This window comes from Rhipicephalus sanguineus, chromosome 5 (genome assembly GCF_013339695.2).
Source record: "Rhipicephalus sanguineus isolate Rsan-2018 chromosome 5, BIME_Rsan_1.4, whole genome shotgun sequence".
Taxonomy (NCBI): domain Eukaryota; kingdom Metazoa; phylum Arthropoda; class Arachnida; order Ixodida; family Ixodidae; genus Rhipicephalus; species Rhipicephalus sanguineus.
The window spans coordinates 111,020,938-111,093,026 of record NC_051180.1 but is presented as its reverse complement, the minus strand read 5'-3'; the positions used below and the strand labels follow the sequence as shown (position 1 = coordinate 111,093,026).

At 45.1% G+C, this 72,089-nt stretch overlaps 1 protein-coding gene across 1 annotated transcript; it reads right to left on the bottom strand.

Annotated features, from left to right (window-relative positions):
* Positions 1-24,410: 24,410 nt before the first annotated feature.
* Positions 24,411-64,203, bottom strand: LOC125758625 (voltage-dependent P/Q-type calcium channel subunit alpha-1A-like). The gene is made up of 3 exons (XM_049416016.1): positions 62,775-64,203; positions 59,861-60,370; positions 24,411-24,708 (listed from the first exon to the last, which is right to left on the bottom strand). The coding sequence occupies exons 1-3, from the start codon at positions 63,062-63,064 to the stop codon at positions 24,411-24,413; spliced, it is 1,098 nt and encodes a 365-aa protein (XP_049271973.1). The 5' UTR covers positions 63,065-64,203.
* Positions 64,204-72,089: the final 7,886 nt, after the last annotated feature.

Below are 72,089 nucleotides of genomic sequence, written 5' to 3'. Positions count from 1 at the left end.
CTGAGTGAACTACATCGAAAGTGTCGATCGTTCTTTTGTGCGTGAAGCATTAGGGGCTGTATAAAACGAGAACCCTTAATCTCGCCGAATCAATACTATACACACACTTTTTTTTTCTTAAATTTAATTTATCCCAGAACCAAGTAGAAGAGGTAGCCATCGCCAAAAATGGTGAGAACAACTCCTTCATTTATTTCTTATTTCAATAAAAATAGCCTAAGGCAACACTAATGCAAGACTTAGGCGTCTGGAGTGACACGCGTACCGTTCTTGGGTAAACTTGGATAAGAATGTAGCGTCAAGACGCCACATGGTCTCGGTTATTTAGCGTTGCGAGGTATAGACGTAGATGTAGTTGCTGTTTATACTATTTCTACTAATTATGCAGCTCGAATTGAAATTAGACACACCTTAATATACATCTTATCGTACGCACCCTTAGCTTAACCCATGCTATCGCTTTTATATACGTTTTTAACACGAAATTGTTTGTGCCGGGGACCCCCAAGACTTCAATGACGTATTTCCGTCACGGAATGACGTCGAAAAAAGGTACACGAATAGATGGCAAATAAAGAAATGTTCCTTCACCGGCATCGAACCCACGACCGCTCGATCCGCAACAACAGATCCCGGCATGCTATCCACTGGGCCACGGTCACAGACTCGAGAGGCTTTACAAACGCGCCTTTTGTATCTACCACTCTTCCGGTCGGCGGGGTGGTGTTGCCCTCTGGGAGCGGTAAGGTAAGTAATTCGTCATTACTATGGCCTCCGAGATTAGCACCTGCAACGCGTTACACGTCCGTCCCATTCGGCGCGTTTTCAATGGAAGTTCAATTTTGTCATGCCTTACACACCGCGAGTTGGCGACATTGGCCAAAGCGTGGTAAAAGCGTCGGCCTCGTTCATAGCATCACGCTAATTCAAACCAAAATACCTCTGCGACGCGCGCCTGCCACACCTGGCTGTATAACGCGTTCCCCGCTCACGCGCTCGCCCCGAGAAAAGTCGCGGCCGGGCTACAGGGGCGGCACGACGCGCTTTGCGTTTCCCTCTAGTGCGGCCGTGACGTTCAATCACATTTTACCATGCCGCGGGATGGCGACCAAGTTCTGCGTCCAATATGCGACGCCCTTCTGGCTATCACACCTCCTTCCTTGATTACGCTTTCACCGCTGATACTACAGCTACCCAAGGGTTTGTTTAATCATTTAACATGGACGTTAGTCGTCGGGATGAGATGTACCACCATCATCAAATTAGGTGCATACACGCTAAACAGTGCCATTAGCTGCCAGACATCAATATACATTTTACAAGCTCTCCTTATATCAATGACAGTAAACATTCAGTTACTTCTGTAAGGCACGCTTTACTTTCGTGTTATTCCGATTCCTATGACGGAGGGATCAACCATGGTTTTTTATTTTTATCGGGGTTTTCGGACAACTCGCACTGGTGCTAGACAGGGTTGTCTCGAAGATAGCAAAGAGTGTCACTCGGTGTTCGTGTCACTAAAAAAACACAAAATAAGTAGCAAGGAATACGAACACAGCGCTAAAACAAGAAAGTATAGTTAATTATACTCACAGCTAATTGTACTTTCTGTGGTTAAGTTGCTCATATATCGATCGAATAGTATCCTTACCTCCCTTTTTATGTTGTTTTATTTTAGTTTGTTTAGAATTTGTGGGCAACCCCACTCGCGAGAATCTGGGGTGCTACGCAAGGAACTCAACGTCGCCAACTGCTAGCGCCGTAACAATCGTTCACTGTTAAAAGTGCCATGTAGTGCAGTGAGTGACAGCTTCAGCTCTCCCGAATACGAGCAGGAATATTAAACCTGCAACAGCGCTTCGCTGTGGCAAATCCCGCCAGACTGGCGCGTCTTTGGAGCCGAGCGATGAGAAACTGTAAAGATATGTTCTAGTGAAAGCCTGCGTGCTGGTTCTGTTATTAAATTGTAGATTTTTTCAATACATCTAAATATTATTCGGGCCAAACTTTAGAAACAATTAAAGCGAAAACACTTTCAGCTCGCTTCGTATCCTTTATACGAACACCTCTCATCTTAAGCAAGTATCTGAATGTTCTTCTGCAGGCAACCCAAGATATTGATGTACACACAGACACGTTGAGTTGAAAAATACCTGCAGAGTCGACAACACGCTGCTAGTAACCATAACGCTGCGTCCACAGCTTTTTTTTTATAGTACTACACTAGCGTCGCCTTCCAGCTACGCAACGCGGCAACTGCGGCCACTGTATGAAGCTCTCCCAAAGAGTTACACGGAGCGTAATGACCAGTACAATGTTGATAGACCCTGGTATTTCTATGTTTTTCAAGTTCTTTCTAAGAATTTCTGTGTTATATCATTGCTCTTTATTTGACACTCTTCTTTATGCGCATTCTCGGCCGCAGTGGAACGCAAGCAGCGTGCGAGCGCTGCTGCTGTGCATTACAAGCCCGCGTTACGCCAACGGATGTCGAAGGGTCGACTAAGGACAGCTTCGCTGCCTAAAATGTTAGCACAAACAAAAATTCAGAAGCCGTTCCCCTATCAGTTAAATGGGGGCAAGCGACGCTTCGCGTGGGCGTGCCTGACCTACTGCTTTTCTTTCTTCTCGTTTTGATGCGAGCATCTTATGGCGGAGTTTAAACTGATGGTGCGGCGTGACCACCCTTACTGCGCATGCGCAACCCTCTCCCCCTCTCCACTCCCTCTCCCTCTCCGCTTCCCTTCTCTCCTCCCTTCCCCTCCCCCTCTGAAACACGGGCTCGGCATGCCGAAACGCTGCTTCGTATCACCTCATGGTTCCCTTAAAGGGTACTGACACGAATATTTTCAGTTGTCGCTGTTTTGCGTCAAATGAAAGGCCAGCCCTCAAGAGCCTAGAAAAGGTAGTGATGAGCGCGAGTGCGCCCTGAAAAGTAATTACAGTATGTTTTTAAAAGCTAGTTTCGGTTCCTACTGTACCCTGACGTCACAACACGGTATGAGCTTCTCGTCACGTGCTCGCACAATATATAGTGACGTTTCCACGCACAAGCGGCCATTTGGAAGTTTGATGACGTACAAGCGGCCATCTTGGAAGCTTCGGTACCTAACGTCATCACAACAAGCCAGACTGCTGCGTGAAGTCACCGGAATTTGTACTGTAGCCTGACGTCAAGCTAGTGTCGATGTCAGTAGTGCGCCATGGAAAATTGACTTTAATATCAAATTAAATATCTTATTAGCATTTGCTAGCTTTCACACTTGCTCAGAGCTGTCTCTGCATACAGGGATATGTATGGCAGAGTAAACTCGCCTTCGAAAAAAGGTGTCAGTACCCCTTTAAGCGGGAGATGGTGTGATTTCATTTCTTTCTCTTCTCTTTCTTTCATTCTTTCTTTCTTTTCTCTTTGCCATTGCGCAATGCTCCCTCTTGTCGTAAGCGTTCAGTTTTATTATTACGTAGTGGCCACCACCGTGGTAGCGGCTATTCCCGGAAAGCTGTTTTCGGGCTGAATCGGCATGGCGTCTTTCATTTTCTTTCCAGCGTTCGTCAGCCTCTGGAACGGCCCAACGAAAAGACCATCACGTGATCATGGAAAGGCAGGTTAGGAATTTTCCTCAATGCGCAATTCCCGATAGCGACCTTGCGCGTTTTCCAGCAGATCGCTTTTAGTCCGTGAACACGAAATATATCAATTATGCGCCCATTATAAGTGCACTGCTTTTAAATAGTTCTTTTGAATCGTCGATAGAACGCATTTGTATGATTCAGTTCAGTTGACATTGGGCAAGCATGGACCTCTGAACTTTGCCATAGGACAGAACATTACCATATAGCCCAGGGCCGTAACTAAGGGGAGTTGAAGGGGGTTCTGACACCCCCCACATTTTTTCATGCTTTCACATTTCGGGTGACACTAAAATACCTTGACGCCTTCACAGCGACCACCAGTTGCCAAAGTTTGCCGTTCTGCAGACAAACAGCCCCCGAAAAAAATTCCTGGGTACGGACCTGATATAGCCTATACTTTCTCATTTGTCTGAATAGTGTCTGGAGAGCAATACTGAAAGACACGAATGCTGAGCCCCCGCGATTACCAAAATACATCTTCCTGGAACAAAGTATGTTCATAATACGCGGGATATATGAAAGTTCTAGGAGCGACTCTAGGCTAGTTTTCTGGGGTTCATTTGTCTTTAAGATGCCTGATTATTGGATTTTGACTCGTCAAGCTAAGAGCAACCGTTCCCTTCTCTGTAATAATTTAACAAAAAATGTGCGCGTAGCCTAGTGGTCATGGCACTCGCCTTCGGACCGGGAGTGACCGGGTTTCTAACCGCAGCACGGCAAAGAAAAAGTATTTAGTGTTATTCTTTTTATTTTTGTTTCTTCTTGTGCGTGATAGATGTGGGGGAGGAAGGTCTTTCTGGAGTGAAGGGGTTTTCACAACACCAGCTTCCCAAGTGATCACAATACAAGCCTCTCTTGAAAAATTTCTAATGTTAGTCGCCCTACCCTGCACACTACTTATACTTTTTAGCTGATCACCTATCAAAGCTAATTACTGTCAACACGTTTATCTGTACTGTATCAGTCACTGTTTATTCATTAATCGTACGGGCAATCTAAACGAGCAACAGGGTAATAATAGCCGAACAACTGCCGCTGGAGTGATTTCTCCTATCCGAATTTAAAGGGTGTCTTTTTTTAGCCAATACGGTTTTTCTTGTAAAACGTTAGAACAGCCTCGCTCCCGTCGTCTTCGCACGCGAGCTCTACATCGAGGCGGAACTACACTGCCAAAGCTAAAGTGACATTGAAAGTAACTAATTAACATAAACTGTCTTAATTAGTTTTATTAAATGAGCAGTAGGCAATTGTTTATAATAATAAGTTGTTTGGCTGTGACACTTTAAAGCATGGCACTTAGTAGAAATGACAAAACGTCGCCGTATTTTAAGTACGCACTACCGAATTTCAAGGCCGATGCTGAAACTGATCGCATCCGGAGCGCTGGAAACGCGGCCGCTCTGTTACGTCATACCACAACTTCCCTTGACAAGGAGTGACGAAATTTGAATGAAGGCGCGTCAGGGCAGCGTCTTGGTGGATAAAGCGGCCAGTCATCTAACTTGAACCAGGCGATCCGTTTACCTTAGCCTATGATGCTTGGCGCTTATATGCTTCTTTCACGCTACGTGCAAGAGAACTAAAACATCCACGTTTTCTTTCTGTGTGAAGCATAAAACTCAGGGGCATCCACTACGGCGCTTCTGTTTGTAGACAGCGAAAGAGCCCGCTCACAGTTTAGGAAAGAAACACATGAGCACTACACGTATCACGCAAAGCATTCGCTGACTGTTTTTGTATTTCAGACGAGTTCGCGGTTTTCCTCGCCAGATTCTGTTTTGGCGCGCCTTAATTCAAATTTCGCCACTTTCTAGGCACGAGTACTTCAGGTCTGACGTAAGGAACACTCTTAATCAGGTCCAGCTTAAAGTGCCAGATGTAGCCAGGAAACCGGACATTCTTTTTGTCGGGTTTCCTGGATATAGCCACCATTTAACCGGGACTTGATCATGAGTGAAGTGGTTCGCGTCTCCTGCGCACCAGGGCGGTCAGTTTTCATGTCGGCCTACATTACGTTTCTTGCTACTGCATTCGTTGCTTCACCCTTGCGGCGAAACTGACTTTTTTTTTCATTTCTAAGGTGGGTATACCTTAAATTTTGACGGCGTGTAACTTTGGCATATAAACAGCTTCCCTCAAGTTATTAGTTAATAAGTTATTTAACGAATATTTGGAATATTGTCAATTCAATGTCACTGTAACTGCAGCAAATTATTTCTGCCTCGACGTAGAGTTCGTGCGCGAAGACTACTGGACCCTGACTGTCATAGTATTCTTAAAGCAGGGCGGTTACGGTCGAGATTTGCCCTGTGTCATAGATAGAAACGTGTCAGCATCATGAACCGGCACGCGCTCTCTTACTCATCGCCTTGCTCTGCTCCTTCTTCTGGTTCGCTCCCAGAACACATGCTGCCGACTTGTCCGGCGTGGGATGCAATAACTCTGATGGGCGAGAGAATAATACAGGGAGAGAGAGAGAGAGAAAGAAAGGCAGGGAAAGAGAGAATTTTTTGGAACAAATTTCGTGGTGAGGCGAGATTCGAACCGCGTCCCCGCGATCCGAAGGCGAGCGCCTTAGCCATTCGGCTATCCAGGCACGGTAGCAGCGCCTAGGATAGCCTTGTATAACTAGTATAGTATAGTAAAGGAGACGGAAAGGGAGGTATGCGAGGAGGACAGATGTGAGGGTGAGTACAGAGAGATTAGAGAGAACAAAGGAATAGAAAAAAAAGGAGAATGAGAAATAGTAGAAAGAAAGGGAAGAAAGAGAGAAAAGATAGAAAGCGAGAAAACGACTACGGAGAGAGAGAGAGAGAAAAATAGGAAATAAAGAGAAATAGGACAGAGACAAGAAATAGACGCAGGCAGAAAGAGATAAAAAAAAACAGAGACAAAAAAAAAGGTAGAAAAATAAGATAGCAAGCATAGCCATGTATGGTTTAGTATAGCAAGGGTTGGGAAAGAGAGAGGTGAGCGGGTAAAAGCCTAGCCAAGCCAAGACCAGCTACGTGCCCACTAGCTCTGCTGTGACCCAGCTTTGCGCGACTGAGTGCAAGCTGCGCAGATTTCTTTTTATATAAAAAAGCTTTATTGTCCAAAATAAAACACTCTGTAAGGGCCTGATTTGTTGACCACCGGCAATAAATTTCGCAAAGATTTACTTCGCGTTGATAAGAGAGAAGAGATACTCTCTTCTTATGTTTGTTTATGAAATTTTTTTTTCTATAAAACGAAGCAATATCTTTTCTTCTTCTTCCATGGTTCTCCAACTTATTCTCTGTCACACTGGCAATGAATAAAATACTAAAATATTGTCTACATTACTTCGCAGACATCAGTCGTACGTGAACGTGCACGTAACCGCAAAGATTGGAGGATTGGAGCAGTTATAAGGTTTCCTTTCCAAACACAGATCAAAGAGAGCTGCGCGTCAATTTTTGTTTGGTTTTCTGAAAGAAGTTGGAAGCGGAACTGAAACCCCTCATTTGAAGTATACGCAGTATTTTTCCTGTGTTACGTGTTCCTCTCGATTTGGTCCCTACCCTGTAGGCCCGAAACGCGCACGTGCGTGCGCTCTATAGTTCAGAAAGGGTTCATGCATGGTCTACATCAAAGCATACGCCTAGACGACAGCATTGTAAATCAATGCCGCTTTGCATAGAAATTCTGCTTCGGTTCTCTTTGTTGGTCGAACGATATGCAAACAAGCCGGGGGAGGTAAAGACCCTTCGTCCAGATGATCCAATGTAACCCGGATCTCGAGGGAATGGGAGGGGGCGGGAGTTTGAAGGAAAGATGAATCAGTGTACCAGCCGCTTCTATCTCACCGTTATGCTCTTTAAAGGTTAACCTCACAAAGAAGAAGTATTGGTTAAGGAGACCAACGACGAGATTTCTGAAGATCGCTACAAAATTTTTGGTTGCGACGTCGATAGTGAGGAAATATCTGATGTTCATTTAGCGTAGCAAAAACAAGTGCTACTTTTTTTGTGCGCTTTTATATCATCCGAATTGTTTCTGTTCCCCTTGCAAAAATAAAACCCAGCACCGACATTTCGCTCATGCACGTACATTGCCTTGGAGAAATGTAACGGTTCTAGCGAACAGTGGTAAACATTCATTGGCTCCTGTCTCAAGCATCTGTCTACAGCATGGTCTACCGACGTGCGAAGGACCTCTGCTGTACCGTGTGTATCTTGTTGTTACGTTTACAATGTCACACTCATTTATTATTATATGGGCCGACACTCGTACCTGCGACACCATTGCCGCAGATGCAACTATCCACGGCAAAGGACAAGCAAACAGGCGCCGTTTACCACGTTGGAAACGCTGGACAGCCAGATATTAAGAAGAGAAAGGTGCGGTGATAGGGGTCACAACGGAGGCACGCGGTGATGTCTCAGGAATGCTAGTTCACTTCTATTTCATAATGCAGAGGGGGGCGTAACTAACAACGGTACACAAGAACAGATGGACACAGGACGATGCGCTACTAGCAACTGACTTCTTCATTCAGGAAAAACATATTTAAAACGCAGTTAGACCAGATGAAACGAAACGATTCGACATAAAGGTATTACAAAAACAAGCGCTCAGCACGATTATTTCACGTGCCGTTCTAGAAAGGCTATATCGCCCTCCTGTAGATTAATAGATGGCTGACTAATGCAGCTTGGCACCTCCCGCCCGATATGGAAGGCCTTTATAATCTCCCTCTGTTTGGAGCGCTCGTGCCTGCGCATTACTGTTGTTTGCCCAAACAGAGGCTTGCAACAACCTCCTTTGCAGTCCTTGCAGTGCAAGGCCAGATGCGTGTAAACGCCTGCCTATCAAAGAACTGTTGCACTCCCGAAGACGCACATTAAGTTACCTTTCCAGCTTGCCTAATGTATGCCATCCCGCACGACAACGGTATTCGGTACACAACTCCAGGGGCGCAAGGAACAAATTGTTTCGCGTGCTTGATGCTACATCTTCTCTTATCGCACCGTTCAGGTTTGCCAATTCGCTTGCCAACTGAGGAGCAAATTTGGCCAGCCATCTTTTCCGCGGAGAACATGACGCTAACTGCGTACGTCTAAGCCACTGTTTTAATGCCGTGCGAAAGCCAGTGGATATACGGCATTTTTGACACTCTTTCTCATGCCGTTGAAATATCTTTCGATAGAAGTATTTCAGGCCTGTTTCATGAATCGTTTATTTTTTCGCAAATGGCCGCTATGGCATTATCAGAAAAAAACAGCCTCTTTTAGATTTTTACCTGCGCGGAAGAACTAGTGCCCATAAGGTGCGGGCATGACCTGTCCAAAGCAGATCTTAAGCAATAGTTAACGCGATGTCATTCTTCACCATAGTGGCCACTTGCAGTCTACAGGAGGGCGAGATAGCCTTTCTAGAACGGCATGTGAAATAACCGTGCTGAGTGCTTGTTTTTGTAATGTTTTTATGTCGACTTGATTGGTTTTATCTCGTCTAACTGCGTTTTAAATATGTTTTTCCTGAATAAAAAGACAGAGAGCGAAAGTTTAAGTGAAAGGCAGGGAGGTCAACCAGAAGAATGTTTTTCGGTTTGCTACCCTGAACCTAAGGGGTAAAGGGGGATAGAAAGGTAAGGAAGGAAAAAAGAGTAAAAAAAAAACAAAAAAACGCACACGCACTCAAGCACGGGAGCATCATAGTCGTTTAGCGAAGCCGGTCGAGAGCAGAAACTTTAGCAGCGCCTTCGTCGCTTTCTGGTTGGAAGCTCGAACATTCCGGCACTCCAAAATTGATTGTTCAGAAAGCGGCTGGTAATCGAGGATTGCTAGCGTTGCTGAGAGCTGTTGTCTTTGGGAGCTATAGTGAGGACAATGACACAGGACGTGCGCAATGGTTTCCTCGCTGCCACAGTGTGCACAGGCAGCACTGTCTGCCATTCCGATTCGGTAAGCAAAGCTGTTCGTGAAAGACACTCCAAGCCACAGGCGGGGGAGGACTGTTGTTTCGGATCGGGAGAGTCCGGATGAAATTTGAAGTTGAAGTGACAGATCCGGATGGTGAAAGCGGGTATGCAGAAAACCGGACGTATTCCACATTGAATGCGTTAGATCACGTGCGAGCGAGGGAGTCTTTGATGCTGCATCGGTTCGTGATAATGGAATGTCTTCCTGCACGCCACCTTCATGAACATTTTTTGCAAAATTATCGGCATGTTCGTTGCCGTCGATGCCACAGTGGCCTGGAAGCCACTGAAAAGTTATGTCATGCCCTTTGTCTTTTAATTGCTGATAGGTTTTTCTTGTAATAACAGAAGTCAGTTGCTGGTAGCGCGTAGTGCTGTGTCCATATTTTCTTGTGTATCGTGTTAGTCGCCCCCCCCCCCCCTGATATCATGAACGAACACCAACTCGGCCAACTTTTTATTATACTCACTTCTTTTTGTCGATTGGTATGTGATGCCCGCGTGATCTTGGTTAATTACGTCGATAACATTGTCATTCAACAGTAATACCTTGGCTATGGCTTTTGTGGACATATATTTTATTTGTTCAATATAAAAGAACAATCGAACCCAACAGTCATTTCGAAGAAATGATCTTGTTATTGCGGTGTCAATAGAAATCCATTCGTGGGGTCTCATAGTTAGTGAAATTTCGCTACAAAATGAACTATGATTTGGCAGAAAACCAAAGGATCTCGGGTGATTCCACGCGCCTATATTTATCTCGTAAAACTAAAGTACACAACTTTTAAAATATACTTTTTTGTGCAACACTGGACACATTTGTAGGCAACACTGTGAGTGAGACAATAAAGAATGAAACCTAGAATTTCTCTTATTTGGGGGCGAGGGGTGTTGAGTGAAGCGTGTTTTCAGCTGCATGTAACACCTATCTGCAACGAAAAGTGCCGCAGCTTAAACACAATCACATAAATAGTAGAAATAACAAGAGCTAACCTTGTTTATTTTGCCTCACTCTACATTATAAGCATGCCTAAGACCCTCAGACATAAAAAAAAGTTTTCCAGGACGAGTAAGCTTATGCACAACTAAACACGTCCCAAAAAGAGTCACGACATACAATTCTGGACTCAATACTAAACGCCAAAAGTAATGTGAATCCGTATAGCATCTAGCAACGGGATGCATACTATGGGAAGAAACATACGTTGTAGTCATAGAAACTCACGCTCATTACGAAAAGTATTCGGCATCTCCCGCAATAAGTTCACCAGACGACACCAGCGGTTGAAGAAGGAAGCTTTTTTTGGAAAACGAAAAGAATCATCACGTTATATATGGGATAAAAGAAAAAAAAGCCGTGTGATCTTTTCGCAGTGGCTGTTTACGTATGCATATCAGGCCCACAAATGGGATAATATGGCAGCGTTTTTCTCCTGCCACACGGCTATATGAAGAAACCGACGCCTTTATCCTTCCATACGTGCATAATTGCATATTTCGAATCGCGGGCTTGATCCCAGCCGCGGAAAGTCGCATTTTGATGGAGGCGAAATGCTAAAGGCCCGTGTACTGTTCAATATCAGTGCCCGTTAAACACCAGATGGTCGAAATTTCTCGAGCCCTCCAATACTGCGTGCCTTATAATTATATCGCGATTTTGGCACGTAAGACCCGAGATACTATTATTATTATTATTATTATTATTATTATTATTATTATTATTATTATTATTATTATTATTATTATTATTTCGAATTTTATTCGTCATCAAATGTACTATCAACAATATATTTAAACCTGAGAGCTATAGAACAGCCTCGCAATCATCAAGTCCTTTGCCTTCGTTATTTCGCTAATCTCTTCAGTCATCTCATTCTCAACAAGACGACCCCCAGTACCCTAAGTATGGCTGCAACAGAGCACTTGCTATGGCTTAAATACGCTTTTGTCTTTCTCTCTCTCTCTCTCTCTCACACACACACACACACACACACACACACACACACACACACACACACACATATATATATATATATATATATATATATATATATATATATATATATATATATATATATATATATATATATATATATATATATATATATATACAGCGAGATCATAATTAACTTTGTTGTCCCTGGAGCTGCCATATTTCAAAACACCATAACTTCTAGCCTACCACTGCGATTAGCAAGATACTATATTTGAACTCGTTGATCACAACAGGATGCTTACGAGAAATAAATTTTGCTTCGGACGTCATGTGTGGCCACCGGAAAAAGGATCTGTGAGCGTATCGGTATTTCATATCTAGGAAAAACGGATTGCTCACGGTATTACGAAGAAAAGTGAGCACTTAAAGAAACCGGTGCAGCTGTAACCATCCACGTGCTTAAGTTGCAAACACAGTTTCTGCATATTGGGTGGATTTAGCGCGACCCAATATGTTCAACAATCCAACTCGCAAAAATCCAACTCGCCCAAATGGGAGTTCTTCTATAGTTTCTGCAATATGGAATGCTTTGCAGATTTTCATAAAATAAGAGGCAGGCTCACCCGTAATGTTTGAAGTTGTGTATGCAAAAACACGTAAACATAAAAGCACTTTCTTGACCTCTCCGTTTCAGTTTTTGGGGTTGCGATTTGCAAATCTCACCTGGTGCTAAACTCATGCTAAGCTAAATTAGACCTAGCGCAGAGGTGTCGCTCAAGTCAGAAGAATTGGGAAAACTCCAAAATTATTTATGAATGCAAAAACCACAGAAATTTGACTCACTATGCTGCGTGTTACTTAACCACACTCATGCTTTCACGCATGATATCAAGTAGCTTTCAAGCCACGGCAAAGCATTTGTCGCGCTACTGGTGTACTGTAATTCACTCTCCGCCCCAAGCCATGCCAGTAAACACTCAACAGCTTACCCCATTTGCATTATTTGTACGCTGTAAAGCGTGTTTTCTCTGTAAGACAGCGTTGTTTGCTCAAGAGGACAGCTTTCAATCAGAAGATTGTTAGTGTAGTAGACGAATAATAATTGAAACCTATCCTTCTAATTAATCGGGATCTAATGGGGTTTTCTGAAGGGAGGAGTCTTAATAAAGAACAGATATAAACAGATACATGACAACGTTATGGCAGACTCAAGTTTGAAAGGTAGGTACGGAACACAGAGGATTCCGTTAATCGTGGTAGCACGACATGATGATATATACTGACCAGGCGGCGTTCGCGTGGACGTAGTGATATCAAAACGTTCGAAGTGTCTTGGTGTTCGTTTGTCGTCCCAGATTTAATTGCATTGCACTACAGTATCTGTGTGATTGGCCCAATTTGATGAGGCAATGGCTGTAGGGCCAGCGCTCCTACTAGGTTGGGTTGACTCTAAAGAATAATAAATTCTGAACTGAAAGACAAAGAAATAAACGCACCAACAGTAGAAACACCGCCGAAAGAGACACGTTTTTTATCAAATATTTCTTCGTTTGATGACATATATTTAGGTCTGGTTATATTCAGGTAGCCTTTGTTGTTTTACTGCGTCGTCGTGCAGAGACGAGAGTGAGAAACCAGCGCGCATGTGCAGGTAGTACAGGTGGGGATGCAGATGAACGGTGAGCGTGCGCCAATCAATGCAGGTGGCTTCTTGCTTGTTATCTAAGCGCGCATGTAGTGCAGCCGAGGCACGTGCATTTGTGGCGCACGAGCTGACGATGACGATGGTATGCGTTGAAGTAGTAGCGGCACATGAGCGTACCTCAAGAACAAAGTTTGTGACCATGGATGGCGCTGCGTTTTGTCTTCATTCAGAGTAGCCAAAAAAATGCATCACACCTAAAAGGAGCAGGACTTTTATTGTAATCGCAGGACAGACGATTCACCACAGGTTGTCCTCTTTGTACCAGGTCAAGCGTGTTTCGACTGTAAGACTTGCACGTTTAGCAAAGAACTGAGCTTTCAGTCAGAAGAAGGTGAGCCGGGGTCAAAATGGATAGCCGGCAGAATAGTTTCGCCTATTGTGTTTTGCTTATTGTGAAGTTAGGAGTCTTATTAAAGAAGTGCGATATAAAAATAGCACAGATATGCCACGTTGCCTGCGATGACAAATGAACTACCTGAAATGGTATTCTTTCTAGCCTGTAAAGCGTGCTTTGTCTGTAAGACACCTGTGCTTGTAAAAGAAGAGTGATCTCAGGCATAATTATGCAAGTATTGGTAGTGGATAATTAGGCGCGGTCAAACTGAATAGCCTGCAAGAAGGCAGGTGTAGCTTGTTCTGTTCACTTATGCTTAAAACACAAGCGCTAGTGAGAATAAATATCGAAATGAAAAAAATTATCGCAGTTTCGCAGTAGGGGTGCGAAGCCTGAAAGAATAGGGCAGCTGGGTGGCCTTCCCTGCTTCTCTTTATTTTTTTATTTCTTCTCTTCCTTTCTTTTTCTTTTTCTTTCCAGTAAGTCTTTTTGTATTTCCTTTTGTCTATTATTTCTTTCTCTTTCTCGCTCCTTCTATTTTTATTTCTCTTTCTTCTACATCTTTCGCTGTTGTCTATCTCTTTCTCTCTCTGCTTCTTTCGCTCCCTTTCTTTCTTTCTTTCTTTCTCTTTATTTCTCTCCATCTTTCTCGTTTTGTCTTGCTCTCCTTCTCTCTCTTTTTATATGTTCTTCTCTGTTTCTCTCCTTTTTTTGTCTTTATTCCCTTTATTTATCTCTATTTTTCTCTTCCTGTTTCTTTCTATCGCTCTCTTTCTCTCTATCTTTTTCCTGTGTTCGTTTTCGTGTGACACATGCACATGTTGTACACGGTAGTGGGGCTTGCTCAATTTCTTTGGCTCATACCCACTTGGAGAGTTTTCAGGTGACACCTTGGGAGTCGCCCGCTGCGCGCTCACGCGCGCCTTGCTGTACCGAAATAAAGTTTCGCAACCAACCAACCAACCGCACAAACTACGGCGAGCTACAACACCTAATACCAAGAACGTTGGTACTTTATCAGGACAACACTGACATGTCTTCAGACGGAGAACAAACAATGAAATAAATAACGAAAATGAGTGTCGTGTTGTTGTGCATAGAATACTCGTCCATATTTGAACACGCCGACAAGAGTACTACATAAAAGACGAACACATACCAGTGCTCCAAATATTTCTCTGATTGACAATTAATCGTTTCCGAGCAGCTTAAGCCCTGCCTATCGAGGCACATTGAAAATACCCTTGGAGACGACCTAACTTTAAGTTGTATCAGCATGTCCATGGCCGCAGAACAACAAACGCCACTTTGAATTATACAAGACCTAAGATGAAGTCACGCAGAGACTTACATTCGAATTACCATGACGATCGCGGGGAATGTTTTCGGTTTTCGTTTTTCTCATGGCACCGTTGAAGCTTAGGATACCTTGTCGAACACGCCTTGACCATAATGCCATCGATGTAGCAAAAGAAAAAAAATCACAGCATATCCACGAAGTGAATGATGACGCGTGGGCGAAGCTCCGGGGGATCATTAACCGTGAATTCCCCCGTACACTGCCCACTCTATCATGCAAATACGTGACAACACGTGTGTACAGTATATACAAGTTCCTTTTCGTTTTTAAATGCGAAGCATTTCTTAGCGAACCTCTGGCACTTTGAGCGTTTCTATCTACGTATCTATCTATCTATCTATCTATCTATCTAGCCGCCTACGTCTGGGTGCTCTCATGGTCGCCTCCTTAACTTGGCGTAGACCAAAATTTGCATGGGAGGGTAAGAGGATTTGACGAATGTGATTGCCGGGTCTTGACATGAATAACGCTAAAATCCTGTCGCGTACGTCGTCAAACCCTTTCCACTAGACACGTGTGGCACATACCCGTTTACCACGGGCCGCGGGGTGCGGGTATGCGCCACAGGTGATTGACAGTTTATATTTACCCAGGTAGGGCGCGAACCGACATTGGTAACTTAAATGCTAGAGCGGTAAGGAAAACCAACATTGGCCGTGTTGACTCAACGAATGGAAAGAATGAAAATTAGGGTCCCAGCAGGAATCGAACCCAAGCATTCTGCGTGGCAATCAGGTATTCTACCACTGAGCCACGCCAGGTCTATAAAGTGGCTTAGAAAAACAGCCTACGCATGCGTAATAGCGGTGCTGTCGTTGTGGTGCTGGCTATCTAATCTTACAAGAAAGCAATAAACACTACATGATACTCCTACGATGTGTACTCCTACGATACAGGCGTCATATCAGATTAACGTCTGTAGTTCCAGTGTTGGCTCCGCTTTTATAGCAGTCTAATAAACGTTACGTTTGTTTTCCTATAATTCAGCAAGCTATATCGAAGCATTGCTCGACCCCGGAGGAATACATTAACGAAAGTTACATATGATATCCACATCACCGCACCGTAAAGTGCACTTCGTCCACCAGAACGACGCAGTATCCTCTTCATTCGTTACGAGGCTGGGCGATGGCCTCATGTTGACCGAGGATGGTGCCAGATTGATTGACAGCCGCTTTGTAGACTAGGCTACGTAGGCCACATACGCCCAGGTAGTCTACGAATACGACAAACACCATCCACTGATGCTGGTCTACGTAGCACTATCCAGGCCTACCAGCCTCGACAGCCTATGCCTCACAAACGCGAAGGGTGGCTTCAGCTTCCGACATGTCGCCGGCTCTGTCGACAGACAATTTGACGACGAAATGACCGAGGCATCCACGACTTCCAACAGCTCTATTATACCACATACTTCACTACACATGGACCCCTCGTTACCACGATCAACGACCGTATCCTATAACAAGTCATGACCAGCTGCTGGTACTCACTGATCACGGTGATGATGCCCTTGTTCAAGAACTGTCAAGAACTTCTTGCACACATGCACACGGGTTCGTGAAACGTGCGTGCGTTCTCGGGACACGTACAAGCACTACATATCAGCTTACCGCTCTGGTGTTGGTAATACCCACGTTGCCATTGGCAGCATTACCCAACCGTAAATAACTGGTTATATAACACATATGCGGCTCTTCAACTTATATATGTGTGCGTATAAAATATATACAAATCTTTAGCGTCATTTTGTAACGTGTCGCTCAGTCACCTTCCCGACGCATGCTTAGCATAACATCGACTCCCACGGTACGTGGGATCTGCCGAATTTTTTTCTCTTTATTTATCTTTATTTCTATTTATGTTCCTATTTCTTGAATTTCTTTCTCTCAATTTCTCGCTCGCTCTCTCTTTTTCGATTTTTATATATGGTTTTATATGTGGCTATGATCATCACCAAGGCGTTCGAAGAACAAGAGGAAGAAGACTTCTCTTTGGCGCGAACGCGAGAGCGAGCGCTGCCAGTACTAGCGTGGCTACAACAGGACAACGGACAAGCCTCGACCCTAGGGAGCTTCGCCCCTAAAAACACAGAAAACAGACAATGTTCTGTGCTGTTTGTCGCTGCCTTTATAAATAAAAAAACATGGCTGATCCCTCCATCATAGGAATCGGTATAACACAAAAGTGAAACGTGTCTTCACAGAAGTAGTGCTTATTGTTTAGTGATATATGAGAGCTTGTACAATGTCTATTCGTGTTTGGCAGCTATAGCACCGTTTGACGTGGATGCACCCATGTTGACAGCATGTCTCTATCGCGACGACTAACGCCCATCATCATGATTAAACCGTTGTGGTAGCTGACGGTCTGAACATATATTTGGACACAGCGAATCGTGAATCCCGCGTAAGCATGATATCAACAAGCTTATAATCAAGACTGGTACCTGGTATGCACTTCTTCACAGCGTCGTCAAATAAGGATAGAAACGGCACGGTGTGCGCTTTCTAGTAATGGGTAGCCGAGGCCTGTGCTCATGAATACATAACACACACTGCGCTTCAGCAACACGGGAGGTAGAGGTTCGTAGCCTGAGCCGCAAACGCGTGCGTGCCGCTCGCCTCTGTCTCGCAGGCGCTGCTCTCGCTCCACCAAGGCACGACATTCGCCCGTCGAAATCGCGTTATTTCTGCAACGCGTATTGCAACAGTTTTGTTAGTCGGTGCTCTCGCAATTGAAGCAGTCGGTGGCGGAGAAATCCCGTTGGTGCACGTGGAAGCTGCACTACTCCGATGAGCCGACGCACGCTAACACGAAGCCAAAGGCAAGAAACGTAACTGCGTCAAGGGTGCCTCGGCGACGCCAGCGCAGCCAGTCTACCTCTCTGGTATCGAGACGCTTTAACCATGACCTCCGATATCGCGCATAATCTCGGAGTAAGCGCTAGTAAGTGTCGATCGTGAAGCATTATTTCTTTTCACATCTCACAGAGGGCGGCACCGCCCCGCTCCGCCCGCCGCGAAAGAGAATGAGTGAAAGATATAAGGCGTGTTCGCGCCGTTAGTTTAGTCGGCAGGGCGCTTGCCGTCGCGGCCGCAACGTCCTGGGTTCGATTCCCAGCGGGGTATCTTTTTCTTGTTTTTTTTTCTTTCTCACCCGCTGGCGTCCACTTTATCAACGTCATATCCGTGACGGATGTACTTGGTGGACTCCGGCATAAAACACTTTCGTGTTAAAAAATCACAGCATATCCACGGAGTGAATGATGATGAGTGGGCGAAGCTGCGGAGGTTCATCGGTAAACCGTGAATCTTCCGTGAATTCTACCCAGTACATCATCACCGACGTGAGATCAAGCGCGGATCGGGGATCGAACTAAAGGTTCGATGACAGTTATGACGACTTGCAGCTCACTTTAATTTTACATGTACGCTGTGAATTTTCATTGTTTAGAAAACCATTGCTTTAGAAAACTTCTGGCGTCTTTCGTTAAGCAGCTGGCGTCTTTTCCTCTTGCTTTAGAAACATCTGGCGTCTTTCGTTGGTTTAATTCATCAATCAACGGCGTTTTAAACAAAATTTTTATTGTTTAATCACGCACAGGAGAAATCTCACCAGGCATTACTTGGGAGGTAAACAATGGCTGCTAACGGGAATGAGAGACAGAAGAAGTCGGCTTTTAGACACTTCTACTTCTACTAGCGTTTCCTACTTGAACATGCCAATGGCTGCTAATGGGGAATGAGAGACAGAAGAATTCGGCTTTTAGTTAACGCGCACGCTGCGAATTTTTTATTGTTCAACAACGCACAGGAAAAATCTCCCACCGGCACCACCTTGGAGGTCAAGATCTGGTACTAGCGTTACGACTGGTTACACACTACGACTACTACGACTACGAGGGACGAACGGGTGCCGCCTTAAGGAGCTTCGCCCCTAAAAAAACTCTTGCTGGCTTTCGACGAGGAGGTAAGGCAAAATCCGGCCTGAGAGCATTCCTTTCCAAACAACTTCACAGACTTTACAGCCTTCAAGGACGTCCTTCCTCGCTACAAAGTGCATGTTTGCTATCTCCTCAGCTGTTTTTCAACAGCACTTCTTCACGATTTGCTGTAAGTTCCCTAGTATGATTAGACAAATATTTACAACACATCTTATAAAGCTTTAGTTCAGACGGCAGCTTTGATTTTCCAACAGATACCTATAAACCATACAATGCTTTTAGGAGACAGCCTCACTGAACCGGCTACTGAACCGCTTCGTTATAACCACTGAATTTAAGACAGCGCTATTGTACAGAGAGTCAAGAAACAAACTTTTTGTATGAGAAAGGAATAGGAAGTCTACAAATTCGTACCTCTGTGCCAAAAATGGATATGGCTGGTCGGTAAAGCAACATAAAAATGTTAGAACACCTTTCACGCACCTCACACCTTACACGCATTGGCTGCATTGAAGGTCTCGAAAATGTGTAGAAGTGTTTCTAGTCTATAAATATAACTATGTTTCAGAGCGGCATATCTCGCGCCACTTTTGTTCGCCTAAGCGATTTTTTAAACACTTTACAAAGGTTTGTACCGCTTGAATTGAGAATATTTATATTTGATGAAATGTGATGAAAGCCTCCACCTTGCCTTTTCTGCTTTTCTGTCCTCGTACTTTGAGCGACTTCTTAACCTACTAATTGTGCTTTCTTGTTTGTGTGTGTCGTTTACAAGCCTCTATACTGAACAGCATAAACCATAAGTTGATTTGCCACAGCGTTCTGTGAGAATTTTTTTGAGACACAACAAAGTTCGAGAGATTGGTGCAGTTGTTATTGAAACAAAATTTTCATTGTCACTTGTTTAGACGGGAGTTTTCAAGACAGTTTCCTCTCAACAGAAAACCTTTGAGAACGCGAACACAAACACACAAATGTATTTGTTTATGCTTCTGATCATACCTGACTCGTGTTTTTGTACTTTGCAACTAAAGGAACAATGTAGAATGTACAAACATTTGCTGTTTAGCCCTGTAAGCCCTGTCGCACCCAACTGCGTTTTTTATTTCTATTTTATGCTTCCCTTTTTCGATCGACAAACATTACGCAGTATGTTTACCAGAGATGAATGCAATAAATGGCGAGTGTAACATATTCAGCCTGCAAAACAAACCTGGTATTCTCGGCTTTCTTCTCAACGCGACAGTTGAAACCACTACACATCTCGTGTTCTCATAACATTCACGTTTTGGTGATATGTGTTGCAATGGATCGGAGAAGCACCGCCGGCGCAGCCACGGTCAGATCCCTTTTCTGCCGATCGTTGCCACAGAAATTGGATGCCGTGCGTGCACGAGTAGGTCATTGAACTATAAAGTGGAGTGGCATAAAGAGCGTCTGCGTGCCTATCACAAATATGTGCAGAAAGAACACCTGAGATTATACGTGTTCTCGATGATGCGGTGGCCTTTGATGCAGCGGACGTACTTATTGGAGGATGAGTATTAAATATACCAAAAATATTATCTGGCTAGTTTTTTTCAGTTATATAGAAATAGTTCATTGTGCCACTTATCAAGCTGAACACGTGAAATTCGTCAGAAGATTATCAGTACCCACATCAGCTTCGCAGTGTCCTTCATGTGAGCGCTACTGTTTTCATTTGTTCATTCATTAGCTTTAGAAATATTAAAAAGAACATCAAGAAACTGCAACAACACAAAGTTACGATGATACAGCATGTATATTATTTGCTGCTGACTAGAAACTATATTTTCAATGTCTATGCTAGAAGTATATTTTCTGAATGCAAAACGAATTAACCAACATTGAAACCTTTTTGATTAAATATCTGTTTAGATTAGCTCGGGGTTACAGTGTTTAATTAAATATGGTGTAGATAATGAAAAAAAAAGAAACACCGCAAATATATGGTGGCGCATGTGTGACAAAGTGGCATTGCTGAAGGTCAAAATAAGTGATGCGCAACACAGCCATATATTGAGACGTATGTCGACATATTTTTGGACCGTAAAGATGTCGCAAATTAAAGACAAAGCGTTCCTCTAAGAGCGTATATGCATTTGAAATGTAAAGCATTCACTTCAAAAACACGTGAAAATTCAATCAAAATCTGCTGCAGCATATTCCTCTTCGCTGGCCATTCAAACAATATTATCAAGAGTGTAATGGAACTAGACTCCATGAACACGTTATGCTTAAAAAGTCTATTATTTTAAATAAGCCATAATAAGCCATACTACCACCGAGGCACATGCAGTGAATTCACGACAACGAGAATATATCAAAGCCTGCATTTCAACCACATAAGTAGTGTCCTGAGATTAGGCTCTCGCGTTGTCACTCACAAAACATATTCTACTTTGCAATTTCTTCTTCCCGTTTTATTCCTGCGTGACTTTGCGTATGTGATGTGACGGATGTCTGATTTTATTTTAATGGATAATTCATAATTGAGGAACACTTGCCATGGCGGTCTTGTGGTTGTGGTGCTCGACTGCAGACCCGAAGGTCGCTGCGGCTGCATTTTGGATCAAGGCGAAAATTAGATTTAGGTGCGCGTTGAAGAACCCCAGGTGGTCGAAATTTCCAGAGCCCTTCACTACGGCGTCCCTCATAATCATATCGTGGTTTTGGGACGCCAAACGCCAACAATTATTTTAATTGTAGAGCATTTTACGGCAACTTGTAAACGACGGGGTATTGCCTTCTTTTTTTTTGGTCACCAGAATATTCCCCGCGTTTTCCCCCGTGTACTTACACATAAGGATACTTATTCACTAAGCCATGACACGAGGGTAACTCGCTCCGAGAACAAGTTCCTGATTCAAAGTCTCTAGCGTGGACTTTGTAAAGGAAACATTACATTTTTACATACTTTATTCACAAAATCCTCGCTATCGTCCCTCGGGACAGTCGAGGATCCTGTGCTTACTCGACCGGTCCTGTTTCGACGTCAACGGCCTGTCGCAAGCAATTCTCGCTCGGTGCACTCCTGTGGGAAGAAATTCCTGGCGACAGACAATCTCCAGAGAGAGTGCGCAGGAAATAACGCCTCCCGCTTTGTTTTTCTTGTTCTTTCCCCTTATGATTGATTTAAACCAAGACCGTAAAAAACGGGCAAGCGGGCCTAAAATACGGAAAAAATAAAATGAAAAACGACTACACGAGAGCAATAGCCTTGTCCGTCTTGGATAAGCTGACATAGCCGTGTCGCTTTATGGCGCTAGCCTTTCACGAGATAAGCGAAGCACGCTAAAGGGAGTACATGGGTAATAAATGGTGTAGTTTCGCTAGGAAAGCGATGTTTGGACTCCCTAGTGCGTAGTTTCGCTGCGAGTTTTGGCATATTTGAAGTTTCGCGTAAGAGCGCTTCGGTCAGATGCTAGAGCTTCAGCCTTCCTGCAAAAAATGTATGTCCTGCGAAATATACGTACGGTCGTAAAGTTCTTGACAAGAAGGAGACGAATGCATGCCGAAATAGAAACAAGAAAATATTCATTGATGAGAGCTTTTCTAGCACGTACATATACTCCGCGACTAAGTCATTCTAGAAGATATTTAACATGTATTCGACAGAAACGAGTTATCAGTGTGACTTTTGTGCATTTCTTTTTTGTTGTTGTTGAAAGTACAGTACGATATTGTGCAAGGTGTAGATTGCGTCTAATATTGCAGCCTTATGAATTGCACCTTTATAAACTTAGGGTGTAACACTGCTTAGGCTACCGAGTTTCTCGCAGTATCGCCGGCCATACCACAAAAAGAAAAGAAAATGTTTTCGGCAATTACGCGAGGCTGCCATTTATTTCAGAGCAGTAGGGATTAAAACCGTGATGCCTTATTTTTATTAGATTGTTTAAGCTAATTTTACAAAATAGTGGTGCGTTCAGAAGCTCTGCACATTATTAGAGAACTTGTTCTGCTACCGCGCGCTTTCCCATAAACACTTGGCCTACGAACCAATTTTTGATTTGTTAGAACGCCAAGAACCAATTTCAGCTGTCCTAAATTCCACTCCTGAATTGTACATGAACAAAATTGAAAAGCCTAAGCGCAAGCTCGCACCTAACTCGAGAAAACTTTGGTTCACCACTTTAGCTATGCTCGACTATACGGGAACAGTACAACATTTGAGGCGATGGGTTCCTAGCACACGTGCATAAGCAAACGCTACGCTTATGCACTTGACCCTTTACGCATTTGCGTTGGGTAAAAAATAAATGGGTGAGACGAACAAGACGGCAAAATGGATCTGGCAAACGACATCTCGCTCTACGAATCCACCGCGGCAAACCAAATCTCGCGGAGAGCGAAGCCCATCGCTAAGAGATGTTTGGATATGCAAAGCGAGGGCAGCGCAGAGTCAATGTTGTCCAACCGAGCCGCAGGGCCACGGCCGCCATCATTTCGGTAATGTAGGCGGTCAGGCAGAATGTACGAGAAGGACTACAGTTGTCATGGCAACCGACACTTTCCGAAAATAGACCGGCCCTTGGCATCGCCGCGAAGGTTGGATGTCGCGATGCGATCCCCGAAGCCGCCACGCAAGCAAAAGGCACGTAAAGCTGACGCGACGAGAGCCGTGCGTTGACCGGAAAAGTAGACCTGCACGCATATATAAAACGCGTGCACGGTCATCTCGCTGTTTTTTTGTCTTCGCCGATAAAATCAACTCACAAGAAAGTGTGCGGGGGCTCCAGACATTTCGGTGAGGCTTGCGACACTTCTGAAAATTGTAGGTTTCCCACATGTTGTCTCTCTTTGATTGCAACATCTTGTAGTTGTTTTCTTTAGCGCTATATTTCATGTTGACTGCAGCTTGCGTGATAGCGCTTTCTGTAAGCGAGCTTATATTTTACAACGCAGCATAGGACAGTCTGTCTTATCAGTTATCACCCCCCCTTTTTTTGTTTTAGAGCAAACTGTGTCGTAAATTCATATTTCAGGTTTTAGGTCGAGTAAACAACTACTGTAATTCATGAATGTGGCAGTAACAAGAAAGAAGTACAGAGCGAAAGAGATATTGGAACCTGAAATATGAACGACGCGATCTTTCGATATCTCAAAGCATAATCTCATGAGTTCTCGCTCTGTGGCAAACGGTCCTCCTGTGTTCAAAGTGGAGCTTTAACGCATGATGAATAAGAAGAAGGAGAGCAACTTTATTATTGCGCACAGGTAATCCTGGTGCAGATGGGTGGAGCCCCTATTCCAGGGCCCCACTGGCTTCTGCGGCTCACCGGGCCTGGCCGAGGGTTGCCAGCTAGCTTCCCAAGTCCATATCGGAGAGTCGCGCTTCCCATGACCAGTTTGCTAGTGAGTCTGACTAGCGGCGAGACGGCGCCTGCAGGGCGCATCTGGCATTCGTATGTGATGTGGCGGAGTGTTCGTGTTTCTTCACACCAAGGGCATTTATTTTCGTGTCTGTCGGGGTACATCTTGTGTAGTCTTTGCAAGTGAGGAAATGTGTTTGTCTGTAGTCGGCGTCAATCTCTCGCCTGGCCCCTTTTGAGCTTGGGATGGGGAGGAGCCTTGGATCTTCGTCCGAATCTCTGAAACTCCAGAATTTCTCGTGGCGTGCCGGGTGTGGGGGCGTTCGTTGGGGCGGTGTGCTCCGCGGCTCGGCCTGTCATACCTCGAGCCAGGCGGTCCACCCGTTCGTTGCCGTCCACTCCGGCATGTGCTGGGCACCAGGTTATTCCGTGGTCCTGTGTGAGGGTCGGTCCCAGGATGCGTAGGACACTGGCTGGCAAGACTCCCCGCAGGTATAGGCGGCATGCGTTCCTGTGAGTCTGTAATGATGAATAAATATAGGGGTCTGCTGCCGGATGTGCTGAAAGTGCTCTGGTTATAGCCTTTAGTTCACAAGTAATTACGGAAATTTTCTAGGCTAAGAACAGCTGGCCAGTCTAACGTAGAAGTGTTTCAAATGTTTGTGAACCATAGCTATGCCAGAAAACAATGAGTAGCTAACTTAAACGCTCTAAGCGCTTAGTCAGTCATTCTGAATGATCGCAGCTGTATTGAAATGCTAATCCCGCAAGTTCAAAGAATTAACCCTAAATTAGCCTTTGAAAGGGTGACTTACCATGTTTGAAGTCACCTAATGAAGCCGCCGTGCAGCCGGGTAACAGTCAGACAGATGCAGCTATAGCGTAAACTCTCCAAAGAGTCGGGAAGAACTTCTGCTCTTTGCAAAGAAAATAATATTATGGTGGGATGGGGCATATTAATTATGCAGAAAGGCTGAGTGAAAGAGAATTGTCGAGTGCAGGGTTTAATTAGCGAATGTTTTTAAGTGTAGCTCATCATCAATAATGACCCGACTTGCACAAGGCAGAGAGTTATTAATCACTTTTTTCTACCTCGAAGATTAATGAATTCCCGACAAGTGGACAGAGAACTTCTCGACCACTTATATAATTATTACGACCAGCGATCAGCTAATGTAAAAGAAAGAGTAGTAAGAATATAAATTTTTTGTCATGTTTCATTATTTGAAGGATTCCCAATGATTTAATGCTGCAAAGCTATATTGAATGACTGTTCATGGAATAAGCATACTTCTCTGTCAAACATTCATAAGCTGCAGGGTTTTATTATTGTAAACGATTCTCAGTAGCGAACTGCATTTTTTGTAGCGGTTTTAAACCCCTAACAGTTTTATTTTTTTAGAGTTTACCTGTCTAAAAAGTTTATCTTTTTTACAACTTGATATCGAATATTTTGCTTCTAAAAAGCTTGTTTTGATTGACGAAAAAGAATGTAAGCGTATATTAGATCAAATTAGCATAACGAAGTTTATTTTACCGTGGCCTATTAGTGTCGTTCATGATTCGCGAAATAATGTCATCGTCGAGCAAACGGAAAATATAAGACGTCAAGTCATCAAACTAAACTTCTCCACCTGAATAATTATAGCCTGAAGAGTTGTACAATGACGAAATACGTCTTCGTGGCGACGATGCACGAGCAACGCACGCGGTCATCATCACTGAACAGCATTTTTTAAATACAAGTTGCGAAAAAATGTGAAATAGTGGTTAAAATAACAGAAGTTGCCAGCCAAGTGCTGTAATCTGTGAAGGGACAAAAGAAATAGCATGGTAACGAGCGATTCTCGTTCAAAATGCTCACGTGCAGATATTATATCAAGCGGACGAGCCACACTCGTCCAAAACGCTTTAGACAAAGTTTGGCAAGGACGAGCTGAGCTCGTCCAAAACGCTTAAAAGGTTAAAAACATCCTTAATTTTAGTGCTAATGAATCTGATCCCGACTTTCTCAGTGATGTCTTGTCAGCAGAAAAGCATAATTGAGGAACGCATCCCATATCATGTAGTTCAACGAAAGTTAGATGTAGGAGAATTATGACCGACCCGTGTCTATTGGCACGTACAGCAGCCCAAGTCTTCAACTAGCGTGGGTCAGCGGCAACATTTCTGTGCGTCAGCGCCGTATCACGGTGCCATGGTGAGGGTAAGGGCATGCCCGCAAAAAGCACTCAGCTGGGCTCATCTCCCGCTAGGCATTTCCTTCTTGAGGACATCACCCCATAGTGGTGGACTTCAGACGAACCATGTTTTCGGGTTATTTCATGAGTGGGAACGGGTGGCGTATAATTACACTATATTTCCTTGATAGCCTACGGGAACGCTCACCTTCGGAACACAAAATACGAGAAGAAACATTCGCCTACTCACTCTGCATGTTCACTTGAAGTGCGCCGATATGGGGTGACGTCCTTAAGAAGGAACAGCCTGGCAGACGATGGGCCCAGCTGAGCGTGCTTTATGGCCATGCGCTTACCCTCGCCCTATTTGCAACTTGGCACCGTGATACGGCGCTGAGGCGTAGAAAAGTCACCTTTGGCGCATGCCAGTTGAAGATTTGGGCGGCTTTACGTGGTATATCCAGCAGCAAGAATTTCTCTAGCGCGGAGTGAGTGCGGCCGCATTGGCATTAAAACCGGCCATGTCGGTGATGCAGAGTTGTGGCACAAGCTGTATTCCACCAGGGCACTAAAGTAGTGTGTCGTTGTGATTTATTAATTAGGCAAGTGTTGGTAATGATGAAAACAAAATGCTTCCTTGGACAAATGCGCGAATCGTTTGCCGTGAAATGTACATATCTAATTTAATGCTTTCTTAAAAGCAACGGCATGCTGTTGAAATCAAGTGCGAGCAGTAGAGCTTCCACGAGGTTTCTAGATTTCGCAAAACCGTTCACGCTTTTCTCCTAAGTCCATGGGTAAGCAATGCCTAAGTCTGGAAAACAATATTTGCATAATTAAATTACCATCCTCTGGAACGTACATATGTGCCAGCGCGAAGTGCGCACGCCTGTGGGTGTACCTCGTAATAACATCGCCGCATTGGCTAAAAAAGTTCAGAATTCGTTAAACATCCTCATGTTCGACAAATGGCTACTCTACGTTAACTTTCTTACGATAATATGTCATAATTTAGCAGTTTCAGTTCCTCGCAACGACTGCCACACTGAGGCGCAACCGCTTTGTATGTGCGCAATAAAAAAATCTGCGCAAACTCTGCAACACTAGAACCTATTACTCGATGGTGTCAAATTCATTTTCCATTAATGCACCACTCTACTATGTTTTGGATTTCTGCTTTACGCAACGCCTCTCAGTACTCCGCACATAAAAAATTAAGTGCGTGTATACGTAAAACACTCCAAAAGGCTATCCCATACACTCTAGCACAACAAACTAACATTCCCCAGTCGCGTGCGCACGCAAATGCAGCTGTGTGGATGTAGCTCGTAAATGTTTGCGTGTTCAGCCGTATTAATCACGGCGAGATTTGTCAAACATTTATCAAAAGGTGAGACTTGTACACAGTTAGGCACTGCAGGCCCATGAAAGTGCCGTTCGCACCAATACTATACTTAGTACCTTGCATGGACTCGGGCTTCCAGAAAATGTTTCAGTAAACTTATGTGAAAAATATAGCATCATTCAGTGTGATTTTAGCGCGATCTCGGCTTTGAGACGAGCATGAGGTGATTTAAATAGCGCGGCGGGACCGCTATATCAGCTTGAATCTTGAAGTTCTCAAAAGTATAGGCACTGATGGATTCGTAACAGAACGCCACAAATACTTCTGCGATAAGTGCTGCCGGATATAAGATCCAGTACATGTTAGCATCATATTCCTGCATGCGCACTACGCGCCTGAGAACGGCAAACGGCGAGCCGCGTATCCAGCGTGCGAAGCCCAATCGGCCCAATTCACGAGTCACGTAGTACGTCGCGCGAGTGGCGTCCAACATAAAAGGCATTTCCTCCGGGGCGCAGCCCGCCGAGCGACCGCGTAGCTGCATGCATTCAGCGCCAGCTCCTCGCTTCCATGGTCGACGCAAGTGTCGGCCACATTTTTCATTGAAGCTAAAATAATGTCTACTGGTATAGTGTCATTCATTTGAGGGGAAGCGACGTGCACTATCCAACGTTTAGAGCCACGAGGAGTTCCTTTGCAAGTGAAGTTCATCTGCAGTGCGTGCACGGCGTACCGCACCTGCTCGGGCGTGTTCGCATATTGTATATATGGCTGCCAATACCACGATTATCAGCGCATGCTCATCTCAGTGTGTAATTATTGCGGGGAGAGGGTCGAGCCAACGACGGTAACAGGTAAAACATCCTGGCATATGAGCGTGAGCGGTTTGTTCCGAAGCACGGTCGACTACGGCTTCGAAAGAAACTGAATAGGCTTAGTGACGATATCGGCTACCTGCCTGGTAACCGTCGGCGGTGAAGCGGCCAGCGACGTTACTGAGAACACGGTGATTCTCCGTCGCTAATCGGCTACGTCGCTGTGCGGTTGCCGTGGATAGATTCCGAGCACACGTTCCACAGCAAGGGAATCTTGACGTTGAAAACTTGTTCAGTCCACGAAAGGTAACAGGCTGACGGCCAACATGAATAGAACTCGGATATTATGCACGCCAAATTTTTTTAAATGTCACTGAGGCGCCAGTGCCAAATGTATGCGGAACAGTTTTATCTTCTTTACCAAGTCCGCAAATTCGCTTGAAGCATGCTCCCAGCAATAACTTGAGTGACGCCGTATATAGCTTCACGAATGTGATTTAAAAAATGTCACATTACTTATCAGTGAACGCTACATGCATAATAACGACCTCCACTGCACTAATACGCCAGAGCGTGTAGCGACACATTGGTGCATATAAACCCCCGTACTTTTATCACTGTGGCCGTGGCGTGATATGGTGTAGTGGTTCGCGAGTTCGAATCCGCGTGTGTTTATTGTGAATTTTTCTGTGGTTTACTTCTGATTGTAATATGTGTGTATGGATTATGTATGTCATAAAAAATGTGTGTAAGTCTCCGAATACAGCTTAAAAGGTGACCTAAAATAATTTTTCTTCGCCGCTTCCTACACCGCCTATAGCTAGGACGCTCCGCAGCTGGGACGCACCGTAGGTAGGACTCCCCGTAGCCAGGGCACCTGGTCACGTGCAACGAGGAGATGTCTATGGGCGGCCTTCAACTAGCCGGGATTCGAGACGAAAAATCTCCGGCCTATATTGAGTCCCGCCTATGAGATGAGCCGCTGAGAAAGCTACTACGCCGAGGGACGGCTACGGGCGGCGCCGCCTACAGGTTGTGCCGGCTAAACAAACAGTCTATAGGCGTTAGATTTTTCGTCTCGTTTCCGGGCTATAGACTGCAACTTTAAGCAGGACTTGATTAAGAGTGTGTAACGGAGCTTAGCTTGGCCAGCAGCAGCAGAAGTTGAGTATCGACAGTGCGAAAATTGCGCGAGCCAAGCACAGGCAGCAGTACGCGATACCGAAACTACCACTGAGACGCGCAGCTCGGCGACAACGGAACTTTTGAACCACTCGCGCCATTCCCTATAGCAGCGCCAAGAGGTTCTTTTTTCCATGAATCAAACAGAAACGAACAAGCAGCATTTTATTACGTCTTGTGATGCACGGAAGGTTCTTTTTTTATTGCAACTAGTTTGATTAGTGGTGGTTAATTGTACTCGGGACTCTCTGACGTCATCGGGATCATTTCCAAAATGTCCCACTCGTGGCGCACATCGTGTCCTACATTTACCTTAATTTCTCAATTACTAGAGCACTGCTATTCATACCATTGACGTTTTAGACGTTCTCAGACATTGACCTTTCACTCGGACATAAATTGTTATTTTCCTTTAGTGTCCCTTTAATTTCTATTGTTCATCATCATCATCAGCAGCAGCAGCAGCAGCAGCCTGTCTACGCCCACTGCAGGGCAAAGGCCTCTCCCATGTTCCGCCAATCAAAACGGTCCTGTGCTTTCTGCTGCCACGTTATACCTGCAAACTTCTTAATCTCATCTACCCACCTAATTTTCTGTCTCCCCCTCACGCGTTTGCCATCTCTTAGAATCCAGTCAGTTACCCTTAATGACCACCGGTTATCCTGCCGACGCGCTACGTGCCCGGCCCACATCCATTTCTTCTTCTTGATTTCAACTATGGTGTCCTTAACACCCGTTTGTTCCCTGACCCACTCTGCTCTCTTCCTGTCTCTTAAGGTTACACCTATCATTTTCCTTCCTATAAATTTCTATTCTTATTTCTTCCAAATCCAGTTATTTAAGTACTGCTTCTAAGCATGCAGTGAACAGCGTTGAGGAGATTGTACCTTCCTGAGTAACACTTCTCTGCATCGCGAGTCTACTTTTATCGTGATTATGCTTCTTTCCCTGTGGCTAAGTAAGCAAGGTAGCAGTCGAGTCCTTGCAAGTATATGTTCCATGTGCTTCTTGGCGGCGTAATGCTTCCAGGACTGCCGGCCGAATCGAATGCATTTTCGTATTCTATGAACCCTGTATGAAAGGGTTGGTTGTACTTAACAAAATTCATCTCTGTTCAATGTCCACTTTGGATGTCCACTCCACTATTTCCAAAATAGAAATAGTGGAAGTCAAAACCAGACTATTCATTTTTTCTTACTTCCTTGGCCGTCTGAGCCATCCTGCACATGGAAATTTTTCCGTCAGTAGCAGCAAACACAAGAAAAATTGCTGGTTTTATACACGAACATCATGCTCCCAATATTACTAGCAGAGAATGTAACCCTCAGCACTGTGTGCATATTGACGTCGCGCGTAACGCATTACACGACACATTGACAATACGTGTTGTCGCCAAAACTATTTCTTTTATTGAAGCTTTTTAGATTGTAGTTTGGCGCTAATCTGCTTCCTAAAAAAATCTCACACCATCGCTTCGCAAAAAAACTCGATGTAATCTGGTGCTGTCTTTGACAGGTGCCTAAAAAAGCTAGGCAATATTATAACCTTGTCGCTGGAGGCAAATTCTGTTTCAGCAGTCACGTACTGCCGCTTTTGTATTCCCCTCACAGCGAACTACCCCGTCGCGTTCGGCTTCCGCATATCTTTCTGCTGGCGGAAACATTATAACCGTAAAAGGGTACCAAGGCTCCCAGAGAAAGCCTAAGGATAGAAGAAGAGCAAACTGCTGCGTATTGTCGCCTGAAGAGGTTCGCAAGACAGAAAGAACACACACGTACGCATATACGTAGACAAGCGAGCGCGCACAAATAACAAATCAGCACAACAGCCTGAAACCGACGGAAACGCACGGAAACGCAGGCGAAGGCCACGCGCAATCTTCTTCCCCACGAACCGAGAAAGCGCGTGTTTGTTTAGACAAGAGCTTCTTCCTCGATTCGTGTGACAGACCCGCAAAGAGCAACACGGTTGGGACGGATTGAGTTCCGAGAGAGAGCCGCCCTTGGGGCGGCATACGGGAATTCGCGGCCTCTGTTTCTGGCACACAGCCGTCGTTTGTCGACGCCGCAAAGTAGTTTTGCAGGGATCAAGGGCGGTGACGTCTGCGTTCTTACTCAGCAGAAAGAGTTCTATTCTTCCAGCGAAAAAGGTGTGGCGTCCTCTCCTGAGTGCCTGTTTGCTTAAAGTACAATCCTCAATTTATCACGTTTCCCCATTTTCATAGCCAAGTATAGCAGCATAAAGCTCAGTAAAGTTTGCTAAGAAAACAAAATGTATCACTGCATGTAAGGTCATTGTACAGGGTACGAAAAAACCAGTAGCCATAATTATGAATGATTTGTTCGTGCCAACTTATTAACTAACTTAAGAAAATAATATCTGCTGGCGGATACATGCTGAATAAAGGATAGACGTCGCAGTAACACAGCATCACTAAAAAGTTACATAACAAGTAGCTGCCAACCGAAATACAGAGAGAGCTGATTTTAGTGCACGATATAAATACAGGAGACGGCAAACATCTGGAGCACGGAACTCGTCAACAAGTCGTTTCACAGCACAGTTTGGGGTAAATGTTTGGCTAGCAAGACGTGTACTGTTTCTTAGAAAACGTTTCTATTGTGTGTGCGCCTCTCTGATTAGAATATCTTCCCCGTAATATTTCACTGGTGAACGAACACTCTGTTCGAGCAACACTGTCTTGGGGGGCATTGATACGATGCGTCACCTATCACTGGGATCTAACGCCAAAGCCCTCAGTAAAGTGTGCAAAGTGTAATGTGTACTGATCCAGCTTCTCCACATTAGATATCATCCACCAGTCGCGGTTGTAAACAGGAACGAAGGCTGCTCCAAATGGAATATTAAGAACTGTCAAGGTGTGCAAACGGATCAGGTAGAAGTTTAGTATGTTTGCTCATGGACGACAAGTCTTTTAACAGCGGAGCTGTTTAATCTTGCAGTAATTTGTCTGTAGGAAACAGAGATGATCATCATCATAAACCAGCACACGCTCTCTTTGTCCTCCTCTTCATCGTGATCGTTTCCTTCATCTGCTGATTCGCTCCCAGAACACGTGCGGCCATTACTCAGGAGCCGGATACGATAAACTCATGGGCGAGAGAACGAGTTCATAGAGAGAGAAAGAAAGAGCTCGAGGGAGAGAGAGAAAGAAAGAAAGAAAGAAAGAAAGAAAAGAAAGAAAAAGAGAAATTCTTGGCGAGGTGGGCCTCGAACCCGCCTTCCCACGATCCGAAGGCGACCATCGTAACAACTCGGCTATACAGGCAAGCCAGCAGAGGAATAATATAGCCTTGTATAGTTTAGTATAGCAAGGGGGACGGAAATGGAAGCAAGGCTGACGAGGGGAGATGTGAGGGTGAAGAGGAACGAAAGGAAGAGGATGAAAGAGAGTAAAGCATATCATAGCATAGCATAGCATAGCATAGCATAGCATAGCATAGCATAGCATAGCATGACATTGCACATAGCATAGATGAACGGATGCATTTATAATGTATATATATGGGGCAGGATAAACTGTACAAGAATTTTCTTTTAGGTAATACTTGCGTTAACTCCGAAATACTCTTTCTTCACTGAACACGCAAGAGAAGTGGGATGTCAGCATGTAGTGTCATAAGTACTTTAAATATTAAGATAAATATGTAGAAGTCGAGCTTCTCTATGAGCCATTCATTAAGCCAATCAGCATCATCATCATCTATGATCGCTCTGATGGTGGTGAGACTGCAATCTGCGTCTGAAATAACAAAGGGTTATCAAAACGAAAGCCAGTATCCCCGACATACCTAGTGGACTTACAACGCATGTTTCATTCAGTCTAAAACTTGATTGCCTGCCCCAACCATTTTCTTTAAGACCATGTTTTTTAAACACACTTTCTACATGGGTCTACCAAAATGAGTATTGAGATTCGTTTTTTGAATCAGCCATCCTTTTTTTTCAAGGTCATGACCATTTAAGACGCTTACACTGTGTTCCAAGGAGCGCACCCATACTTGAACTTGTGGTCACCGCCCACCGCTTGCCCCATACGGCCTCTATTGTCACCGTTAGCAATATCTACCCATGGCGCCGACGACGCGCAGCAAGCTATAATTTCAGCGGTTGTCGTCGACGCTCAATTTCTGAAGGACACTATCCCTTAGCCAAACTTTCTGAGTAGATGCAATCGCTAGTTTCGCCACCAGAACGAAAACACAAAACAAAGGAGAGGGAGACAAGGCCTTCGGACATCCTTGACAGCGACGCCCTAGCCTGCCCCGCATTTTTCTTGCGTTTTCTGTTCCGGTCGTCAAAGTGGCTTTAGCTATAGATCAACAAGACCACTTGAATACTATTCTAGCATCGGCTGGAGCGCATGAGAGATCCGTTGAAGGGCCCGTTGGTCGCATCTGTCTCCTTACAGATACATGAAATCAATTTTGACATTGTTTAAAAAACAAGGTTTGACAAGCTACGGACCGCTGTGAATTGGGTCCCTTATGTATTTGCTTAAGACGACTCGCAGGCAAAAACAATCTTCTTCTTCTTCCTCTGAATCGATGTGTTGGCCCCCCTCCGAAAGCTTTCTGCACTTATGCCCCTGCCACACGGCAAATCGAATGTCATTTACAGCTAATGGCATTCGTTTGTAATGCCATTTGTTTGCTGTCACACGGGGAAACAAATGCCATTCGATGAAAATGACAATTCCTGTCGACTTAGTTCCCGAAACACATTCGCATTCGACTTCGGACCGAACGCGTAGTCTCGATGCCAGGGATCTTTTAGGGAGATGACTGTTGACTTATGCATACGTAACTTTTGTAACTCGTAAATATATTATTTTTTACTATATAGATTAACTTATTACTGGTTTGATGACGTAACAGCACGCGCAAAAGTTTCTAAACGAAGCTATTCCCAACTACAGCGGCTGGACGCCGGCCATGTTTCATTTGTGCTCTCTTGTTGCTGCCCGTATCGCAGGTGTTGATCGTCCGATTGCACGTGTTTTAGTTATCAAGGTGGTGACTACACAGATTAGCTGCGGCCTTCTCACTTCTGCAGCCGGAGTGTCACTCGTGCGCCCACGCTTCAGTTCACTGTACCCGCGCACGATCATTTCGTCGGCCATGTTGGTTTTCGCTTGGTTCTTGGCTTGACTTCGTTTATGTCGTGCAGCTGTGGCAAGTTGTGTAAAACGACTGCGTTTATATTCCTGGAGCAACTTTTAGTGATAGGAAATTATTTTCGTGGATACACGCATGTTAGATGCAAGTTTTAACAGATTTTTATTTCTCCGAAAGTCACGGGGCAGGAGGGCTAAGGTCATGGTCGTCATTTTAAAATGATATTTGTTTTCGTCGTGTGACAGCAGGCAGGTAAAATAACATTAGGTTCGCCTAATGTCATTCGTTGTAAATGATGTTAGATTTGCCGCGTGGACAGTGGTATTAACGTGGTTTTGCATTTCCTCCATGATCGAATGCATTGCAGGCTTTTTGCTCCTCGTCTGATTTTGCAATGCCTCCGTGATCGGCCCACCTTTGACCAAGTGATGGTTCATATGATGACGTGATCATATGATGTCATGATGGCGTCACAATTTTTGACAACTTCCTGCATCACGATGACGCCATATGGTGGCATCGTCACGTGATGATGAGTTTTGCTTCATTCGTGTTGACGCCGATGCCGATGGATGCCGATACTGAGGGTAAACTTTCACATTTGATGAGGCATCTCAAGCTTTAGCCTTAAAATAGGTTACAATTATTCGTAAATGTTTCGGTGCATCGCCATGCGTCGCGAGAACCTGGAAGTAAAAGTTAGGCCGACAACACGAAATACCGCATCCTTGCCTTGGATGAAAAGCTGCATCCCTGTGGACATAGGTCGGCACTGTAAGAGAATACTCACTCACACTCACTCACCCCAATATTTTCAGCCTTCGCACTCACTCACGTTCATACTCACGCCCACTCACACTCATAGGCACTCACTCACGTTCATACTCACGCCCACTCACACTCATAAGCGTTCACTCACGTTCATACTCACGCCTACTCACACTCATAAACACTCACTCACGTTCATACTCACGCCTACTCACACTCATAGGCTCTCACTCACGTTCACACTCACGCCTACTCACACTCGTAGACACACTCACGTTCATACTCACGCTTACTCACACTCATAGGCTCTCACTCACGTTCATACTCACGCCTACTCACACTCATGAGTGCTCACTCACGTTCACACTCACGCCCACTCACACTCATAAGCGTTCACTCACGTTCACACTCACGCCTACTCACACTCGTAGACACACTCACGTTCATACTCACGCTTACTCACACTCATAGGCTCTCACTCACGTTCATACTCACGCCTACTCACACTCATAGACACACCCATTCACGTTCATACTCACGCCTACTCGCACTCATAGGCACTCACTCACGTTCATACTCACGCCTACTCACACTCATGAGTGCTCACTCACGTTCACACTCACGCCCACTCACACTCATAAGCGTTCACTCACGTTCACACTCACGCCTACTCACACTCGTAGACACACTCACGTTCATACTCACGCTTACTCACACTCATAGGCTCTCACTCACGTTCATACTCACGCCTACTCACACTCATAGACACACCCATTCACGTTCATACTCACGCCTACTCGCACTCATAGGCACTCACTCACGTTCATACTCACGCCTACTCACACTCATGAGTGCTCACTCACGTTCACACTCACGCCCACTCACACTCATAAGCGTTCACTCACGTTCACACTCACGCCTACTCACACTCGTAGACACACTCACGTTCATACTCACGCTTACTCACACTCATAGGCTCTCACTCACGTTCATACTCACGCCTACTCACACTCATAGACACACCCATTCACGTTCATACTCACGCCTACTCGCACTCATAGGCACTCACTCACGTTCATACTCACGCCTACTCACACTCATGAGTGCTCACTCACGTTCACACTCACGTCCACTCACACTCATGAGTACTCACTCATACTCACACTCACAACGTTCAAATGAGTGTGAGTGAGTGCACTCATGAGTGAGTGTGCCGATCTATGGTCGTTGATCTTTTTTGTAGTCGTTGAGTGAGACCGTTTGGGACGAACTAGTGACGTTGAGTCCCAGCGAGCCTGGCAGTTCTCAATATAGTTAGGGTGGAGTCCTCGTGCGTTCACTTGGAGAAAAATTTGATGCTTCTAAGTCCACGTGAATCCGGCTGAGGAAACCTCTCTTTAGCCTGAATGTGAGTGAGCTTGGCTGAATATATAGTGTTTTAGCGAGTTTGAGACCAAGTGAGCCCATAAGAAGCAGCATATTTTTTGAGTGAACGAGGGAGTGTGTGCCATAAACTTTGCCGACCCCTGACACACATTCCTTGGTGCTTTTAACTTACCTTCATACTAACCTCAACTCTCACTCCTGAGTACTTACATTCAAAGTCACGCCGACTACCACTCAAAGGCACACACTATGGTTCCTCAATCACTCAGTTTTATTTACCTACCCACACTAACCGATACGTCCATAATAAGGTCTACTCCCACTAATGGCGCTAACTCATGTTGATAGAGTCATACTCACAGTCATACATTCGCACTTATATCCATATCTACTCACGCTCACAGGTCGTGTTCACACTCAATTATCACTCTCCCAGAACTCATGTTCACACTCGCGTATACTCACACACATCGGTAATCACTCATCTTCATACTATCGTCTACTCTCATTCATCGGCTCTCACTTTCATACTCACTCTACTCGCACATTTAGGTACACACTCACTTTCATACTCACTCCACTCACCCTCATTGGTGCTCACCCACTTGCATACCTACTCTTTTATATTCACACTCCTCACTTACGTTCATTCTCATTTCCACTCACAGCCGTCGATACACACATTCACCGGCACTCACTCAGGTTCATACTCATGTATACTCACACTCATCAGCACTCACTCACGTTCGTATTCACTTCTACTCACACTCATGAGTACCCACTCACGTTCATACTATGCCTACTCAGACAAATCAGTACTCACTCACGTTCACTATCGCCTACTCGCACTCACTGGTACTCACTCACGTTCATAGGTCTACTCACGCTCACGAGCACTCAGTCACTGTTATACTCACGCCAACTCACACTCATCGGTAGTAACTCACATTCATAGTCGCGTCCTCTTACCTTCGTCGATACTCACATTCATACTCACGTCTATTCACTTTCATGAGGGCTCACCCACGTTCACACTCACGTCTACTAACAGTCATCGGTAATCACTCACGTTATACTCATGGCAACATACAGTCGATACTCACGTTCATTCTCAGGTCCACTCACTCTCGTCAATACTTACTCACATACAGCTCCCTTCTACTCACACTCAAGAGTACTCACTCACGTTCATACTCACGCCTACTCACACTACTCGCACTCATTGGTACTCACTCCCGTTCATACTCACGTCTACACACACTCATGAGTACTCACTCACGTTCACACTCACGCCTACTCCCACTCATGAGTGCTTACTCACGTTCACGTCCACTCACACTCACGAGTACTCACTTTCATACGCCTACTCACACTCATGAGCACTCACTCATGTTCATACTTATACCTACTCACACTCATGAGTGCTCACTCACGTTAATACTCATGACTACTCACTCTCATGAGCACTCACTCATGTTCATACCTACTCACACAGTATCACGGGAAATAATTGTAGAAAATAGCATCTGGCAAAACGTGCTGCTTTATCATGGCAAAAGCCGTAGATCTATCCGTTTCAAGGTCGCATTGTGAGGCACAGGAAATCTTCAATGGCCACAGAACCTGTATGCGCACCGAAGCGAGTACGTGAGTATATGAGGCATAATTAATGATGTCCAGGGTAATTAGAACTCATACTTCTTCTATGGTAATTAATCTCGATAAAGGTGCGGTTAAATAAACATCTGGATCAAAGGTAGGCCGATCCCACCGTAATTGCAACATAACATGAGCTACAGGAAGCTTTAGGGGTGGGAGGGGGGGAAGTGGGGATGATTCGATTGTTAACGCCAAGGCAATTTAACGTGAGTTCCTCCCACTACGGCCCGTTATGTCGTGCACTAAGCTTACGCAAAGTCCGGCCCTCGATTGTATAACTTAATGCACTTCCAAGTGTGTAGTAGGCTTTCGCCTTCAGGCGTTCCAGAAAGTGTAACATGCTGCTATTTTATTTTGTTGCTTCTTTTCAAGTTCGCGCTGCTTGACAGTCTCCGCAATGTGAATAAGTCAGGACTTCTATTCCATCAGAATCCTCTCCACACGCCCCCCTCCTCATCACCCATTCCGATATCAAAAGCCGCATGAAGTTAAACCAGCCGGAGGTATTGAGCCAGACGGCAACGAGGTGCCAAATATAGCCAGGAGCTGCGAATCCGGAGGCTAGAATGGAGAATCGCTTGATCAGTGTCATTGAAAAGGTGCGTGATGAGTCTGACTGACGCTCATTAAACCGAGCTGCGAATCTCGGTACCACACTTTGCAATAATTCCTAGAAATATATATACGCCCAGTATACTTTCAGAAATACACTAAGCGCGCGCTTCGCGGCACTATTTTCTACATGAACAAATATTTGTTGTACCGCTACAAAGTACGATTCCGCGTAGCAAGTGACAAAGGCGGCGCTCATTGCGGAGATATATCATGCAAGAGAATGCTTGCGCAAACACGAAGTATTCATTGTGCAATCAGCTGAGAAGCAGACGCAGAAGAGTGGATTACTAGGGCCGTTTTTTATTATGGCACACTGCAGCGCAAAAGAAAAAAAACAACGAGCGGAACACGAACGACGACGACGATCGCTGAAAAGTGAGGAAAAGTGTACGTTGGTCAAATCGGGAGATGCGTCAACGATAGGCTAAGGGAGCATGCGAACAGTGTAAAAAATGCGCATGACGGAAAGAATTTTAAAGGTTTCCTAGCCAGCCATTGTGTTACCTGTCACGATTGCGCACCCGAGCTAAGAAGAGCAAAACACGAGTCACCCGAAATATCAAAGAAGCAGTACGCATTTCCTGTCCCTGGGCGACTTGTGCAAGCGTGCCATTCCTACAACTAACTGATAAAGAGATGGCGTACCTACGCATGTGTTGTGCATGACGTCTGTGTCGGACAGCATAAACATATGTGCAATTTTTTCAATAAAGGTTCCTGCAAGTTCAGCGTTCGTCGTCGTCGTTCGTGTTGCTTCCGTTGGTTGTTTTTTTTTTTTTTGCGCTGCAGTGTGCCCTAATTATGTACTAACAAGCCCAACGTGCCACTTTAATCAAGCCGTTTTTGATAGAAGGATCTCAGTACTTTTTTTAAACATTTGGTATGGAGGGGTGGATCATTCCTTACGGTAATCTTCCGGAGGCTCCACATGATCACTAAAATACACTTCATATATAATGACATTCATCATCTGTTAGACGATAATATAAATCAGGCTTCTTATTGTGTCTGTGTTGCGGATAGAAAACAAACATTAGTTATATTCGTGTCTGCCTGCACGTTGAAAACAGTGTCAACATTCCTCTATAAGTAGGGAGTGTTTCGTCAGGCAGTCGCCTATGCCTTCAGCCCATTCATCCCAGACAGTGAATGTCTAAATAAACAATGAAGAAATATGTACACGTAGCAATGCTTCTGAACCACCGCCTGTAGATGAGCCCACGTTGCAGCAGTATAAACGGGGCCGCAGTGATGCGATGTATATTTTTCACCAACCGTCGTTATCGCCGCCACCAGTTGTGTCACTACACAAATTCACAAGGGCAGGCTCTCACAGACCCAACATCCCCCTAATTCCAAGCTGTAACAATAGCGGGGCCATATGCTTCCTGGTTCAGGCCTGCAAAAGGTTTGGCCGACCCGCTAGGTGGCTAAGTCTGTAGGTGCCTGGCTAAGGATTACCCCAACTCTCGTGCGAGGAGAAAAACCGTACAAAACACGTCCGCCTGGCCTTCTATGCTTTCTCCCACATAAAGTTTCTTCCTCCTCCTATTGGGATACCTTAAACCTTGAAGGAGCTTTGGCACTAAGTTTTTAGCACAAATTACGCATCCTATGTCAATCTGCATGGTTCCCACAGCAAGGTATCTAATTTGAATGCATTTGTTGCGACATTAAAGGTAAGTTCATCAAGTTATCCTAATTATAACAGTTGCGCAACATAGCAGTCTAGCAAGATTGTCGGACGAGTAAATGAGCTCAAGCGATGGCTTCTTCTTTGTGTTTAGAGAAAAATAAATCCAGTCAATTTATGAAGTGCAAGTGCCGCAGGGGATGGCTGGAGCCATGTCAAGGATGGATGAGATGGTGTTTAATTTGGTCCATGCGTTTTAGCGGTTAGCCCTATATTATGTCGCGGTTGTTTATGCTGCCGCTCTGTCATTTGCGCTGTTAGCGTGTGAGTGAATAAATCTTGGGAACAGTGCGCTGTCCTATGGATCCATACATCTGCAGCTCACTTAAACTAAAAGGTGGAGCACCCGCATACATGTGAACTATAAACGTCTCAGCACGGCACGCATGTGGTTTCACAATGAACCTTAACAGTCGACACAGCGCTAGCACTCCACGTCGCACAGTATTTCGAGTTTAATTGTACAGCCGTGTTTACTTGGTTGCGTTTTGATTATATCTGTAGCCGCATGTATATGACCATGCCGCGACACGTGGATAAAAACGTTAATTTCTTGAAATTTTTAGCACGTTTGATACCTAGTAGTCAAGTCGCTTAGAAATGTTTATGTCACTGATCCCGTTAATGGGGATGGCAACCACCGGGCAGATTTAAAGGGCGGACGTATCGGCCCCCCGAAACGCACCACGAAAGCGCGGACAATTTAGAGTTGGCCCATTTAGTGCGCCAGCGAACGCTCGTCGGGGTCCAAAGACCGAGTCAGAGCCGAGAGTCGATAACACAAACGAAATATATTCTCAAGTAAGGCAGTACAACATCACAAACACATGCACACTCGGCTCGTACTAGTTACAACTTCACAATATAACTCAGGTGGTGTTAACACAAGGGGAACTAAACGAACAGATCACGCGCTACAAATGCAATCTCATGCCTTACAACTATTCAAGAACAGTTAAAGTCCTGAATATAAAATGGTGTATCCAGTCCACATTCCTTGGACGCTACTTGAATACTTCTCTTCTAGGAAACACTCACGCCAACTCCAGCGCTGTCTGTCGTTGCTCCTTCCGTCGTCCAAACTTGTTACGGCTCTCACGGCGTCGTCATCCGATTCTTCCCGATCGACGATCGACTGACAGCCCAACATCATAAACACGTCTTCTTTGGCTCACGGAGAAGCACTCAGCATAACTTCACCATCTCCGGACCGACTGACACACTAACTGCTCGCTGGTCGTCGTTGCACGCTTTTATCTCCTCTCTCCCGGGTTCTAGAAGCGTCGGGAGCGTTCTCCGGCGTGCAGCACAGCCAAAGCTAGGAAAAGTTCGAGATTTCTCTCGTCGGTTCTACTCGCGGCGGCGTCGCTCGGCGTTGCGTCATCCTTTCCCTCTAGAAAGATCCAGGCTTTTCCGGGCTTTGATCTGAGACTGCTAGTGGGCGAGGAGGATGCGGCGCGTCGGCGTCTTTCGATACTTGTTTTTTCGTCGTTCGCGCTTCTTGGGCGAGCGCAGTGGGCGAGCGTCGGGTGCTGTACTACCCCGCTGCCGTTCGGAAGGCCACCTAGAAAGAAGCCTGTAGTTCAGATCTTTTCCACCAGGTGCCGCAACGATGCCGCCTGTCGCTTGTACGCCTTTGTCCACGTCGTTCTTTTAGCGCTTCACCCTCGCCAATATAACTGTTAACTGCAACCAGAGCCATCAATTTCTATTTTTAGGAAGACTGCTTCGGTACATTCGAGAAACCGGAAGTCAGTGCTCGACCGGAACTGTTTGGAAGAGTAACAAGACTGCCACGCGGTGACCGTGCCACTAAAAAAAAGATGGTTGATCCCTCTGTCATAGGAATCGGTATAACACGAAAGTGAAACGTGTCGTCGCAGAAGTAGTTGATTGCTATAGTGCATTGGTATATCAGAGCTTGTATAATGTCTATCGTTGTTTGGCAGATGTAGCACCGCCTGATGTGGACGCACTCACGTTTACGTCTAGTGGCACATCTCCGTACCGACGATTAACACCCATGATCATGATTTAACCCCTGCGGTAGCTGAAGTTTTTAACATATACGTGGACACCGCATATGGGGGGGGGGGGGGGTGAATCCCGCGCAAGTGGGGCATCAACAAGCTTACTGTAACTGCGCAAAAAACGGACGGAAACACGAAGGGCAAGAAACGGACAAACAAGCGCCCTTCGCGCCCTTTTCTTGCCCTTCGTGTTTCCGTCCGTTTTTTGAGCAGCTACAATAAGTATGTATCATTACCAACTAGCCCAACTTACCACTCTTCTGAACATCAACAAGCGCATAATAAACACTGATACACTGATACTCCTCCAAAGCGTCGCCAAACGCGAAGACAAACACTACGTGCGTTGTGTCTTCTCTCTAGCCTGGTAGTTAATTCTCACAGGGCGAGCGGGGAACGCGGCGCGACAGCCAGGCGAGCGTCGGAGATCTGTTTTTCTATATGGATGGACGTTATGAGTGAGGCTTGGGCTGAAGCAGCGCCTCCAGGAGGCGTTGGCTGAAGCCACCACCTCGCGGTGTGTTAAACGAAATTACACTTCTATTGGAAACGCGCCGAATGGGACGGTCGCAGCAACGGCGCGCTTTCTTTTCTGTTTGTTTTTCGAGCCTGGTGGCACACGTCACCACCCCGTTATAAAGGGGACGCTCACAACATCCATTCATCTATCCATGCAAGAGTACTGCGAGAGGAAAATGTGAAAGATAAAAGGCGCGTTCATGCAGCTTTCGTCATGTGTTTGGGGGTAGCTCAGTGGGCTAAACGGCCGCCAGCGATCGTCGCGGACCGAGAGGTCAAGGGTTCGACTCCTGTTGACAGAACTTTTCTTATAGTTTTTTTTTGCCATTTGAGGGCATTCATTTTGCTGACGTATTTCCGTGACGGAAATACGTCACGAAAATCTTGGTGGACCCCGGCATAAAACACTTTCGTGTTAAAATATTGCTCTTTATCTTCGAACTACAGCGAACGCTTTTCTATAGGTTCGGCCGCTGCCTAATTAGAGCACATCTGCATACCACAAGTGTTTAAATAAAGAAATAGGGATATATCTCGGGGAAAACCATTTCCTTATCTTTTTTGTCGAAGTTACGGCACGGCCCTTTCCAATAGGATTCTGGCAGGCTCAGTTCTTCGATGGCGTTGAGCGCATGGACACTGGCTCATACACGACGGCAGCAGAGAAAAATTACAGACACAGGGTATCTTACGAAGAAGCAGCACACATATGAATCAATATTATTTTGAATCCAAAATGGAGCCCCGGATGACAGATACAGCTGTTGCCGGGAAAAGAGAGAGACACAAAGAATGGAAAGCACACACATCTAGACTATCTGGAGCAGACTGTCCGTAATAACCTCTATTACGCAGTGAGCACGAACGCGAACGTGCCAGATGTCGTTTTCCCATTGTTCCGTATAGTAGCGGAAGCTCTCGCTTTGTAGGATTAACCACACAGCACTCTAAAGATATTATCGCAGACTGCAAAAACCTTTCGGGTGAGGCTCTCCCTGTTGTACTGCTGCACGCAAAATATTTTTCGATTATTGTGCGTGCGTGTTTGTGCGTGCGTGTGTGCGTGTGTGTGTGTGTGTGTGTGTGTGTGTGTGTGTGTGTGTGTGTGTGTGTGTGTGTGTGTGTGTGTGTGTGTGTGTGTGTGTGTGTGTGTGTGTGTGTGTGTGTGTGTGTGTGTGTGTGTGTGTGTGAGTGTGTGCGTGCGTGCGTGCGTGCGTGCGTGCGTGCGCGTGTGCGTGTCTTGACTTTTATGCAGACCTCCATAACAGTGCAGGAAAGCAGCGCACCACCGTTGTGTTCGACACCGCCTTCGCTGAATCTGTACTTCACTCACACTGTACGCACCTTCATTTACTGTTCGCGTTCCTTCATCATGAGAAGTTCCGGTCTGACGTAAAAGAGCAGTCAGTCAGTCAATGAACTTTATTTATAAATTGTCCTGAGGAGCCGATTCCCCTCAAGAGGGAGGGTCGGCTGCGGGCCGCACCCACGTGGGGACAGGAAGAGCGAGCCCCTCCGCCAAATTGCGGGCCCTCTGGACAGCCCGGATTCGGACCTCCCGGTCCGAGCTGGTGATTGCCGTCCTCCAGGCGTCCTCTGTGCTGAGATTCTCGCAATCGCGCAGCGCCGTGCATTGCCAGAGCATGTGGGCTGCCACATGTCTTACGTGCGCGGAGCGATGGTGTTCGATATCCCCATTGCGATATGACGAGGAGTATCTGAAATTAGGTGCGAGTTTTTGGATTGCTAAAAAGGAGGCAATGACAAAATATGACGAGCTACAACTTTTCCATATCAACGACTTCCCTGAAACCGTTAACTTAAACATCAACTAACAAGCATTTGTAACTTAGTCATATTAATGTAACTTTAGCAACTGCAAAGTATTTCCGCGCCGACGTAGAATTCGTCTGTAAAGACGACAGGCGCCTGACTGATACAGTATTTAGATAAAACGTTTTCATCGCCTTAAAAGCACCCTGTGTTTATATATAAGTACATCTCGTTCTAACAACATAGCCCGAAAATCTGCGTCGCAATCAAGTACGATGCACTCACGATGTATTCCAGTCAATACTCCTCGTAAATGCCAGACATGCGACGTGTCTGTCAACTACTTTGAGCAAACAAAAGAAGTTAACTGAATGTGTTCATTCCATGCCCTTATCTCCTGAAATTGATTCAGAATACATCGTCCTTGGGGATAACGCGTTCAATTTCCCTTAAGTGCCTCTGCGAAGAAACGAGACGTCTTCCAAGTTAATGTAAGTAGCCGTTTGCTATAGAAGTGAGGGTAGCGGTACACACTAACGATCCGCGCGAGAAAACCAAGGCGAGCCCGTTAATCATCAGCAAAGCGACCGTGACGTCAAGCGCTCAAACAATTAGCTTCGGAAGCTTTCGCAACGACGGTGCACGAAGAACTGCCTGCGGATAACGGAGTTCGGCCGATCAGAAGAGACGACGCCCACGTCGGGAGGAATGGATTGTTGGACACAAAAGAGAAAAGTTTGAAGACGATCAGCGTTCACTTGCGAAGGTCACCAAGACGACAAAGAGCATCCCACTATGTACGGGAGAACGAAAGGTACCCAGGGGCGAGGGGGGCGAGGGGGCGATGCAAAGGCAAGTGCCCTTTTCAGAGGAAGTCTGACGCCCAACAGAGGAGTGCCGAGGATGGGCGCCATCGATCGGTTCCTCCAGAAGCATCGGAGCCCTTTGAGAGCGCTCTTGCCGCCACAGCGCGTGATGGGTTTGCCGCACTGTTTCACAACAGGCCCATCCATTGATTCGGAGCCTGCCTCTTCTTCCGTGGGCGTCATTCGTTCCTGTACACCTCTGCATCCGTCCCACGGCTCCTTAGTCCCGGTTATCGCCGGCGAAAAGAAACTCTGTTTGAAAAGATCGCCGCCTCTGAAAGTTCAGAGGTGATACAGCTTCTTGCAAAAAAATACTGAGAGACGGCGATAGAAATGAAGGCAATTAAATTAGGTCGCGGATCGTTAAGAGGCGGCTGATGGAAACTTCAGACTTGGTAAATAGATGGGGGCCCTCATTCAAGAGGGCGAGTTAGGCAGCGGTAACTTTTATGGCCCGCCGTTTCGAACGTTTCAATTTCGCAACTTGACTCGAGGCATACATTTGGCGAGATGATTGAGCGCGAATAAGAATAGAGATTTCTCCAACGATTTTAGGTGGTTTGTATGGAAAACGGATACTTCGAGGCAACGTTGGCGTTTTTTATGTCTTCTTCTTTTCTTTCTCAGAAGCTTCGGAGCAATAGAATTTTCCTGGCAAGAATATTTATTGGAAGACGTTGTACTTAAAATTTATTTCGCATGCCGGTAATAAAACAAAATCAGGAAAACGCAATAAATCGGCATAGCTTTAGTGTGCTCTTAATCTTTTTTCTCCTTAACTTGATACAAAAAGGCTCTTTTGAAACAATCAGCAGATACTTTTGAGAACAATGGCTCCATTTTTTATATTAGACACCGGTTGAAAAAAAAAAAAATTCCTAATGATAGGTCGTTAAGAAGGACATGAATGTGGAAAAATTCATAAAGGAGCTTCATTGAGATTTAAAAAAAAAAATAGGTGGTTCTAACGACTAAAAAAGATAATTGTACAGCTAGTTGGTCTTGCAACATGAAGGGGATCATATAGCGCAAAAAATAAAGGCGCAAATACAGACAAATAAGTGACACACTTTTTTCCTCCTTCATGCATCAGCTTACTGTATTTCTTGCGTTTATTATAAAACGCCCGAATCAAACGCTTAAAGGTTTACTCCACAAATAAGCGTCATCTTACAAGGCGACACTGGAATGAGTGGAACATGTTGAACTTGCTATGCGTTCGCAACAGTAACCTCCTCTTAGGCTTATCTTCTGAACAAACTTATCCACCTCGGTATCATGGTATTTACGGGGCTCGGCTGCTGACCGAAAGGTCGCTGGTTCGATCTCGGCCTCGGTGGTCGCATTTCGATGGAGGTAAAATGCTACAAGCCCGTGCACTGTGCGATGTCAGTGCGCGTTAAGGAACACCACATGGTAGAAATTTCCGGTGCCCTCCACCACGGCGTGCTTCATAATCATATCGTGGTTTTGGCACGTAAAACCCCTGATATTATTATATTACTCTGAACGCGCGTACAAAGGTGCGCCACACTCAATTTGTAGACAGTTGCCGGCACACAGTGCCGATAATACTTCCGTCGTCATTGTTGTTGCTTCTAGTGCTTTTGCATTCAAAGAGAAAAAAAAACTTTGCTTGGATCTTTCGCCCATATTCGTGGTGTTCGGAGGATGTTGGTCAGTGTTCGCACTTTTCCCGCTTTTACAAAGCTTCCGAAATAAATGGGACGTGCTGTCTTGCAATCGAGCGGCGGGGTCGCGTGCGTCGCTGAACACCAGCTATCAGATCTCTTCTAGACACAATTTCTGCCGCGGCAGAGATCTATAGCGTCTAAGCGTTTAGAGGCCAGTATTGATCGATCTATCGGGAAGGATAGCCGTCTTTTTCTGTTACCACCTCGTCTGCCAGTGGCGGCTGCGAAAGGCGCTGATCCGTGCTTGCCCGAGGGCTAGCCTATGATGGCGCCATGCTATCCTCCTCCTCCAGAGTCACATTAGGAAGAACGGTAGTCATCTTCAACTCTGACAGTCGTGCGGCTTGCGATAACTAGCGTACTGTGGCTTATCTCTATACGAAGTCACATTAGCTACCTATAAACATTCCCATGCTAAAGGATCTGTTCTCAACGAAATCATGCAGTAATACAAGAAGGGATGCATAAATATTCGTGCTGCAACACATATACGCTTAGAAGAGAAGCGTAATACAATACCACGAAGTATAGACTTTCGAGCGCACCATTTCTCGAATAACGTATAAAGCTTTTTACAAAGGCTCCGCTGTTTTGTTTACGTTTACAGTCACGATCTATAGTTTCTTCACCTTTTTTTCTGAAGCAGTGGCGCTACTTAACGAATCAGCGTGAGCTTCTGACAGAATTAATTGTTCAAGCAGTGAACTAATAACATTTCAAAGCTCTCAACCAAATAGCCTATGCACACCTGTCTGTCATTTTTTCTAACTCCGGCCAGCAGACGATCAAATCAACCGTTACTATCACGCCGCAGCCAGGCCGCCTCTCCATCTTTACTGTCATTTTACGTAGAAGAAAAAAAAGTCATAGTTTCGACGCAAGGGCGAAGCAATAAATGTTATAGCAAGAAACTGGAATATCACACGAATCACGAGAAGCAGATCGAAACTTGCAGCGCGTCGCTGACGCACAAAGGACCCTTGAAAAGAACGCACAGGTGTACACAGGACAAGCGTGAGCTAACAACTGTCACAGTTGTTACGTCTTTGTGCTTGAGAAGCGCACTGCAAGTGCCGACTAGGCAGAACCCGACGCTCTTAAATATTTCTTTTTCTTTTAAACTGCGGCGCGTGGAGTGCCCCTCTGCGTTTCCTGCCACGCGGTGGTACCTGCCGCAAGGTGTGCCCGGCGTTCTTTTTTTTTTCGTTCCACATCATGAGTGGGCACAGAAAATGGCCCTTTCTCCGTGCGCGTGCCGCTCCTAAGAGTAGCGTTTCTCGGGACCCAATAAAGTTTTATGTCTCTCTGTCTCTGTGCGCGTCTCAAGGGCAGTCTTTAATTTGAAAGAAAATGTAGGAGCGTTGCGTATCAGAAAACACGCTGAAGCTCCTCCGAGATCTGCGTATCGCCAGCGGTAAATAATAATAATAATAATATCTGGGGTTTAACGCCCCAAAACCACGATATGATTATGAGAGACGCCGTAGTGGAGGGCTCCGGAAATTTCGACCACCTGGGGTTCTTTAACGTACACCTAAATCTAGGCACACGGGCCTCAAACATTTTCGCCTCCATCGAAAATGCAGCCGCCGCGGCCGGGATTCGATCCCGCGACCTTCGGGTCAGCAGTCGAGCGCCATAACCACTAGACCACCGTGGCGGGGCAGTAAATGGTGTATATCAATAACCCGCTGTTTATTATGCCGGCGGATGCATGGCGCGTGGTAGAGTTAACGCGGCGCGCTGTAAAGCGAGGTGTGCTGGGGTCGGGTGCTTCGCAATTTTTTCTTCTGATTTATTTTTCTTTGAGCCTTTTTATATATGTACATGCATATACATATACGGGACATGACGGCGATTGCAACGGCGACGGTAAAAAATCCAGACATTATCGAACAACGACACCACTGTATTGAGGAGTTAGAAGCCACGTAATTATTGGGAAGTCATCCAGGATATATAAAAAAGTGTCTATCCGAGAAATAGTGTTAGCGAGCGAATCTGCTATTCAAGTAGTAATTAAAAAATTGTTTTTCGACTGATGCATGCGCACACAGGGTGTCTAGATCGGACTGGATTTGATTGGAAAACTTTTTTCATAGAGGAACCGCGCTACGCGAAGAAAACCTAGTACATTCTGTCGAATTATATTAGGGTACAACTGAAAAAAATATATACAATCTAGAGGAACTCCTGAATCTCGGACTGTTCAGGTCACTGACCGCACGTCTTCATCGTCTTCGTCCCTTTGTTGTTCTCATTTTCTCCCATAGGGGCACAGACAACACCGCCACCAACACAACAGCCGCGTATTACAAAATACACTTATGTTCATACTGATAGTTTCCAGCACGCTGGGGCAGCCTCTGGGGGGTTTAGGTAATGATATTCAATTAGTAATTCGTAATATGTTTTGTAACTTGAAAGGGGCTGTTACAATTATGAATTAGGCAATTACAGGCATCCCGGAGACGACGTCCTCTATTCCAATGGCCTTGTCTAGAGCTCCCGGAGTGACGAAAATTCAAGCTACTCAAATAGCGAGAAATTTTTACTGAAAGTTTTCCAAGTAGGGTGCAAATCAGCTCTAAACTGATCAGTCCATAACGCAAAGAAGAACCGAAGACATGGACAAGGGCTGATTTCCTGTCTTTGTTTCCTTTGACATTCGTGTTTTTAATTATGCAATAGCAGCTATGATCCACTGAAGCCACACTCACTTATAGGCATTCTTTCATGTTCTCTGTACAAATGCGACTTTGAAGAATGGTATGCAAAATAAGGACTATTTCTAACCATACTGGCATCGAGATATCGCGCAGAATGTTCATTCACGCTTTCATAATATGTGTAGAAAGGATCCCAACTCCCGATTTAGTTCCAAGTACACAATCTCAATTGCTGCTATTGATTCCAACGCTCAATGAATCTAGGTTACCTTATTCACTTGTACGATATTTGCTGACAACTCTACCGGTTAGACATACGACAGTAAACACATACACCCCCCCCCCCCCCCCCGACAATTACCGATACCTAGGATTATGCTGCAAGTGCTCTGCAGATTCGAAATAGTAGGCGCAAAGAAGACGACGGACGAAAAGGGAGTCACACAAACAGGGATACACACACACACTCTGCAGTTTTTCTGCGTTACACCACACTGCCTATAAGACACCAGCAACCCTTCATTGGCTCCTGTGTCAGAGCTGCCTTGTTAGAGCTTGTGCCTGTCATAGAGTAGCACGAAATGGTCCTTGTCAGGGATGTCAACCGAATCGATTATGAGTGGGCGCAGGTGGAAGGCATCTCGGGCCATTTATGCCACGGACACTGCCTCCAAAGCTTTCTCTTGCGTCAGATGGCTCTACGTAGGCCTTGCAAATACGTTATCTCAATGTCTCTTCGGGGAACGTTACATGCCACCGCAAGCAGGACTCACACGAAGTGCATGTGGATGCAAATGGAGCTTTCGTGTAGAGTAGACAGGTTGTAAGTAAAAGGGGAGCCATCTGCCCTTGCGCAAGAGCGATGATAAAGAGATATTGCGTATTGAAGCCATACATAATGTGGAATTCTCTATTTTAGCATAATACTTACTTGATATCTTTTGTTTAAGGATTCATTGGTACATGAAAAGATTCATTCTTGGCACCGACTCAGTGGTTCCCTAAATTCCCTATTACCCTTCATTTTCAATCCCTCTGGATACCGCGATACGGGTCATGTGTAGTCCAGTGGTTTAATTCATAGGACGCAACTTTAATATATAGACTAGGAACAGCATCAACATACACCACTGCAAGGACATTGAAAAGTGGATAATGTACTTGTACACCACGCAGAAGCCTTACATAAATTTGATGATGTGGAATTTTTTTTTACTCGGTCCTGCCAGTGCCTCAATGTAAAAACAACGGGGAACAGCCCACAAAAAAGAGGACTTCAAGACGCTCTTGTGCAAGATAAATTGCTCTGGGTCCGAAGGGCCGAGAATAGTGCTCGGGGAGGTTTCACGCTTTCCGATTGAATATCTACACGACACTGAAGTTATAAAGTTTTGGTATAAAGCTCACCGGTACAAGACACAAAAGGCCTGAGCAATTACCGGCCCACATTGCCAGACTAATCCAGCCTCTGGAGAACCTACCGACCGACTAGCGTTCGTCCCGCCTCCTTTTTCTCTTCGTCCGGACGTCTTCAGCTAAATCAGTTCTTTGGAGCTCTCTTGCAACCTTATTGGGTTGAGGCCCGAAATTTTCACGATCAGTCCATTTCGCACCTTCCTTGATACGTCCCTCAGGAAAGGCTTTCGATATAATTACGTTTTCCACTTTTTCGGGCTTAAAGAAGGAGGTCTTAGCAAAGCGTGACGCCCGCAGTCATTTACAAACCCCTCGTCCGTACTTCGTTTCTCTTTCCACTTCTTCGAAATGTGTATAGGCACGGTGAGTAGCACGCAAAGAATATTACACGACTGTCTGAGCTGCACTGTCTGAGCTGCACTGTCTGTTTTCTTCATGGTAGTTCTTTTTGCTCTGTTTGGAGATCAAAGCAAACTCAGAGTAATTCCTTTGTTTCCTACAGTAATGCTATGGTTAAACATACTGGCTATTTTTTGCAGTATATACCCTCACCAATCACCGAGATGTACAACATAAATTAATGCACCTGGATAACACACAGGTTTTCGCGCTTATAAATAATATCTCACTTGGATATAACAATCCAAATTACATGCGCATGGGAAGGAAAGGGGTGACAGAAAAAGGCAAACAAAACGTCATTAATGCAAAAGGGAGACTAGTTGCCCGACGTCGATGGGAACAGCCAGCATTTCCTCTCGTTCTTTGAACTGTTTCTTACATTCTTAGGCTATTAATGCGTGCCTCCACTATACCTGTCTACAAAATAAGTTCAGCAATAACACGTCGGTAAGCAATTCTGGAAAATGTATCTTTGATGTTTTGTTGTGGTCGGACAAGAAAAGCACTGTCTATTGTACCAAAATGCTGACGTTCATCTTAATTTTATCGTTTCTGTCTTGTCAGTGTGCCCGATATGTAAGTACCTTAAAGCACTACTTAATGTTCTTACGTTAATACCCCTCTTGTCGCTGTTCCAAGTGTTCACAGCGCATCCAACTATTATTATCAATTTTCTTCGCCCACTCTACTCTTCCAATGCAGAATGACAGTTGACAGCATGAACACTCCATCTTTCGCTGTGAATAGCCTTCCGCTTCATTTATAAGCGCATGGCAGAAGAAGGTCGAAAGTATGCGTCACGCAACGATAACAACACGAGATAAATAAGTGTAAAACGTATACTTTTAAGTGCATGGATAGCACCATTTCTCTAAGTAGGAGCGTAATCAACCTCTACGGTTGCGGCCAAGGACACAGTTTGCCAACGAGCCAAACATATCCAGACTCGCTACCAGAGACGTGTTTAGCGATATCGCAGAGAGATGTCCCCACCACGAGGTTACTGTTGAAATAACAATGGCGACGAATCGTTTGTCATAACAGTACAATGCTTGCTAGACAGCCCTATACCCTGCGTAGAGAAACAGCGAGTTTACGTGCAGTGCATGCGGCACTGCAGTTTTTTTTTGGACGAGTGCCAAAACACAAGTGACCTTGTCATGTCCGATTTTTCGTTCTTTCCACGGCCGTGACATTGGCCGGAAAACATACAAAATCATCGTTTTAAAAGTATCCTTAAAAGTGCGCGAAAAATTTAGGAAGGAGCGGATGTTTATCATTCGCTGTCAATGTTTATGAACAACAGGGTAAGAAGAGCAGGGCCGAGAAGTACAGCAACTCGTAGTAGGTGTTGACATAGAGAAGTGCACGACGCACGGGGTTCGATCAATCAACGCCACTTGCGAAGGATTCTGGAGTGGTGGCGCCGGGCACAGAATCCTCAACGAGCTTCCAGCATCGCCAAACAGGTCTTATATAGGTGTACAGACGTGACCTGAGAATACGCTCAGTGCTCTCTTTGTTTTGTTTGTGTTTCTTTTCTTTTTATGGCAGTTTTCCACACGCGCTTTGTGCGATTCTCTCACTGAAAAACATGTAGAAATAGACAAAAGATATCAAAACGAGCATGGACGACCTGACAAGAATATCTCGTCTGTAAGCTTCATATTGTTACTCACGATAGGTGCACTGTTGTCGTGGTACACTTGAATATGCTTGGCTTTGTTGATTTGAATCACGCCAATCTTCAAGGTGGCAATGGTCGTTATTATTATCAAATAAAAGAAAACTACGCCATGCGTTACCACAGATGCCACATCCGTTTTGTCAAAACTGTACAACCCGCGTTACCTGAGACAAGCAGGCCGACTGCAGAAGATTCAAGAGAGTTATTGCGAGTCGTCAAATGTGTTCCAGTGTACTGATGAATGCAAATACCTCTGCCACTCACTATTTAGAGATCTTGACTCCCAAGAGCGCAACAAGAACCAAACCACGTGGGCTAATGACATGCAGTACTCACGGAATGAAACATGTCAATTTAGAGTTACGTGATGCATGTACAGTTCCTTGGTTTCCCCCGTCTTTAGTTCGTGTGACGTTAGCGTCACTTCTGCTCAGACGTTACGTCAGAGAAAATATCATTTTGAGGGGTCATATTGGCAGCGATGTTGAGTGGTTATCTCGAGCAATTGCACATACCAGCTGTGGCACTTCGTCTTTTGATTTCGCGTTTCATTCCGCGAGCGCCGTGCATATGAAGGTGCTGAGTCACCTGTACAGTTTGGCTGCGCGAGTTACCTGCCTGTATCGACACTAATAAACCTCACTACGACAGAAGGTGCTCGATTTTGCTTTCGTGATTATTACTGCTGCTCTTTTAAACATCAAGACGTGCCGGGTAAAGCACACGCGGTGGCGTCGGGAAAAGGACATAAAAGGACGTACGTTCTTCATATTCATCTAGGAGTACCGTTAGCAGTTTGATATACCCCTTGTCCCCATCTCAGCCGCGAAATATATCATACAGTGTCGCGTCGTCAACGAAGTATAACCTGCTATGGAAGTAGGAGCTAAATCTAAGTTCACGGACGCGGATCCTACTTTTATTCTACGTTTGTCTTGAGTAAGTCACCCCACGTCTCATCGCGTCTGTTGTGTGCGTTGTGCTTCTGACGATATCGCCAAATATTACAGAGCTTGGAGCAGCCATCGGCGTCGCGCTTTCACGCAGACGGCGCTCTCTCAATACCAGCTGTCAGAGGTAGCAAACGATACGCCTGGCGCCGGTTCCCCGCAACGACCATCAGCATCGATCTCAATTCGTCGGTGTCATTTCTGAGCCAAGCACCGATGTTTCATCGAGATGAACATGTATTGGTCGTTAAATGATTCGCTTGCTTGCTTTTAAGAATGTTGTCACGATGATTAAACATAAATGAAGACTTCCCTGACCAAACAGAACGCAGAGGTTCATAGAACATCATAAATCGTAGCTCAAGCTGAGAGAAGCCTGTTTTTTACTCTCTAAAAGTGCTTTCTTGATTCTGATTCCAAAATATATTTTTACAAAACTTATAAAACGGTCACGCTGGCGCATTACTGATGGGGACAACACAACGATATTTAGGATACATGGAGTAGGATGTGACAAATATAACTAAATATTTGATAGTCATCACGCAGGGAATGACGAGCTGAACAACCAAATAACTTAACCAAGACCAAGGTCTAACTCAGTAATTACATAATTACACCGCGCACGTATGCTGTCCGCTATATGTTAACATGCTGGACGTATTTATACAAAGAAGCCGAACTAGATATGTGTGGATTGAGTAAGACTGCGCTTACTCACATGTAACCAAAAAGTAGATTTTCTTGCTTTAACACTTTATGATAGGCTGATAGACTTTATGATTTTGAGGCCTTAACTATAAACTTTCTGAACGGTATAATATATATATATATATATATATATATATATATATATATATATATATATATATATATATATATATATATATATATATATATATATATATATATATAGCATCTGTCCACCAATCGTCTTCACCTGCATATAATCATCCCCCCTGTGATCGTCTTCGTCCGAAGAATTGGTCAGGTGGCTCTGCTGAATAAACGGCGTCGAGCCCATTACATTTCTGCTGTCTTGCAAAGTGACGGAGGTGCTGGGTATATATGCGTGTGTATATAATTAAGTAATCATAATGATAATAATTATAAATATATAATTAAGTAATTATAATACAATTAAGTTATCAATAGCTCTGAACAGGTGGTGGATACGCACGAAAGTGCAGCTGGAAAATTAATGCTTAGGAGCATTATGCATACAAAAGATTACCCTTTTTTGACATTAATAAACTGTTGTTGCAGGATATATATATATATATATATATATATATATATATATATATATATATATATATATATATATATATATATATATATATATATATATATATATATATATATATATATATATATGTATATATATATATAAACAATGAAGTGCTCACAAAGGACCCGGAAGTAAAAGTTCCAAAAAAATCAAGCACGTAGGAAAAATTGTTCAGTAAAGGACTGACGTTTCGGCCGCGGGACCGGCCTTCGTCGGAGTGATGCGAACATGCGACGGTACCGCAATATAAAATGCGCAGTAACGTATCATAGCGCTGTTAATGGCTGACAAGCGGTTGTTAAAAGCACGTGGGGAAACAGTGCGCGTGATAGGACAAGAAAAAACGAGAATACACGCGTGCGCACTTGCGCAAGACGAAACGAATAAAAGAGTAAAAAATGATGAAGCCACATAACGCGTGTGTCACCGGCACAAATGTTTGTGCCGGTGACACACGCGTTATGTGGCTTCATAACATATATATATATATATATATATATATATATATATATATATATATGTGTGTGTGTGTGTGTGTGTGTGTGTGTGTGTGTGTGTGTGTGTGTGTGTGTGTGTGTGTGTGTGTGTGTGTGTGTGTGTAAAATAAGGTCGACTGTATTGCAAGCAGCTTGACAGAGCCCACCTGCCCGCTCGTTAGTATGCTTAGTTTTACTACATCATTTACTGTATCGAACACTTCGCAATGCGTTACAGTGTAGCCGACAGTAGCGCCAATGTGCGATTTTATTCAAGAACACTTTTATTTCTTCATGAAGATATTATTCGCGTAAAACAGGGGATCCCTCGTGTCACCTCCTCCGCCCCCAGTACACACGCTAATCCAAAACACGTAGTGTGCGACTTCAAGAACACTTCAGCTTTCAAGCGCAGTTCTAAAATACTTCATGAACAAATATTTCACTCACTCACCTTTAGAGGCAAAAAAATTTTGCCATTATTGTCTTTCATATACCATAGTAGGTAAAAATTTCCTGCGGCAGTTTTTTTTTTCTTTGTGATTTGCTTTGTCAACGTAGGCTTTCGGTGACTGAGTGTAGCTTGCATTTACAAGTATAAGATAAATGCGCTTTCCCACTACCACGTTTTCCGCGCCTCCTGTATTTTTCTTTAATATGAGTTGTTCCCACCACCATGTACAGAACACCGGCCGTTATATTCGAATGCTAAATAGATTTCTTTGGTTCAAGTAGTATACTCCTTGTACGGACCACTGCTCTCATATTTGGTAATTTAAAATATATCAGCAAAAACATGCTTTCGTAGAGTAAAAACTACGATTTTTTAAGATCTCAAACTCATAAGAGTATTCTGTAAAACAATACGCAACAGTGCTTCTAAATTAAACAAATTGTCGCCACACGAAAATCAGTCTTTCTCGATTCTATGAGGAGTTCTTCTAAAAGTGAAGAAACACACGACAAAGAAACTCCTGCATAACTTGATTATATTCTCCGCGATTTTCACTTTGCTGAATACATTTGTCACCCTCGTTTCTTTCGTATATACCGCAATAAAAATCGTACGCGTTTAATCCGCTTGGGCGATACAATTTTGTTCCTTTCTATATTGCATTACTCAGCTGGGCTGCAGTGATCGATTACACGTCTGCGAAGACAGCGCACACCACGAGGCGGGGAGTTCAGGTCTGCACTTTCGCGGTGCTGTCTTATAGTAGAAAGTCATTAATCATAAAATTTACCGCCTTTCCGCAACTCCATTGTTGCCTTGCTTCTTAAGAATGTGCGGCAACAGTTTTCAAGGTCGAATTTATGGCGGCTTGGCCAGCTACAGAAAACCTCGACTCCTCGAGCTTCCTTTAGTGCATTACAACCACGAACGGACTGGAGAGACGCGTTGGCATTACGCCAGAGCTTCTCTCCAGTCCGGCCGTGGTACAACGTACACCCGGCAGCAAAAGCTTAAGGAATGTAGACTCCACTGAAAATAGGAATTTCTGCTTTATTAATGCATGACCCTTGTATCAAGAAGGTAAATGTATCCGTCACGAGTACTGCTACAGCTTTAAACATTTAATTGGAAGCTATGTTCCTAAACGCAGTGAGAATATAGCGTTCTCTAAAATTTCACGTTCCATGAACTTATGATTGAGGGTGATCATAAAGATGTTCACATTAAATCCAGTTTAGTCATTCGCTGAGTTATACAGTGTGCGAGTCCTAGCAGTGTAGTTAACACCTCAATGATCAGGACTACGAACAATCCTATTTCCAGAGGGGACGTTTGAAGAGGCCTCCACCTTATTCTGGCATATTTTCGGGCTGGAAGATTTGACAGAATTCCTTTCAGGCATTGCTTACAAAGCGTCAAATAATAATTTTGGTTGTGGTTACTTATAGTATTCGAGCTCGCTAACGTGTTGGCACACGTAGTATACGTTGCCGCACAGGAATACTCAACAGGGGTCGAACGAATACTCACACAGTGCCAGTCTTATTGCGATTATATTTGCGCTGAAGTTCACGCACGATGTGAAATAACAAGGCGGTCTCGGCTATGGGTCAAAATAGTCATCAATTATCCAAATATGCACGTTATGACAGCGGCTGTCGCTCTGATATGTGTGTTTAGTGCAGGCATGTGGACATGGACAAACTCATTTTCTGGGATGACAACGCACAACTTCTCCATTCTTACTGACCAATGGGAAGCATCGATCTTTTACTGAAGGTAAAGCCCCGGAAGGCCTGATCTCTCGGGTACTCGGCGGGCAAAGTAATTTAAATATTTTGTAGACAACCAATATGGCTGCAATTCGTGTGAAATAAATAATAGCGAATGCCCAAGACGCGTAGTTGCTGGTGCTCTTATAGCTTCCTTCTGCATTTACAGCCTGAGTAGTTGACAGGTACGCGCAAAATGCTTCCGTAACCGCTAGTCTCTACTGCATTTACAGCTTGAGTAGTTGACAGATACGCGCAAAATGCTTCCGTAACCGCTAGTCTGTACTGCCATTTACAGCTTGAGTAGTTGACAGATACGCGCAAAATGCTTCCGTAACCGCTAGTCTCTACTGCCATTTACAGCTTCAGTAGATGACAGATATCCGCTAAATACTTTCGTAAGCGCACTACACTATCTTAGCAACTTGCTGTCGTTATACCGAAACCTAACTGACGGCGAGCTTTCATTCGTTAAATTAGGCTGTTGGTTAAAATTGTGTAGTACTGCCGGAGCGCGCTTAACTGGGCTGGTTGGTACATGATTAAGACGGGCACAAACAGCACTGGACATGGGACGCAGAAAGAACTACAGACGAGTGCGCTGAACTAACAACCATTGTACAATATTTTAACCGATGATGCTTGAAACATGTTAGACAAATGCACACCTCGCTTTTTTGTCCACAAAACCAGCTGAACGTTCTTCGTTGATTTCATTTGAGAAGCAACGTCGGCTAATCGCGGTCCATCAATAAAACTCATGGCCCTTCGAACTTTTGCGCTTTCATCTCTTAGTGAGGTGCACAAATGTAGAAGGTAGTTAAGCACCGTCGTACAGGTATGAATCGTTGTAATGTTCCACATCAATGCTAAGGGTAAGTACCGAGATGCACTGCTTAGTAAAAGAAAGGTCCGGTGGAGGCCGAACTCACCTATGCTGTCGATGGCCGGCGAGATGGTGAGGGTGACGGCGATGAGCACCACACTCATGAGCAGGATGAAACACGCCACTGAACTGATCACGAATATGATAATCCGGCGCTTGGGCGAGTCGAGTTCGTCGTCGGGCTTGCGTTGCTGGCCGGTCTCTTCGTCGGTGACAAGGAGTGACGGCGCCTTGGAGGCCCTTCGGCTACCGGCATCCACGTCGGGTGGAAGCAGTGAACTGCCTTTCCGGCGGCTCGCTTCCGGTCCGGCTATCGAGGACTCCCGCCTGCGCGGGTGGTGCGAGGAGCGGTGGTGCTGGTGGTGGTGGCAGTGGTAGTGCCTGTCCTCCGAACACCGCCGCTCGTCGTCTCCGGTGCTTCGCGACGAGCGCCGACTGCTGTGTCCGATGCCACCGGTGTCGTCTGTCGCGCGTGACGAACGTCGACTTTCGTCGCACTTGGAGGACCTGTGATAATGAGGAGGAAGTCAGCGCACTTATTTTTGGGCACGTAGGGAAAGAGAAATGCACGAAAGCCGATCGTTGTCGTAACAAGCGATATAAAAATACGTGAAAGTTTCTATTCAATGAATATATCCTTTAAATTACCAGGCTTACTTTGTCAAGCGGAAGACTGAAGACTCATAGCAGTCATTTCGTAGGTGCCTTTCAAATACAAATGAAAGAATAAAAATAAAATTAAGGCAGGTTCGCACTAAGGGCGCCAAGCCTGAAGGAAGTGCGGAGCTGGGCAGCCTTCTTTGTCTCTCTTCGGTTTTGTCTTTCTCTCCTCCTCTCTTTCTTTCTTTTTCTTGTTTTTTTTTGTTTGTTTTTCTGTATCTTTTTCTCTCTTCATTTCTATTCATTTCTTCCTCTCTCTTTATCTATTTCTTTCTTTTTCTTGCTCTTTCAATTCTTCTTATTTTTTCCTTTTCTTTCTCTCTTTCTATTTCTCGCTTGCATCCTCTTTCTTTTTATTTTTATACGTGGTTTTTCCTGCGTTACGCCAAGCGACGATAGCATACGACAGCCAGGGCCCCTAAAGCGCTCCGCACTCATCATCATCAGGGCGCTCGAAGAACAAGAGGGAACAAGACTTCTCCTTGACTCGAGCGCGCTCAATATGCTACAGATGGCTAAGCTATTCGTGGTTCTGCCTGCGCTATGCCAAGCTACGACAGCATACGATGACAGCATGCGGCAGCATACGACAGGCCGGGCCCATAAAGTGGTCCGCACTTAAAAGTATCTAAAACACAAGACGTGTCTAGAACGTAAACGTACACCAACAACAACCACAATTCTTCGCACTTAAAATTGCTTGTGTACAATATACACAGGCGTACTGTTGATGCATAGCACCTGTTCGCATGCCTTTTAAGTTCACCAAGACTGTATATTAGGGAGATTTCTGTGTTAAATTACTGCATAGTCCGTGCCGGAGCGGTATTTCTACACAAAACGGTATCCGAGACGACTCCAGATACGGCTATTTATAACTTGTATTTAATATTCAAAGGCGCTGAAGAGACAACAAATGTTGGTAGCTTGCCTACAGCCGCCAAGGCGCACAAGTTAAGTAATGTTTGTGAAGCCTTGACAAACGTGCGTACAATTCGTCAATTGCAAAGGAAACGTTCATCGTGGTTTCGTAGATTGTGCGCCTAGCTACTAAAATTTGCAGCGTTTGCACACATTATTGCCTAATATTGCGGAAGAAAGCGAACGTCCAGGGAATGCAAGCTACTTGAAATTTTTCTGCAGAAAAATTTCTCACAGATCTCCGTTACATAATTTACTCGGTGCCGGTAACTATGCGCCTAAGAATAAGCTCAAAGATGGTAATCTCACAGCATCGAGTGCTGAGGTTATCTGCTAACATCTCTGCTACGAAAATCCGCAAATAATCATCGCAAGCGCTCAACTTATAGTACAATTTCACAAAGACACGCATTGACTAGACGTATATAGAACAAAAAATTTACCGGCTGATTGAGGTAAGGTCACCATATATCACTGACTCTTGCAGCCTTACCTGTACAGTTCGTGTAAGTATTTGGAGTTAAGAAAGAGAATCGATCAAGGTTCATGTTTCTTGTTAGATACAAGCACATTTGCTGGCATCATAAGAATTTGTACTTTAATACATAAACGAAGCGCACACAGTCTCTCGTAAGAATGGTTCTTTGTCACCACTTTGTTAATGATTTCGCTGCGAAGATGCCTTACGAGACCTCAGTACATCCTGAAGAACTACGTATAGTATAATATAGTAGTAGTAGTAGTAGTAGTAGTAGCAGTAGTAGTAGTAGTAGTAGTAGTAGTAGTAGTAGTAGTAGTAGTAGTAGTAGTAGTAGTAGTAGTAGTAGTAGTAGTAGTAGTAGTAGTTTCTTTCAGGGTGTGGCTGATTAGCGGGTGGGTGATCGGCTTCATGTTGTAGCGTGCGCGCGTGCGCGGGATGAGGTGTATAAATATACGTGGATGCGTCAATAAATTGGTTGCGAGTCCGGCGATGGTGTGTGTGATTGAATGTGCCTTCTTCTTCGTCCTTGTTTTTGAGTTTCGCTGGTTTCCTCGCACCTAAACATGAACCAACCGGCCCAGCTTTTCAAGCTTCTGAAGAACAGGAGTGTGAAAAACAGTTTGCCCGAGAGGATTGTGCTCCTATTAAAAAAAACGAAGAAGTAAAAATGCCAAGAGCACACAATTTGACTTTATACTCACTGCAACAGATAAGCATTCACAAGCGATTTCGTCATTCATGTTCAGCGAGCCGAACTAACACAACCGTATTAGAAATGTGATGCTCCGCTTTTATTTACCGCGAATCGTTCGTACGAATGGAGTGAGGTCACACGCAGCACCGACAAACCTGCGGCTCCCGTCGTCTGCCCGGGACGAGCGACGGCTGTGCGGGCAGCTCTCGCTGTCCCGAGACGATCGGCGACTCTGGCTGCTGGCGCTAGAGCGACGCGAAGACGAAGGCGTTACGCTCATTGACTCGGCTCCACTGGACACCGTCAGGGCGTGAGGGGCCATGGGGCTACGACTTCCGCGTCGACGTCGGTCCGCCGAACTGCGCACGTCGGGGCAGGAACGCTTGCGGTCGCGATGCCGCCGATGGTGGTGGTGGTTGTTGTGCGCACTTCGGCCGTCTTGCATCGAGTGTCTGCGGTGTTCGCCTGGACTCGGCAGGTTGAGGAACTGATTGGGCGTCGCACACAGGGAATCGGCCGGCGAGTTGCCTCTGGAGAAGGGCAAGTCTGGAACCCTGAGTACGACGCCGGACTCGACATCGGGATCGATGTTGATTACTGGGGCCTGGTGGTTGTTGGTGTTACCACTGACTGTTTACTTGGACGTCTCGGAAGTTTTCTCGATCACCGTAGGTTTCGTGAACTGCACTGTTCTCCCCGCACGCCATTGTCACGTTTGCTTCTGTTTCAGCACTCATGGTTCGGAATCGACGTCACGTACCCGCGGCTTAGTTAGTGCGCTTTTTCTGTATCAATCAGTCAACACTACCTTTTCTAATTGCAGCTGTGTATCCGTACTTTAGATTACTAGCTCATAGCGCATGTTTTCTTTAGGATTACATCGTCGAGCATTCGGGTGTTTGTTATTGCTTGTTTTGTTACTTAGCAGCAAGAATCTACTCGCATAATAAATGACTGATAACTGAGACTCGTTACAGCAAACGCTCAAGATAAAGATCAATTCTTTACTGCGTTTGTAGTTTCTTTCGTTTCTCTTAACATATCTGGCAACAAGAGCCATGGCGTAAGATATGCGTAAACCATTTTGAACGCTGCAATTTTTATTCCGCTAAACATTTGAAAGTGTCATAACTGCTGTTAAGCACTGCTGCAGATTGCTTACTGGTTGTTTATCTGTTGTTTGCACAACCTTTTACTCTCGTCTTGCGATAATGTGCAAAATATAGAGCCGAATATACAGTCCAATACGGATTTCTGGTCAAGGCACCTCATAGAGTTATTCAGCAAATCAGCTCTTTGGCAAAGCGTTCAATTTGGTGGAGCGAATGTTCATTACAGAAAGGTGTCGTCGTATCCCCAAACGGGCCGTTTGGCGTCGCATGCATAAAAAAACGCTCACAAGTTGTCGAACACCAAGAGCGCAAGATGAAGCCGGCACGGAGAGATTGACACTGTTTTAGATCACAACACACAGACGCACGCAGAGGCACATAAGTCACTGTTATCCAATCGCGAAGAGCAAGAGCGGAGAACTTCGGGTATCCCGCGTGAACGCGGCGCGCAAATCGAAAAGCACCCGCTGGCAGGTCCTCTCGCTATCGCATCGACATCGAGCTTCAGTCTTCTCCGGACCGCGTGCGACGAGTGAGCGTTCTCAGATGGAGAGAGACCGCCCTCGCCGCGGCGACGTCGAGACGGCAGGCGAGGACGCCTGCAGTTCTTGTAGAGTTGCGGCGACGCTCGCGCCAGCAGCGGTACTCACTCGAAGCGCGCTGGCGAGAGCGCGAAATTTGAACGTAGTGCAGCTTCGATCCTTTGCCCATCGACGACTATATCCGGTATCGCGTTGTTTCTGCGTTAATTTAGAGCTGATTGGCTTCATTTGCTTCAAGTCACCTTTAATTAAAGACGTTCGATGCTTCAGTACCATACTCGAGAATGTTCGCAAGTGGAACTGTTTAAGGTTGAAGTATAGGCTGCGAGCGTGTTTTTTACAGCGAAAGCTGTTATGAGATCATTTCACCGGCCGTTTTTGGCGCCGTAGTTGTCCACCGCCGCCGCCGCCGCCGCCGGTGTCCGTAACCACTATCGCTCGAAATAAGAAAAAAAAAACGAAATCAGAAAAAAATTCCAGCATGGAATGTGGTTCGAACTTGGGCCCTCTGCGTGGGAGCCCTGTATTCAACCTCTGAGCCATGCCGGTGCTTGAAACTGCTTTGCAAAAAGGTCCTATACAGGCTTCATGTTGGGAAGGAACCACATTAACATATGCAATATAGCGTGGTAGAAGAGTAAAATAAACAACAAGCGTCGCACAACGCGAATTCTGTAATCAGGTGTCACACAATCCGATTTGCGCAACGAGAAGGTTGTTGAATGCTTCCAACCCATTACAAAGGGCTCCGCCATAATTCTTCATCGTCATCAGGCACAGCATCAACAAAGTGCGCATAATGCCTTATATGCGTTTAGCAGGTACCACGGCTCTCCGTAGAATGACGAAAAATGGCATAATGCCTGCTTTCCTACTTCTCAAAAATTACAATGATTTATAGCATAGTGGGTTCCTCGCAAGTGCACTTGTATTAGTTGCCAAGGAAGCCCATAAGCACATGATCCATTTCCTCGTGGTCTCAGTAAAGTTCTTGCCCCCCCCCCCCCCACCTCTCTCTCCCACGTCAACGTATGTTATACAGCATGGCGGGAGACCTTATAGGTGTTTAGCAGGTACCACGGTTCTGCGCAGAATGACGAAAAATTGCGTAGTGGCTGCTTGCTTACTTCACAAAATTATGATTTATCGCATAGTGGGTTCCCCGCAAGTGCACCTCTATTGGTTGCCAAGGAAACGCATAAGGCTCCGATGATCCATTTCCTCAGGGTCTCAGTAAAGTTAATTCCCCTCTCTCTATCTCTATCTCACGTTAGCGTATCTTATAAAGCGTGGTCGGAGAGTGAAATAACGACCGGGCGTCACACCCCTACTGAAAAAACCTATATCGTTTCATACAGGATCCGTATGGTTTTATACAGGACTTACAGGACTAAATATAAGAATTGTATAGGACCGTGTGGGGGTATATAGGATCCAAACAGGATCCAAATGGGACCTAAACAGGACCCATATGGCGGTATATAGGACGCAAGTAGGGCCTACAGAGGACCCATATGGCGGTATATCGGACTCAAATAGGACCTCCAGAGGACCCATATGGCGGTTATAGGATACAAATAGGGCCTCCCAGGACCTATATGGCGGCATATAGGATCAACACAGGAGTTGTTTTCTTTCATCCGCTCTCATTCAAACCTCTCACAATCTCTTCCTGATCAATAGTTCGCCTTTTTATCTTTATAAGTGGCAGGACAGCACTTAATTCTCAATGTTATCTTTAAAATTCTCTTTCATCTCAATCTAGCTCTCGAACCAGCTGGCTTTTTTTTTATCTTGACAAGTGGCAGTGCAGCACATAATCAACCGCTTTCATCTACACCTCTTACAACATCTGTTTGCACGCGCACCCCTTACAAAAATGCACTTTGCGTGTCAATTGACCCCGAACCGAGGCCTTTTTGACTCAATAGCTGGTCAATTAAACGGCAGCTTCTAATGAGTGCCCTCAATAAACATTGAATTGACATTAGGTTTGAAATATTCAGTTGACTCTCACTCATTTTATTTTTAAATGACATACATTAAGAAAGTTTTAATTGACCCACAGTCACTACACATTTAATTGACCTAGTATTGAGCGCTCTCAATGAGGGATGTTGACACCTACATTAGCTTCTGGGGTAGAATTCACAAAACTTATTGTGTGTGTGTGTGTGTGCGTGTGTGTGTGTGTGTGTGTGTGTGTGTGTGTGTGTGTGTGTGTGTGTGTGTGTGTGTGTGTGTGTGTGTGTGTGTGTGTGTGTGTGTGTGTGTGTGTGTGTGTGTGTGTGTGTGTGTGTGTGTGTGTGTGTGTGTGTGTGTGTGTGTGTGTGTGTGTGTGTGTGTGTGTGTGTGTGTGTGTGTGTGTGTGTGTGTGTGTGTGTGTGTGTGTGCGCGCGCGCGCGCGCGCGCGCGTTTGTGTCATATGGCCAGCACCACTATTGGCTGCAGTTTTCTCTTACGCATATTTTTCCATTTTCTGTAAGACACGTTCGTTAATAAAGGTCCTGAATTGGGCATAAACCAAACTTGAGGATACAGTTACAGCACTCAGTGGAGCAGCATAGTATTACATAAAACTGCATGCAAGCATATGCTTTCAGGCACTGACTGTGCGGCGCACGTGTTTCTGAACTGTGTAGACGGATCGTGTCGCGGTCAAGTGCGACACGTGCATTTGCTTCAATGGTGCGCTAAAATGCTGCCTTCCAAAATTAGCAAAAATACCCTTGATTCAATGTTTATAGGAATGTGTATTCAATTCTTTGATATGCACTGTCTTTATTATTATTATTTTATTACTATTTATTCATGAGAAGTACGATAAAAATGGGGATAAAACACGTCGTGATAGCCGGCTTACGCGAAAGTATGCAACCACGTAACTATTGTGGTTTACATTATTAAACCGTCCTCTTCTAGCTATTTTATTTTTTTATGACAAGATTTTCTCTCTTTTTTTTGTATTTCTTACAGGCAGGCCTTGCCCTGGTTATTCGGAAACAGGCGCTACGCCAACTAAATGATGGCATTCGTCCGTATTAGAGTTTTCGTAAAAATAAATATAGATGTTAACAGATCTGTGTTTTCCATTTTGACTTGAACACTTTAGAGAACACCGAAAGTCCGCTTCAGCTTACACAATGAAGAAATCACAGCATCTGCATCACTGTGCATGTGCGTGTATGGTGCCATTCATGTGAATAGTGTGCCTGTGTACTAATTTGCGACTTCTCTCCCAGTTTTTACCTTGTTCGTTTTTACCATACATGTGAACTTATGAGTGCTTAAAATTCCTTCACATTCCTGCTCATTATTCCACAGATGCCTTCGACAAGTATGTGGCCGAGAAGCCCAACGAAGTGCCGGGAGATGAACGTTTCAAAAAGATGAACCGTTTTATTGCGGAGATGCTTAAAGATTTAAATAAATAATCAGTTACCAAATATTCTTGCCTGATCGTTTTTCTTCAAGTATATATGTAAGTGCAACAGTGAATTCTTACATTCTTATAAGTAGACTGCTGCGAGATATCATTACAGCTTGAATTGCTGTATATATTTGCTTTTATTACACGCTTCATAAACTGGCATGTCTTTATCAATATGTTCCTTTGCTGCACGTCATTTGTGACCCAAATCGCTGATTCAGCCCATATTACCCATATCACCTGTAACACCCATATAATCAGCCTACCTGTATCACCTATACGACCTATATCACCTATACAACCTATATCACCTATAAACGGGTATCACCTATAAACCTCTATCACCTATAAACCTGTATCACCTATAAAGCCGTATCCCCTATACGACCTGTATCCAATAACATCATATGTATGGGTCCTGTATATATAGGAATTTTCAGTAGGGACAATGCGAATTACGTAACTGGTGGGTCATTTAAAACTTCCAACCGATTACAAAAGGCTCAGTCATAATTCTTCATCGTCATCAGCCGTCGCAAGAAGAAACTGCACATAATGCCTTACAGATGGTACCTCGCTTCTCCGCAGAATCACGAGTAATGTCGTGGTGGGTGCTTCCCAACTTCACAAAAATTATGATTTGTGGCGTAGTGGGTACGTTGCTAGTGTAGTTATATTAGTATCCAATAGAAAGTTTATAACGGGCTTTAGAAATAGCACTCTTCGAGCTTTCGCTGTGACTGTGTTGCGCTTTCCGCGCAGGCCTGGCGTTTTTTCTTGCTTCGGTGATGTTTAGCAGTTTCATAGAGTAGCTGATTAAAGCGAATTGCGGTACTTTAATGTCGCTCTGCTGGACGGCCTAGAATATTGCAAGCTTTCCATTCTGGGCTTTTCTTCTTGGTGGTTTGAAAATTTTGCCGTCTTTGAGGCGGGTTCATCGAAATTCAACTTCATGACATCGCCAGAACCATCGAGCATGGTCAGTTGGTCTCCATTCACAAACACCATACGGGTTCACGCAACTGTGAACAGCCTAATCGGATCACGCAGCCGAGCTACTTCGCCTTATAGTTTGCGGCTTAAGCATAACCATGACTACAGTTGAACCACAGCACTGATCACATCACTCTTCGCGAACAACCTAATGCCTAACAAAGAAACGAGCCGTTTCATCCATTGCCATTTCGTTTTTTTTTTTCGAGAGAAGGCCCCCGTAATGGTCCCTATGCGTCTTTTTGTTTGACTTTGACTTCGGTGAGTGGTCTGCCACTTTTGTGTCAATCTTAGCAGTTACACGCAGACATGAGACAACGCTCGATATCTTTCTACGACTTGGTACTTTTTGGCTAACACTTGGCTTAGTTTTATCATAGGTAATCAGAACTGTCTACGTGCTATCTATAGACCGATTACAGGATGGTTGCAAATCGTGCAGACAGGTAACTGTAGAGCTCGGCAGTAAAAAGAGGCCCCGCAACATTTTTCTATGTAAACATCAAATGACCTCATTAGCGAAGTTTATTGATGCGAAAGCTTTAGATGCTTCATCAAACGCGAAAATTGACCGTCGGCGGCGTCAACAAGAGTGATGCAAAAGATCATCATCGCGTGATGCCGTCACCATATGCCGTCGTCATGACGTCACAGATCGCCAAAATTTGTGACATCATCATGATGTCACCATATGGCATCGCCCCTTGGTCAAAGGTGGGCCGATCGCGGAGGCAGAAAAAACCTGGTGAGGTGCTGAAAGCACCTCACCTGGCTTTTGAAAGCACCTCACCTCATACGGGCTGTGGTGCGCAAGAATCAGCTATGGGGAGGCCGAGGAAGGTTCGCATTGCCGAGGAAGAAGCCGCATACAGAGAATCACGCCGTGCACAGGCTCTTCTACGAAACGGAGGAGGATGAGCGCATGCGCAGCCGCCAGTGAGGGCACGATGTTCGGAGAACACCAGCTGCTTGCTCTGTCACCTTCTTCATTTTTAGTGGACCGGCGGTGAGAAATGGAATTTGCCCAACTTCTGTGGCACATGCCCGTTCATGATGATGATAGTTTTTTCGTACACACACTACACACTAACGTTTTTTACGGTCGGCTTAAACAGGTTTGCTGTTAAAAGCGGGAAGTAGTAACTGCTGCCAGCTTCGACGACAATTAGGACCCTGATTGTCCTGGCGTCGCGTCAGTAGTAGTTGTGCGACCAGCGTTCGCACCAACAGGCCAACATGCTTGAACGCAGCTCTTACTGCGTTCAGGCAAGCCTAAGGCGATGCTTTGAATGCCATTCTGCGCTGTAGCTGAGCCGGTGCATACCGAAGCGTTAAGGTGCATAACAGCAACGCTTCCAGCCATAGATTTGATTTCCTTATTGAAAGGTCTCACTCAAGCGGTGTGTCGGCATGGTGCTGCTTGACACCGCGAGAAGCCACTGCGGAACGTACTCTTCACATGCTTGTGGACGTCCTCACTTTGATGCGCAGGAACGAATAGCCAGGCCGCAGCTGTTGCGTTCTCGTTCCACAAGAATTCAGGTGCCAAGATTATGGGCGGCTCGCGTCCGTATGTAGACAAAAGTATGTAGCCAAAATTTGTAGGCAAGAGATGCAGACAGCCCAGCTGGCGGAGCGCGCCCAGGCGCTCACGGGGCGGCGTTTTCTTCGTTGCTCTGGGATGGCGCTGCTGTAGCGTGATGTGCAGCACTCCGATTTACCGGAGAAGACCAGACACTGAGAAGGCGCAGCGCGTTCACGCCGAATACAAAAGCTAAAAAAGCAGAGGGAGGTCGACACCAGCGACACGTATACAGACAGTGAAAGTGGGACCATTCAAAAGCGGAGAATGCATCCAGCGATCATAGGTCCGAGGAACAATGCCGCATACGTAGTCGCCCACGCGAAACGAACGAGCGGACATGCGTCTACAGCTGAAGCGCGAATACAGCTTCGCAGGTAACCCATCCCCATATGATTGTTGCGGCCCCACGAAATTTTTCAATCATTCATTCATTATTATGGCTATCAGTGATATTTTGGTGGAACCTGTCCCTTACTTGTTGAGGAATTTGTAGAAGACATTTAAACGGCACCGTCCCACACATTTCATTAAATTTCGGTTGTTTCGTTAAAAGATTAAGTGGAAACTTAATGTTTGCAGTGCTTTTTATTATGTGGTTTAATGGTAAAGCTATCGAGATATGCTGCAAAAATATGCAATATAACCAGATTGAGCACCGAGGCTTTCCAGGATTACTTGAGCTGTCTGTCTCTTTATACAATTGGCTCCATCAGCAGTCCAACGTCGCCGTAGAGCTGAGGCTATGCTGAGCCATCCACAGTGTGTGATTAGTAGTTTTGCTGGGGAGGTTTGTTCGATATTTCAAAGAAAGAGCTCACCGCTCTCCGATAATAGATACGTAGTACTCAAAGTCATCGACCATTTCTTTTAAACAGACACACATATGGACACAGTGAGGGACAGCTGAATTAGTAACTCTTCTATAGTCGTCTATACGGCACCAATGAACACGATACTACTCTGTCGTCTCTATTGTAATGCTGGAGCCTTACTTGACTCATTATATAAATGCGATCCCGTTGTCGCCACAAAGCCGGCGCAGAAAATCGGGACAATAAATTACGTCATCTTCGAGAGTGCGTACGTGGTAGTTCGGAAAGCGAGCGTTCGAATATCGAACGTTGGCAGGTAGAAGTCAGGGTGAGGAGGAGGGAAAAGAGGAGGAGGATGGCAAAGTATAGCGCAGCCATGCATGGAGTAAATTTCGTCCGAACTTGGCAGGAATTCGGACAGGTTCCTGTTGCTTCGCGATAGAGATTGCCGCCATCTTCATAACAGTGCCCCGGAGGAAGAGACCTCCACCACTGGACGTTTTATGAGACAACTTTATATACAGAACTATTTACGTGGAAGATGGCAGCAGAAAAGAAACACCCGCAGTGGGGCCTAAAGCAGCAGTACCAGTGTCCAGCCGGAAAGCTCTCGTCGTAACCAAAACACATCCCGTCCCGGCTTTCTTGGACGTTCCTATTATCCCCTCTCCCTGAATGACTCCTCATTGCAAGCGGTCATCGACACCTGCCGAAATTGGGCAGGCAGTTCCATGGAAGGAGCAGAGTAATGAGTCCAGCCTGACGCACCTGCGAAGCTCGGGAATTTTAGATGCGAAGCAGCTTTTGCGCAGGGCTTTGTCCGTAGTTCCATTGGCGACCATCCGCTTTCTAAAACCTACCATAGCCATCTGTAACATATTGAGCGCGCGCTCGCGCCAAGGAGAAGTCTTCTTCTGAAGTGTTGAAAGGCGGGCTAGTGGGTATAGGTTCATACTGAAATATTGGCAGCGCAACCTAACGGGACACAGAAGGGGA

Coding starts and splice junctions, on each gene's coding strand:
- LOC125758625 (XM_049416016.1), bottom strand. CDS start 63,064: ATGCAAGACGGCCGAAGTGCGCACAACAACCACCACCACCATCGGCGG. Junction 60,371..62,774: donor GCAGACGACGGGAGCCGCAG/GTTTGTCGGTGC, acceptor TCATTATCACAG/GTCCTCCAAGTGCGACGAAA. Junction 24,709..59,860: donor TTACTAAGCAGTGCATCTCG/GTACTTACCCTT, acceptor ACAGACTCACAG/GAACGCATGCCGCCTATACC.